The sequence below is a fragment of the Halichoerus grypus genome, chromosome 6, assembly GCF_964656455.1.
Source record: "Halichoerus grypus chromosome 6, mHalGry1.hap1.1, whole genome shotgun sequence".
NCBI lineage: Eukaryota > Metazoa > Chordata > Mammalia > Carnivora > Phocidae > Halichoerus > Halichoerus grypus.
In genome coordinates, this window is record NC_135717.1 from 90752979 (window position 1) to 90825067 (window position 72089).

Genomic DNA, 72089 nt, shown 5'->3' on the forward strand with positions numbered 1-72089 from the left:
TGTATCTCCCTACTCCCTGCCCCTCCACCCCTGCCTTCATTTATATCCTGAAGTCTGAATTCCTAGTACTTAAGCATGTGACCTTATTTGGAAATAGGGTTGTTGCAGATGTAATTAATTAAATTGAGATGAGATCATACTGGAGTAGGATGGGCCCCTAATCTAATACGACTGGAGTCCTTATAAAAGAGGGAAAACTGGGAACAGATGCACATCCAGGTTAATCACTGTGTGAAGATGAAGACAAAGATTGGGGTGATGCCTCTATTAGCCAAGGAATTCCAAAGATGGACAGCAAACCACTAAAAACAACGGGCGGGAGAGGCATAACACATATTCTTCCTCATAGTTCTGAGAAGGAACCAACCCTGCCAACACCTTGATTTTGGACTTCAAGCTTCTAGAGCTATGAGACAGTAAGTTTCTGTTGTTTAGCTGCAGAGTAGATTAGAAAAAAAAAATTAGAGAAAGGAGATAGATTAGGAAAATTTCCTAAGTAGGCTTCTAGGCATGTAGAGTTTTAATATTTTAGGAAAACCTATAGGGGACTGACATGTTTTAGTACAAACAGTTCTGATCAAAAGAGGCCATAGGAGGCTTCTCATGGTTTTTGTGGTAGACCCAGGTTATGCATCAGCCCAGGTCCACCTAGGTCCATCTGTCCTCAAACCCAGCTTCTACTATTTGCCTCTGTCCCTGGCCTGAGCAGCCCCAGCAATGTCACTAAGCAGGCTCGTGAGCCTCTGTGACAGCTACAATCAATCATTTCATCTCCTAACACCACCAATTGACTCAGCCTCCTCTGGAGCAAGGTCAGCCCCTGGCACAACCTTCGTAGCTGCATGACACACAAATCTCTTTTAAAGCTGTCTGTGGCTTTAACAGTGTGTTTTAACTTGGTATGGAGGTACCTAAGCCTATCATGGTCTTTTAGCAGAGGATGTAAATACAAGGTGGATTAGTTGTGCTATACTGTGACTTTCATCCAGCATTGTCCTTGATACTCCAGTACTTCTCTAATGGGCCTATAAATAGAGTGACCATGGTGGCAGCAATGGAGTCTTAAGATGAGTTCAACAACAGGGTCTTCCACTTACTAAGGCAATCTAGCAACCAACACTGCGGAATGTACAATTCGGCAGCAGCTATGACTGGCACCCCTTGTAAACCACCATGTTTTGGGGGCCAGCCACATGATCACAGGTCAATTACATTGAATGCCTTCCATCTTGGAGAAGACAGTAACTCATCCTTACCAGAACTGATAATAGATTGAAGCATATGAATTTGTCAATATATGACCATTTTTGTGTGACATAAATGACAGTTTTATGTGGTTCAACAAAATGCATTATTCTGGATGTGGCTGTGGCAGACAGAATGATGCTCCTCCCTCCCCAAACACGTCTATGTCCTAATTCCTGAAACCTATGAGTATGTTAGCTTACATGGTAAATGGGAATTAGAGTTGCAGATGGAATTAAAATTTCTCATTAGCTGACCTTAAGATAGAGAGATTATCCTGGATTTTCTAGATGAGCCCAATGTTAACTGGGTCCTTAGATGTGGAAAGGAGAACCAGAAAGATGGCAATGTGAGAAGGACTCAGCTCAACATTGATGGCTTGGAAAATAGAAGAAGGGGACCATGAGCCAAGGGTTGTGGGCAGCCTCTAGAAAGTGGAAAAGGCAAGGAAACAGATTCCTCCCTAAAGCCTCCAGAAAGGAATGCACCTTGCCAACACCTTGATCTTAGACCAGTGAAATCCATGTTGGACTTCTGATCTTCAAAACTGTAAGATAGTAATTTGTGTTGTAGATCACTAAATGTGGTGATTCATTATAGCTGCAATAGGAAACTAAAATAGTGGGATTATTTTTCTTCCCCGCAGTACCCATACCAGCATTACGTTCCAGTCCTTTACCAAAAGGCTTATCCATTGACACAATATCCCACACCATATTGCCTTGGGCTAAGAGATCTATTTTTTTTTTTTTTTGTAAGGGAGGTAAAATATTTGGCTCACTCCCCAGGTATTCATGTGTGTTCCTCATAATTTATGAGTAGGAAACTTGATAAAATACGGAATAGCCTGTTGAAGGCTTATTTAGGACAATAGCTTAGGGGCAATTTTTGAGGGGGAAGGCCAGTATATTTGTTATACCTGCAACAAGTAGGTGGAGCCATGTCCCTGATAGCAAAAATATTTAGGATGAAGAATGAAAGGATAGGAATAGGATTTGTTTATTTTTATGACACTTTCATTCTCCCACTTACCTCTTATCCTAGAAAATTTAGGTTCTGTGAGGTTAGAACTGAAAGCTATAAATACTGCTTGGCCCCTATGTGGTTTCTGTGCAGTAGACCATGTCAAAAAAAGAATTACTCTATAGGCCGGGGTGATTGACCCTAACTACTCTTAAGATCCAGAGCTTCTACTACACATGAGAGCAGGAAGGAACATATGTAGAACTGAGGGGATTTATTGAGCCTTTTCTTGGTGCTTGTGTGTCCTACAATTGTGAACGGGCAATTGTAGCAATCACAACCTGACAAAGATAAGGAAATTAGAGCTCAGACCCTTCTAGAAGGAAGGTCACCCACTCAGTAAGAAATACAGACCAGCTCAAGTTCTGGTCAAGGATGAAAAAAATTGAAATGGATAGGAGAAGAGAGATATGATACATGTCAGTATGGCTATAGGATCAGCCAAAGCAGCTGGGAATGTAGCTTGGGTTGTTAACCTCTTCCAGTTGTTTTAGGAGATGGCAACTGGCACAATCTTGGATGACTGGATGTCCCCTCTGGGGGGAGAAGTGAGGGCACCTTGTTTACATATAAGATCATATATTATTAGAGGGTGAAAGCAGAACTGAGCTGCACTGAATGAGCTTTCTCAGACTCAGTCAGTTGTGTCCCCACATCAGCTTGCCTCATCACCCCAACCTCAGGGAGTTGCCTTACTTTCTGTCCAGGTGGGTCCAAGCAACAGCTCACACCATACCCTGCTGCAGTCTTAGTCACCTTATTTCCTAATACCACCAATTGCTTACAACTTCTCCAGGAGATGAGGGCTGAGCTTCTACACAAATGTCATGCCACCCATTGCGATGGGGGGAGCCACAGCAGCTGTAGTGTTAGGTCCTACTGAGTGGATACCTAGAGGCTCCAACTTCTCCAGTGGCTGTCCTGAGGGATCCAGTAACCAAGATGGAAGTATGGGAAAGTTAAAGTCCAAGAGATGGACTTTGGCCAGTGAGAGATGGAAGATTATCTGCTCGCCTTTCCTTCCTTTCCCATAGATCTTTCCTAGCAATGCTTTCATACTGCCTCGTGGAACTGAAAAATTCCCTGGATTTCTTTGAGAAGCTGCGCCAGTTCCATAACAGATCATCTTGTATTTGCTTTTCTTTTTTTCTTGGCCTCCTCTTCTTGCTCCTTATCCTTCCCCTCAATAAAATGTTTGCATTTATGCTCTGCCTTAAACTCTGATTTTTAGAAAACCTGGGCTAAGATATTGCACTTGAGACATGTTGAAGACTTGGACTACATGAGTCACAATGCAGATGGCAAAGAAGGGTAGATGCATGAGATAATTAGGGAGATTAAATTCTTGCATTTGCTATTGCATTGGATTGGACTTGGAGAGCTGAGTGAAGGTAAGGGAGGCGATCATGAAAACTCTGAAGTTTATATCAGTGGCAATGACTGTAATGATGCATTAACTGAGGTTTCAAATATTAGACGTTTGGAGAGAAGGTAATGAGCAGAATTTTGAATTCATTCTGCTTGATATAGCTGTGGGACAGCCAAGTGTTGAAGTCTAGGAGGAAGTTGGAAATGTGTTCTTGGAGCTAAGGCAGTGGCTTTGGTAAATGAAAGGTTGAGGTCAGCTCACTACAGTGTAAATTTTTTATACACATAGATTTTTTACGGCCACATTTCTGGCAGACACGTCGGTGTGTTTCAGCAGTGAATATAACACCTTTTGGAAAATAAATCATCCAACAGCATTTATTTGAATGTCCCATGCCCTAAAACATTTTAACACTCCTGTCATTTATTTCTTCCAAATCATCTATCATTTATCCTTTCCTGGCTAAGACCACATTTATCCACAGGGCTGGCTATGATGCGCTATCAGAGGACCCAGTAAGGCTGCCCTGTCTCAGGAAACATCTCTCCACTGCCTTGCTCAAGCTTGATATTCACAATTAGTGATTTTACTATTGAAATGAAAGATGTAATTCATCAAAACTCTGTAGGTCATTAGTGGGTTTGGAGAGACTGAGAGTAATAGATTCTTCCTGAGGGAAGATTTTTATTGTAAAGAGAGGTATGTGTGTGTGTATGTGTGTTTGGGGGGGGAGAAAAGAGGGTGGGGAAAGAAAGAGAGAGAGAGGAATATCATGAATGGTGTAAAATAGTGGTTCTATTTAGTGCTTCTATTTAATGGTTAAGACCTCCGGCTGCCTGGGTTCAGTTCTAGCTGTGTTGCCCCTGGTTCCATCACATTGGAAAAGTTGTTTTCCTGAGATTCAGTCTTGCTGCATCTATAAAATTAAGCATAATCACAGTAAATGCCTGTAGGGCTTCTGTGTGAATTAAATGAGAAAACAGATGAAAAGCACTTAGTGTATAGTAAGCTCTTAATAATTATTAATAATATTTTTGAAGTATGGATTGTGAAGCCAAGGACAAACATTACCTACTTTTTAATACTGTCTGGAAAAGGCCTTTTTGATCATGTATCATCACTTGTTAGTGGATTTAAATTTGGGACCCAATTTTTTCTCTTAATCCATTTACTGTATAATTTAAATAAATAAATTGATTCCAAGCACCCCTTACTCCCACCCCAGTCAAAGTCTCATCCACCTGCCTCGCTTCTTGGTTCGCTGAGAAAGCAGCTTCTCTTGTCGTGTTCACCCATCTACTTGGAAGTTGTACTGTCTGCTTTACCTACAAAATACATCTTAAAATTTTCACCTCTCATCATCTACACAGCCTTGACAATGGCAGTGACCTCCTGATGGACTCTGATTTTCATTTTTTGCCCCTACCATCTGTTCTCCTCTCAATACAGAGACCATATTGAGAATATGGTTTTGATTAGATCAAAATCCAAGTTCCTACACATGGCCTCTAAGCCCTTCCATTATAGATTCCTGCCACATCTCCCACCACATAATGCATCACAAACGTGTGTTCACAAGCAATATCCCTCCTCTGATAGCTACCACAACATCTTCTTCATTTTCTTCATAGCTCTTGTGCCACATCTTTTTGTAATTATCTTGTTTATTATTTAATTTGTATAAATCTCTCTCTTCTTTAAGGGCTTCATGGGGCTAGATGCTTTATTCCTATCTTGTTTATCTTTGAATCTCTAATGTTAAAAGAGTCTGGCATAGAGAAGTTACACAACAAAGATCTGTTTCATAAATGGATGAATGAGTGAATGGACACAGGACAAATATTGCCCATCCGCGTCTCTATGACTAACAACATCGGAAAATGAAGTGAAAAAGAAGACCACCCACATGATAATAAATACAAAGTGTCTCTGTGCCTGTAGGTAGTTGAAAAGAAGTAGAAGTGAAGGTTTTAACAGCTGAGAAAGCAGAGCATAAGACTAGTGAATACATTGTTTTTGTTTGTTTACCAGGGATTATTCCAAGAAATTTAATCATATTAACTCAGCTGTCACTAGAACCTCCCAGAGTAGAAGCTGTTATTAACATCCTTACTTTATAGATGAGGAACAGTCACAAAGGAGTTGAGTAAGTTGATGCTCAAGATCACACAGTTAGCAAGTGTCAGGACAGGCTGTGAATCTAAGCAGTCGTTGTTCCAGAGCCCGTGCACATGCGCACCCTACTGTCGGACAGTCGGAAGTAGTCTAACAGGCTCATCAGTGTGACACTGACGTGATATGAAGAAAACAAGGACCATATCTCATAAATGTTTATGTACACACCAGCACTTAATCCATTGCCTTACCTGTGATCATTGTGTATCAAACTGAATCAGATATTGAAGTCCCTGAGAATGTCATCAGGGCAGGTGAGGCAAGAAAGGCCCTAAGCTAGACCTTAAAAAATCAACAGATTAGTTGGGAAAATGTTCTAGAGGTTGGAAAAAAAAAAAGATGATTAAATAAAAATGGGGAGCATTGTGATAATAAATACAAATAATAGAATTTTTATGGAATCCAGAAAAAAAAAAGTAGGGTGAGAATAAATGTGTTTCCAGGGAAAGAATGACATTCAAAAGAAAGAGGGTAACTTTACTAGAGAACACAAATATGTGATTAAATTGGCAAACATAACCGTTCAGTGGAGAGGAATGACTCACTAGGCTGCATAGTTCGATGAAAATATCATCTCTTGAGGCCATGTGATTTTCATTTCTCTGATTCCGTATTTACCAAGTAAACTTTGAATTTAAATTCAGTTTCTCAATGTCTCCTAGCATGGATAAGAAACATAAAAACCGAAAACACAAACAACCTGTCTGCTTTAAAGCAAAAATTTTCCTGGGAAATTATTAGACTTTCTCTGGATTATCAATTCAAGCCATGCTGCTTGAGCCCTTTGGAAGGAACTCTTCCAGCTGTGATTGTGGTGTGAAGATGATTGGAACGTCCTCCCTGCTCTTGGCTTACCTATGAGGTTGTGAGTGTGCTTGCTTTTGGTGTAAATGTGGGCCTCATTGTCACCTGGGGGAGGTGACCACTAAAATCCTCGATCTGTAGCAGTGGAGGGTCAAATACTGGATCCACACGGCTTTGTAGTCATGTATCTCCACCTTAAATGCCCATTGTTCTGAAAGGAAGGAACTTCCCTTTCAGACAATTGGCTCCTTTGGCCACCTCCGACCTTGATCCTCCTTTTCTCTCCTGTGAACTAGTACTGATCTGGTGAACCAGCAGTGGACATTTCCCCAACTGAAGACTAAGCTGATGCCTGACCTTCCATGAGAGCGACATCCTGTAATATGGGTGTTCTGATCTCCTTTTTGGTTGTGGCCTTGAGAAAACTTAAGAGATAAACATTGTGTGATCTTGGCAATAACTTGGAAGATTTTTATTATTTATTTGCATCAAAAGGCCACAGAAGAATAAAGCATTTAAGCCTGTTTTAAGAGCACTCATTTTCAATAAAGAATTATGTAGCATGATCTCTCTCTCTTTCTCTTTTTATTCCCTCCCTCCCCCCGCCCCCACACGCTTCCTCCCAGCATATCATTACATAACCACACTTCCCACGTGGGGTGAGGACTGGAGAGGGGAGCATGGAGATAACATTACCTTGAAAGACTTAAATAAACTTGTTTACCACTGTGACCTTCACCCTTTGTCCTAGTTCCCAGCTCCTAACATCTTATGACTTGTAGCATCACCCCATAAGCTTTGGTTGTGGGTCCCTCCCAGAGCTAATGTTAATAAGCGGACATAAAAATACTCACAGTTACATAGATCTTTTTTTAATAAATTTTTTATTCTGAACTAATTATAAACATACAGAGAAGTTGCAAAATTAGTACACAGTTCCCATATACCCCTCCACCCAGCCTCCTCTCATGTTAAGAGTTTACATTTTAAATTTTATTTTTTTATTTATCAGAGAGATAGAGAGAGAGAGCACAAGCAGGGGTGGTGGCAGGCAGAGGGAGAAGCAGGCTCCCCGCTGAGCAAGGAGCCCACTGTAGGACTCAATCCCAGGACCCTGGGATCATGACCTGAGCCAAAGGCAGACACTTAACTGACTGAGCCACCCAGGTGTCCCTGTTCAGAGCTTACATAACCACAGTAACAATGATCAAAATGATGCAATTTACATTGGTACAAGACTTTTTACCAAACTAAAAACCTTATCCTAATTTCTTTTTTTTCATCAATCTTATATAATACACAGTGCTCCTTACATCACGTGCTCTCCTTAACACAATTACATAGATCTTAAATATGAACACATTCTAAGACAAAGGGAGTGGAGTTTACCCCAGGATGGGTGTTTAAGAGCTAGGATCTACAGGCCGGGTGGCTAGAACACTGCTTTACACTCTTGCATCTATGACCTTCACCCCCATGCCTACCTGTCAAGGCCTCACCTCCTCCTCCTCCGGCCTTGACTGAAATCATCGAGCTACATATGAGGCTTTTTTCCTTCCCACCCCTTTTCTCCTCTCTTCTATTACTTTTTCATAGTTAATGTCTATGTGGAACTAACTTACTGCACTGTTTTTCAATTCGTACTCCCCAAAGTCTCCTCTGGAGTCATAAAACCATGAATAAGAGGAATTAGCAAACAGAAAGCCTATGATTTTAGAGTATCTGGGGTAAATGGGAATATAATTAGGCTGGTGCTGGTTTACAATTAGGAGAGGGATTATATCTGCCTTTACTCACTATCTCTGAAGGTAACCTGGAGAAATATGACTAATTTGGGGAAGAATTATCACGTTCGCCCATAGCTCTAGGTCAGGCTCTCTCTCCCTGAGCTGTGGTAAACCTACAGGCCCCTTCTTACAGAGAAAGCACCAGCTAGCACCCCTGCTGCTTTATAAATGCTCTCTCCAACCTGAAGGGTTTGTGCTCACAGCACAGTGCCATTTTCATTTAGAAATGGGCTTCCAATTGTGTTGACACACCTCATTAGCTAAGCCCTACCTCTTAAGTCAGGGACTTTTGTACAGTTGTTAAGTACGGGAGGAAGAAAAAAATAACAAGGAAAGGGAGAAAAGCATCATTCTTCACCTAAATAAATAAGGGAGGACAATGTTCTTTATTCCAAGTCCCTTGCAACATGTAATTCTAAACTTTATTATTGTTGTTGCTATTGTTTTCCTCTATTTCACCTTTCTTCCTTCCCCCCCCGCCCCCCGGGGCAGGAAGTCACATTAGCTGTGGATGAGGAGGGTGAGGTTAGATCTGGGTTGTGCTTTTGAGAATTATAGAGAGATGGCTCAATATTGCTTTTCTCTCCATGGCATCCACCGCTGTGCATTCCCTTCATTGTCAGGTGTGCCATTTGGAAGTACTCAGTAGAATTTATTTAAATGTTTTATTTTATCAGCCTCTGCTGAGGGCATATTTGGCACTTTATTTTACTTATTGGTTTATTCGATGAGTTGTTTCTCAGTTGTCTAAGGGAATATGTGTCCTGGTAACTACAGCAGGTGTTTAAACGTTTGGCAGGGCTTGTCACTTGGAAGAGAACCAACCCAGCTCGGGCCACATCCTGGGGTAGTAAATTTCGGCTCCACTATAGGTTTCTCTTGTTCGTCGATGATTTACATGTCAGGAAGAGCATCTAGGAGGTTCTATTGAGTTAGATGACTCTGCCGTCCTCAGAAATATTTAATGAACCAATTCTCATGGTAAGACCAGGCTAGAGACAATTGCTCATTCCTTTTGCTCTTTTTCTTCCTGTTTCTTTCTAGGTGCTTTCTTGAGAAAGAGAATTGCATCATAAACCTGCGGTGTGTAATTAATATGTGATACTTGCCTTTTTCTGGACACTTTTGTGTATTTGATGATTAGCTTTTGCTAACAGCAGAAAGAGGAGGGAGAATGTCAAGTGAGAGAAGCTACTGCAAAGGTTTTATGTAACAAACCATATCATCAAACATTACCAGAAAAAACACAGCTGCAGAATGGTGGCAACATGCAGGGCAGAAAAGCACCAATGGCCACCAGAGATAACAACATACATTTAATTTCCTTGAAGTTCTTTATTTACAGGTTATGGTTCTGCAAAGCATATTCTGGAACTCTCTTTGGGTAAATTGATAGTTTTTAGAGCCAGAACATTCTTCTTAGTAAACTCAGTGGCCCTCTTCCCAGGTTTCATGGAATTATTTTTGTTTTAGCTCTCATTTTATGTCCTTTTCATTTGACCTATTTTTAAGCTGTAATCTTGCTTCATTCTAATTATTGGCTGTCTTGAATGATTTTTGCAGAGATGTCAAAGGATGATTCTAGTTTTGAAATGCACCACTCCACCTAAAACAATCAGCAAGTAGCCCACTGCCTGAAACATGTATCCTATTCTATTCAAAAACATTTCCTACAGTTTGGGAACTGTGTTAAAGTCTTTACTCACTCATTTAAGACATGGAGATACCACAATCATTCTAGTCAGTCTCAAATTATGCTCTGGAAAAATTGCCCTAGTGTTCCCAAAGCTTGAATAACCGTAATAATCAACTTCTTGAAAATACAGATTCTTGCCTGGAATTAGACTGGTTTGGACCAGAATGTCCAGGGTGTATGGAGTTGAACCAGACCAAAGAAGGTCAGAACCAAGAGTCCAGAGACATACCAAAGCTTCTAGAACACAATGGTAACCAGATGATTGGTCTAGACTCGGGAAGACGAGAATGTGAATATGAAAAGAGAATTTAAAATTGGGAGATGATGCCAAGGAGAAAAAATAGCTGGCATATGAAGCAAGATGAGACGGAATCCCATGTGTCTCCCTAAGCAGAGACAGAGTAGGTAGTTACTACGGGGCCTGTCTCTATAGAGACATCTGGCAGAGATCCAAAGAAACAGCTCTTCAGACATTCAGTAGTAGATGTCAAGAGCCTCCATGCAGGGATGGGGCACAAACTAGGTGTAAGACCAGGTGATAAATATAGCTCAGGGACAGGAACCCAGCTCAACAGAAACTTGGTTGCACTCATCACAGTTGACATTGTGAAAGCAAACAACCTGATTTAACATGGCGATAAAACATCTCAAATATGAGCCCTTAAATTCCTTCTGCCTAAGGCCTGGGCTGGTTGTATTGTATGGGGTAAGTCTCAGCCCATAGGTGAGGACTGAGTGTACATTTTCCCAAGCGATACTCTGCTCCACAGGGCGAGAGCCAAGCACATCACTGCAAACTCCAGGGAGGTATGGGGAAAGAGTGGGTGAGAGACTGGGGCCATGATTTGCAGAAAGGCAGCCTTGGGAAACAGGAGAAGTCAGCAAGCATGGAAACTGTCCTTTGGTGACACATCAGTCTTTTTTCTTCCTACCCTCACCAGCTCTCTGTGCCTCTCACCCATTTTTCTTTCATCTGTTGACATATGCTCCCCAAATAATGTACTTGTGTGGAAGCATATCTTCATTGCCCTGGGGAAGTATTATATACATTTATTAAGTGGGAACAGAGCTATATGTAATAAGCCCCGCCTTTTTAATGGAAAACATGACTTTTAAGGTAGAGACAGTAGTGAAGCCTGCAACCCCATCACTGAATTACTGTCGGAAGGAAGAATCCAGCCTCTGGCACCTCCGCGGGGCTGGGAGAACCGCTGGAGCCAAAACTGAGAAAACTTCATGTTTTGTAACCCACAGCAGTATTGATTATTCTCTGCTGCCTTCTGTGGGAACCAGAAATAATTGCAGCAAGAAGGCTGGCCAGGGGCATGTGGAAAAAGAGGTTTCCAAGTAGTTGAAGAAGCACCAGGGAAGGGAGTAGCTATCGACTGGGACCTCCAGGTCCCAGGCTGCCTATTGCAACCTGCCTTTTCCTCCATTTACCTTTGGCCAGTGTTGATGTGAAGTAATCGGGAACGTTTCTACATTCCGTTATCAAGCAAACTCCAAAGGGAAGTCTTCCCAGACCACCTCCTGGTTGCTCTCATTTCTAAATTTTTAGCTGGTGACTAGAGTTACTACGAGGTGGGGACCTGGTACCCAACGACTTAAATAATGCATATTTATTTATATCTTTGAATAAGTTTTTTTTTTTTTTTTTTTTTTAAGGCACTTACTGTTCTAAGAACTGTCACAGTGAAGCTGAAGGGGGTGAGTTTGGGCTGGAAAGACAGTTTCTGTTTCGTGAGTTTAAATTAAATCCTTGGCATTATAAAACATTACAGATACATTACCATTGTCGATTGTGTACCGTTCGTGTGTTTTTGCTATTGCATTATTCAGAATTAAGTTAAAAATTCTTTTTATTGTGTCTTAATGTTTCTAGGATGTGGACAGATCAATATTTCTAGCCTGTGCACACACTCTACCTAAGGGCTGTGAGTCATATTTGCTTTGAAAGAAATAGCACTTAAGGACTGTCAGTCAAGTCAGTTGTAAGAAACATAGAACTCTTTAAGAATTACTCTGCCTCCTCCTCATATCTAAATATAGCTAACCAGTTGCAGTGCCTAAGAAAGATAGCTAAGCTGTATTTAAAAACGGGTGCAATTGCAATTAATCAATGCAAATAAATAATGCAAGGTCTTTTTACCTATATGTATCAAATATAGAATCTTTATTAAATTAACATTTATGTAACAGTATGAGCAAGGCATATTTGTAAGGAAGTGACCCAGTTTACTAAAGTCATTTGTATGTCAATATTATAGTATTTTGTTTTAATAGGTCCCTATGCCCTGGCTGGGAAAACACTGGGCAGTGTGTTCACACACTGGGCTGGGAATGCTAGTCTCCTTTTGGCCACTGCTTAACTGCATGACTTTTAAAAAATTACTGCCTTCATTTCTTCCTTCCCAAGGTCTGAATCTCCTTTCAGACTACAGGTTGAGGACAACTATTGAGAACTGACTGTATATTTTCAGATTTACTTGCTTGTCCCTATGAGAAGTTGGCATTAATATCGTACAGCTTGATAGAGAAGAAATCCTCTTTTAGCACTAAAACTGGCTTGCCTAATTCAGATCAGCTTACTGTTCCTGAGAGTAAATAAAAGCAAAATTGTCCCTTTGGTAGCTAAGAGACAAATAACGTAACAACTATTTATCCAGTGACTACTTACCTTAGGCCCCTCACTATGTTACTTGTGTGTATATTTAATCTTCTCCCTGAGTGAGCTGCCATTTACCTACCACATAATCTATATTTGCAAAGTGACATTTGGATTCTTTTGGCATATTACTGCCACGGGTGCCAATAAAGGAACCATACTGTGCCCTAATATCCCTGATTATATTTGTATCAGGGTCTGTAGAGGTTGTATCAGCAGACGGAACAATGGACTGTACCATTAAATTAGCACAATTTTGCAGCATTGCCTGGCAGACTCTCACACTTAATCCAAGAGGTTATTCAACCCTATCCAATATGATTACTCTATAAATATTTGCCCAAGCTCAGCACCAGCCGTTATATCACTAATCACACGCAGGTTTGTTATAGCGAAGACCCCCAGCGTCAGCAATTTGAAAAACAAAGCTAATTAGTTTTGATTTAGGGATGGGAAGACTTACTAAGTTGAAAGTGAAGAGTTCGCATAGGATAGCGGCTATTTAGAACACATATGAAGGTGAAAGATTTACTTTTGTTTGCATAGGATTTTGAGAAGGAATGGAAAGACTGTTAGGCTAAGGATATGGCCATATGCGACAAGACCCAGTGATGATGGCAGTGAGGGTGGGGCAAGAGAACAATCACCTTAAAAATGCTACTGCAAGTAAATACCCATTAAATAAATAGTGTACTTTCTATGCAACCAGGTTTAGACAAGTCCCTGGCTTCCCCTTCCAAACAGATCACTGATCCTAAACCCCTCCAATAGGAGAATTCTGGTACTAACAACAGTGTTGACCCATAAGGTTTGATTTGTGGGGAAGGTAGCAAAGGAAGACTTTACCCCTATATCCCTCAGCTACCAGTCTCTTATGGTACTGAGGTTATTATTATTATTATTATTATAGTGTTTGCATCCTTTAAAAAATATTTTGAATTGCAAAAATTTTCCTTAGTAACGTATATCTTTATTAGCATCAAATAACACAGTATTACTTATTCCAGTTTCTGGAAAGGCACTATCAGTCAATGGAAAGACCTCTATCCTGAGACATGAAACGAAGAGAACTAACATTAATTGAGCCCTTACATTGGGTCAACCACTGTGCTACCCTCTTTAATACACTTTCATTTCATTCAATACTCAGAACAATTTTATTTGGCAGGGCCCATAATATCCCCTTTAAGGATGAGGACACTGAGACTCTATGGGTTTAAATGACTTAGCTATGGTCGTTTCACACTGTCTCCCATTGAAAACCAGATTCTTCTACTCACAGTTGAGATCTTGGGTAAATTGTTTCTCTCTTTGGGGTCACTTGCCTCCTCTGTGGAGTAAGAGGAGCAAGTGAGATCACTGGTCTTTCAGCTTTTTTGATTAAACTACTCTATCAGTAAAAAAAAAAAAAGAGCATTTACCCTCTAGCTTATATGTATTATAAGATATATATATATGCACACACAAATATATGCTATTAAGAACCCATTCGCTAAATAACAAGCTCATTTTTTTTCTTAAATTTTACATTTAAAATACATAAAATATAAATCCTAACATATTTCTTCCTCAACTGAATGAATCAAAACTCCTGTGCACCCTACTTTGGAAACTACTGGACTAGATGATCTCCACATGTTCTGAAAATCTACGCTTCTAGGTTGTCTGTTCAGTTTTGCAAATTACAGAAAGAACGCGTTGATAAAAATCTTACTGCCATAGGTTAATTACAACAGAGGAGCCAGGAAGAACTGGAAAAACTAGGTCAGGAAAGTTCAGTTGCAAGCAGTGAATGATGTAATGTGGAGAAACTAGGAACTCAATAAATAGGGAACGAGTAAGGATCAAAGGAGGTTACGATTAATAAAAATAGTCATAATAGTGATAGCATAGTAATAGCAATAGCATCCTTTCTATGTTCTAGGTGCTGTTTAATAATTTTGCGTGTGTTTATTTATTTATTTAATCATCACATTCCTATGAAGTAGGAATGAACTATTATTATATCTGAATGAGAAGTAGAGGAGAAAATATGGAACAGAGAGGTCATGTAACTTATCAAAGGTCATATATCTAATAAATGGCTGAACTGAAATTCAAACCTAGTCACTTGGTCTAAAGAATGAGCTACAAAAAGAAGCAGAGAGGACAAAAGATCGTAAAAAAATTGTTAAGCCTAAGTGGATATTTGTTCATTGTCTTGTTAGAAGCCAAGACTCCCTACATCCTTCCTAAAACCATTCCTCATTTCCCAGTCAACATTTGGATGAGGTTCTCTGTCATCCCCAATTCTGGAGGCAGACCCACACAGCGGTTGTATTAGTTCTCCAGGGTTCTCCAGAGAAACAGAACTAGTAGGATAGATGGATAGATAGATAGATAAATAGAATAAAAGATAAGTAGATTTATTATAAAGAATTGGCTTGTGTGAGGATGGAGGCTGGGAAGTCAAAATCTTCAGTGTGGGCTGGCAGCTTGGAGACTAAGCAGAGCCAATGGTGCAGATGAAGACCACGTGCAATCTGCTGGAGGATTCCTTCTTGCTCTCAGAGGCTGGACTTTTTGTTCTTTTCAGGTCACCAACTGATTCGATGAGGCCCACCCACATTATGTAGGACAGTCTTCTTATTCAAGGTTCACAAATTTAAATATTAATCTCATCCAAAAACACCTTCCACGTTGACACATTAAAATTCACCACCAAGGCAGTGTTAAGTTATCCAGTGTATTTTATCTACCTCATTTCAGAGATGGATGTGTGGCCCAATTAACACCAATTAGGGTCAGGAAAGCTTACCTCTATGACTTCATACATTTCTGGAGACAGGACTACCTTGCAAACATGAGGGGAGAAGTTGCCTAGAATGCAGCCAACACCAAGCAAGCAAAGCTGAGTAATGGGGAGACTCCAAATTCATTCCATAAAACTTGATCTAAGCCCTTAAAGAAACTAGATGTACCTGTGGACAAACCAATTATGTGAGTTAATAAATCCCTTTTAATTGAATTTGCTTTGGGTATTCTGATACTTGGAACATAAAAAATTCTAACAAATGTATAGAGAGAACTAGGCAGGAGAGGAGCCCAAACTTCTTGAAATCAACCTCGGGTCATAGGCAGCTACCACGTTGTTTCATAAGAGGACAGCTGACTATTAGATCTGGAATAGCATCACAGACATTTTCATATATTTCTAGGTGCAGAGAAAAGCCTGGATGACCCTTACTGCCAGATAACTCTTGCCTACTTCAGGGTTTCACCTAAGTCTCACTTAATGACTAATAAATAAAGAGAAGGATGTGATCACCCATGAATGAGATCAAAGGCAGAAATATGGAAGGATGTGTGACTAAAATTATCCTAATATACTCTATAAAATAATTCATCTTAAACTCTAGCGAAAAATAATCTTGCAAGAATCACCTCTACAAATACTTTACCTTTTTTTTAAAATCCAGGTCAATCTCTGTGTATTTCTTTAAATTTTTTTTCTATTTTTATTGAGAAATAATTGACATACATCACTACATAAGATTAAAGTATACCGCATGATGGTTTGATTTACATATATTGGGAAATAATTATCACGATAGGTTCGGACAACACCCATCTTCTCATTATAGATACAACAAAAAGAAAAAGAAAGGGAAAAGAATTTTCTCCTCATGACAAGAACTCATAGGATTTATACTCTTAACTTCTCTGCATATCATACAGCGGTGTTAGCCAGTCATCATGCTGTACACTACATCCCTAGTACTTATCTATCTTTTGACCCTTTTCCTCCAATTTCCCTTCCTTCCACCCTCTGTCTCTGGTAGCCACAAGTCTGATCTATTTTTCTATCGGTTTGGTTTTTGTTTGTTTGTTTGTTTTTAGATTTCACATATAAGTGAGATCATACAGTGTTTGTTTCGAGTGAGTGTTTGCATTTCCTTTGGATGTATTTCCAGAAGTGGAATTGCTGGATCATAGGTAGTTTTATTTTTATTTTTTTGAGGATCCTCCATCCTGTTTTCCATAGTGGCTACACCAATTTGCATTCTCACAAACAGTGCGCAAGGGTTCCCTTTGCTCCGTATCCATACCAGCATTTGTTATCTCTTGTCTTTGTGAAGATGGCCATTCTAACAGGCATGAGATGATATCTCATTTGTATTTCCCTGATGACAAGTGATGTTGAGTATCTTTTCAAGTACCTGCCGACCTTTCATATATCTTCTTTGGAGAAATGCCTATTCAGATCCTTTGCCCATTTTTAAATTGGGTTATCTATTATTATTTTTGTTATTGAGTCATATGAGTTGTTTATATATTTTTTTCTTTAATCTCTTATCAGATACATATTTTGCAAATATTTTTTTCCCATTCTGTATGTTGTCTTTTCACTTTGTTTATGGTTTCTTTTGCTGTGCAAAGCTTTTTAGTTTGATGTAATCCCACTTATTTATTTTTTATTCTGTTACTTACGCTTTCAGTGTCATATCCAAAAAATCATTACCAGGACCCATGGTGAGGAGTTTATTACCATGTTTTCTCTTAGCAGTTTCATGGTTTCAGATCTTGCATTAAGTCTTTAATACATTCTGAGTTAATTTTTGTGAGTAGTGTAAGATATAGGTCCAGTTTCATTTTTGGACATGTGGATATCCAAATATCCCAACATCATATATTTAAAAGACTATCTATTCTCCATGGAGTATTCTTGGCTTCCTTATCAAATACTAGCTGACCAGATATGCTTAGGTTTATTTCTAGGCTCTTGGTTCTATTTCATTTGTCTATTTGTTCCTTTGCCAGTACCACACTGTTTTGATGACTGTAGCTTTACAGTATAGCTTGAATCAGAAAGTGTGAAGCCTCCTGCTTTGTTCTTCTTTCTCAGGATTACTCCTGGAGTCTTTTGTGGTTCCATATAAATTTTAGGAGTGTTTTTCTCTACTTCTGTAAAAAATGCTATTGGAATCTTGATAGGGATTGCATTGAATCTATAGATGTCTTTTGGTAGTATTCACATTTTAACAATATTAATTTTTCCAATCCATGAACCTAGGGTACTTTTTCATTTATTTGTATCTTCTTCAATTACTTTCATCAATGTCTTATAGTTTTCAGCACAGAGTTTTTTTCACCTTCTAAGTTAAATTTATTCCTAAGTATTTTATTCTTTTTGATGTTATTATAGATAGTATTGATTTTTCTTCTCAGAAAATTTGTTGTTAGTGTAGAGAAATACTACTGATTTTTATATGCTAAGATGTTAATTTTGTATACTGAAACTTTATTGAATTCATTATTTAGATCTAACAGTTTTTTGGTTGAGTCTTTAGGATTTTCTCTTATATAAAATCATGTGATCAGCAAATAGAAACAATTTTACTTCTTTTCCAATTCTGCTAACTTTTGTTTCTTTTTCTTGCCTGACTGCTTTAGGATTTCTGGTACAATGTTGAGTAAGAGTGGTGTGACATCTTCTTGTTTTTCCTGATCTTAGAGAAAAGCTCAGTCATTTGTTGTCTTATACCATTACTTTGTAGACTTGGGTGCATGAAAGAAAAATAGAAAGATGTATATCACTTCAATAATTTTTAGAAGACCAAGACAGAATGTACTCTGGGATTTTCCCTATGGATTGGGCAAGAAAGAGAAAGCAGAATAGTGGAAAAATCTAAATGTGTTGCTCAGCTTGGAGGTGGTAAGTTTAGAGATAGGCACATGGAAGCTGGAGTGCTTTCAACTTCAAAGTCAGGCCAAATATGGAATAGACAGAAAAGATGTACCTTCAGGTTCAAACAAATCTTCACTGTCTGTCAAAAGAAGAGCAGTGTAGCAATGAACATCTGGTCAGATAACAGGCCAGGTACTAAAGACAAGTCTTGGGAAATCAGAAAATAACCATTGTAACCATTGAGTAACAGACATTTTTGGCAGGAAGCCTTCTCTAAGGTCTGGAATGAAAGCAAGACTCTAGACATTGAAGACTAGCAAAGGGTAAGGACTCAAGAATTCAAATGAGATGTATGTCACAATCCAGAATTGAATCAGAGAAATGTCACACTCTAAAATAATTGCAATCAGGAATTAGGACAGTATGACATAACAGCAAGAACCTTAGACTTAGAAAATGTAGGTTCTAGTTACCAACTGATTTATCTTGACAGATATTATAACCGCTCTGTGCCTCAGTTTACTCTCTGGTAAAGTAAGAGGATTGGACAAGATGAACCCCAATATTCCATGAGAGTGATTTAGGGATTTCCTAACCAAGGAAATACACATTTGTCCTAATCACTAGAGATTTAGGACCATCTGAGAAACCTGTACCTTGGTGTAAATTATTTTAAATTTTAAGGTTCTGGGTAAGATTTCATTTAAAAACAGAATTATACTTAAAAAAAAGTTTGAAAACCTCTTGAACTGATGCTACTAGAGTTTGTTTCATTATATGAACATGAGAACCAAAATCATTTCTCCTTCCTGCAAATAATCCTAGATGATAAGTGTTTTGTATTTTATTGATATCATTTGAGAGTATTTTGTGAAAAAAAAAGCCTAATGTACCTTTGGCAAGGAAAGTAATCAAATATTTGAATTTCTGATCAAATATATTTATTATTGTATTTTACATTAAAAATAATACATATTATGGCAGACAGTTTTCAAAAGTAGAGATAAGTAAAAGGAAGAAAATAGAAATCATACAGATGCCTTTAGGCCAGAAAAAACAATTACCACCATTTTGTTAATTTCCTTCTAGTCCCTGTGTGTGTGTGTATGTGTGTGCGCACACACACATTGTTTCTCAATGTGGGGGCCCTATATTTATATACTGCATATTTAAAGGTGGGTTAAAATAGACTAGTGGGAGTGTTAAAATATTACGAAAGTAATCAAATTATAAGATAATGTAAACATACCATAAAGGAGGTGAATATAATCTCCTACAAAATTCAGTAGAGAAGGAAATCACTTTTAATTTGGTAAAAGCCTCAGAATTATGGAAAATAGAAGCTAGGTTAGACTATATAAATTTTAGATAAACTGAGGTGAAAAGAAGATATTGTCAGATAAGACAACAGAGGAGAAGTACAGCAATGGAAACAGGTGGAACGTGTGTCAATTAACCAACCCCAGAGTAAGCAATACATATAGACTCTCTCCCTAGTCTTCTGCTTTCTCTGCCTGTCCTGGAATTCCACATACAGTTAAGATATCAATAATTTGTATACTGGCCCCATAAGCTCTTAAAATATTTTGGCATTCTTAAGCCATTGCTGACATTGATTCTGAAGGATGGAGGCTTCACAGTGTTGACAGAAAGTCTCCTGTCATTGTCGATGTAGAGCAATCTATTTTCAGATCTCATGGGAAGCAGGAAGCAACTCTCTTTATCATAATAGGGGGTTTAAACCCCATCCCTATCTTTTTTATCCTCTGTAAGTGAGAGCTGAGATGGTCACTGATCTTACAAAGAGATGGCAGACATGGAGAGCATCATTGTCTGTAGCCCATCAGTGCTTAAAGATCATATTGGAAAGTAAAACCTTTCCATAGAGATCATTTCTGCACTATGAGCAGGTGCCCAAGTAAAGACTGAGACTTCACAGTAAAGTTTCTTTTTTTTTTTTTTAAGATTTTATTTATTTATTTGACAGAGAGACAGCGAGGGTAGGAACACAAGCAAGGGGAGTGGGAGAGGGAGAGAGAGAAGCAGGCTTCCCGCTGAGCGGGGAGCCTGATGCGGGGCTCGATCCCAGGACCCTGGGACCATGACCCAAACTGAAGGCAGATGCTTAACCGACTGAGCCACCCAGGTGCCCCTTCACAGTAAAGTTTCTAAAGCATGATGCAGCATAGGTTTTGCTGGACAAAACTAGAGTAGAATGTGCAGGAGAAAAAATTATTCTGGATCAACTTATTGCCAGTTATTGAGTTATTGAATCCAATTATTGCCGTTTTCTTCCCCAGAAGGAACTGGAACTGTGGTCAGAGCCTGCTGTATGTTCATTGTATGTTAGTGGTTTAACCAAAACATGGCTGTGCTCAAGGGGCCTCTACATTCTCAATCTGTTTGTTGGAGTCCAGCTCAATACCTCTCAGGAGTTCCAGAAAGAAAATCAACTCCCTAGGACTTTTAGAGAGAGTGGAATACTTTCCTGAAGAGTGTATGGGAAAAGAAAGAGGAGGAAGGTTGCATTACATACTGTGTCTGAAATCCTGATGAAAATCCTTATGAGCCACATCTGTTCTTACTCTGAAATTCCTCTTCTTCACCAGCCATCTTGTCTCTTTCTCAACCCTTTGTCCTAGGGCTCCTGCTGACCTATTGGCTCTGGTTTGTAAAGTTTCTGCTCTAGTAACCCTCTCCACTTTTTATCTCTCTTCTATCTTATATAGACTTACTTAAATTCTCTTTATTTAGTTGCCAACTACATTTGAGGGTGTCAAGAAATTGTAAACTAAAAATTTTGCCTAATATAAATTTCATAATTTTACATATGTATACTAAATTTGTTGTTTATTTTCTTTTTTTTTAAAGATCTTATTTATTTATGTGAGAGAGAGAGAGCACAAACGGGAGAGTGGTAGAGAGAGAGATGGAGAAGCAGGCTCCCTGCTGAGCAGGGAGCCCGATGCAGGACTTGATCCCAGGACTCCGGGATCATGACCTGAGCCGAGGGCAGATGCTTAACCAACTGAGCCACCCAGGCACCCCTATTGTTTATTTTCAAAATGTCTGCTTAACAACTTCCAACAAATCCTTTATACTCTTTTCAAAGAGAGAAGTTTAAGTTCTGCATAAGTACTCCATTGGATACTGTAAATGGCTGGGTGCAGGTCCAACTTATGTCAGTATTACAACAAGATTCACCCCAGAAGTTGACCAAATGAGGTAAGAAGACCCAGTCCACCTCCTAACATTTTACTTTTACTGTCATATAATGCATACTGCAGATGGGATTGGAAAGGTAGACCAGTTGAGATCATTGTTTCTTGAATCCTATCTTGAATTTCTAGTAGAGGAGTGGCTTATCAGAGTTGTGCTCCAGAAAGTCCAGACATGCAGAGCTGGATAGGATATACTGGTGCGGAGAGAGGCTAAAATTGGAGAATCCCCTTAAACAATTGTAGTAACTTCTCTGTGGTCACTTGAAAGGTACCCTCTGGAGGGAACCTGAGATCATTTTCCAAGTTCTACTACAGCTTGGGGGAAGTATTTCCTTCATTCTGGACAATTTGTTATTTCTCATTTGGTTTTCCACCTAGAAAGGGACTACTTTGTAAAGTAAATCTGAGTAGTCTGACCTATAGAAAGGCAGAACTTTCTCTTCTTACTTAATAAATAAAAATTCTGATTTATAAAGCAGCAATAATAAATCTATCAGTATGAATTGATTTTGAAGAGCCTGAACACTGGCCTGGGTCAATAAAAAGGAAGTATTTAAAGATAGTGGCATCTAAGATGCATCTTTGTCATGCTTCCCATCCTTCCCTTATTTTTCATGGTCATAGGACATTTCAAGGTCATTTAATCTCTGTTCTTAAGTTTTTAAATCTATGCAAAGAAGGTAATGCCTGTCCTAAAGTGTTGCTTTGAGAATCAAACTATCAGTGGAAGATAAGACCCTTGGAAAAAAGGGGTTGTAAAAATGTAAAGAGTAAAAGGGCAACTTTTAAACAGAAATTGTTTGGCCTGTGTTCCTGATGGGCCGTGCCTGGCTGTGCTGAAAGGGTAAAATACATTTAATTTATAGAAAATGTATGTCCCCGTCTATTAATGTTTTCTGTGACTTGCTCCATTCCTGGGCTTTTTAAAACGTGAAGAAACATTTGTATTAGATTTACATTATTTTTAGGATAAAAATTTTAGTTGGTACAAATTGGTTAACCCCATAAAAATTTTCTGGAATGGTTGGAAAGATGTCCAACCATGATGAGCCAAATCAGATGTTCTCAGTGTGGGGTAAGCTGCTTAACCGACTATATATGGTTTTTCTTAGCATTTAATAATCTCCATGCCTGAGCCTCCCCTTTCCAGATCTTATGCCATACCTCAGCCTTGCTTAAAAATTTGTATTGTTGGGATGCCTGGGTGGCTCAGTCAGTTAAGCGTCTGCCTTCGGCTCAGGTCATGATCCCAGGGTCCTGGGATTGAGCCCCGCATCAGGCTCCTTGCTCCGTGGGGAGCCTGCTTCTCCCTCTGCCTGCCGCTTCCCCTGCTTGTGCTCTCTCTTGCTCTCTCTCTGACAAATAAATAAATAAAATCTTAAAAAAAAAATTTGTATTGTTGCTATCACTGATATATCTGTTCTAGAAAGAAGCAGGCTTTCATTTCCAGGACTGTCAAATCAGGAGCTTTCACAAGAACACAAAGATTCACTCTATTATTGCACATCATAGAACTCAAGCCTGTAGCTTGAAAATAGAAGTCTTTGGTGGAGGCATTTGCTTGTTTGACAGTTCTGTTCTAAATTTTGAAACTACTGGTGCTGGAAAGTGCCTGTCTGACAATGGTGTACCAGAGCTTAGTCATGCAAAATAATTATTGTTCACGGTTCCTTAGCTGAAATCAATAGCTCTGTGCAAAACACAACATAATGCAGAGATCTAAAGTTACTAAATCAAAACTGAGAAAAAGAAGAATTTTAAACAGGTTTGGCAGAAAAAAAGTGGGTTCCACAAGATTTGCCAAGTGATTTCTCTCAGCACATGGAAGGCTCTCATATACCTAAAAGAGGCTCCATTATAGAAGTGATGGTAACTTTTATTAGTACATTCTGGTAATTGTTGTCAGTAAGCTTATGTGATGTGAAAGAAGCAAAAGCAATTATGGGGATATTAGCAAGTGGTGCATAGTGCTTATTTTCTAAACTTGAAATAATATTTTCAGGTTTGCTTCAGTGAATTCAGTGTTTTAAAGCCTCCAATATATCATCTACACTGAAGGGATTGATTGAATGAACCTAAATTATATAACTCAATTGGAGTGTCAGGATGCTTTCCCTGGGCCTATAGTAGGGTCCATGAGTGATTGTAGTGGTATCTGCTGGAAAAGTTAACATTAATCCAGAAATGGAGAATTATGTCTCCATGTTGCCTGAGACATTTGCCAGAGAATCTTGGCAAGATTAGGTGTTGCTCTTTGACTGCTTCAGTGAAAGGGATGATGTCCTTCTTAACACTTGGCAGACAATTGTACTTAAGAATATCCCTCTTCTGGGAAAAGCAAATAATATCTACTGTTTCAGTGGAAGAGGGAGAAACAGAAATAAACGAGGATTTCAGTCTTCTCTGAAATATATTTACATTTTCCTTCAGTACTTTCCAACCCAATATTAAGATGGAATTGATAGAGGTGAACATGGACATTCTAGGCTTAGCTCATTACCACCTTCCATAGACTTCATACAACTTTAAAAAATTCATTTGTTACTGAGGTACAATTTGTATGTAGTAAAGTACACAGATTTTAAGTGTACAGTTCAGTGAATTTTGATAAATGTGTACCCCTATGTAACTGATATCCTGAACATTTCTATCACTCCAGAAAATTTTCTTATGCTCCTTTTCAGCCAACTGGCACCCCATCCCACCACAAACAACCACTTTTCTCATTTCTGTGATCACAGATTAGTTTTACTTGTCTTTGAACTTCATGTAAATGTTTCTTTTACTTGACATAGTATCGAAATTCAGCCATGTTACTACGTGTCAGTACTTTCTTACTATTTTTTGAGACCTAGTTAGTATTTCTATATGAATGTTACCACAATTTGTTTTCTCTTCTTCTGCTGATGGACATTTAGGTTTTCCCAGGTTTTGGCAATTATAAATGAAGCTGCAAAAAAATTCTTAAACAATTCTCTTTGTATCTATATCTCCTCATTTCTTCTACCTCAGGGTAGAAGTGTTGGGTGATAGCCTAGATCTATGTTTCCCTTTATAGGAAACTACAAGCCAGTTTTTCTAGTGTGGGTGTTCCATTTCATACTCTCACAGTCAATGTATAAAAATCCCATTTGCTTCACACCCTCATCAATATTTGATTTTGTCTGTTTTTTTTTTTTTAATTCTTGCCATTCTGATGTTTGGGAAGAAGTATCTCATTGTGGTTTTGATTTGCATATCTCTGAATACTAATGACATTGAGCACTTTTATATCTGCTTCTTAGATAGTTACATAACTTCTTTTGTAAAGTATCTATTCAAATCTTTTGCATATTTTTTCTATTTTTAATTGTATATTTTTGTCTATTAATTATTGTTATAGGTATTCTTTGTATATTTTGCATACAAGTTCTTTGTCAGATAAATGTATTGAGAATATTTTCTTTTAATCTGTGCTTGCCTATTCATTTTCCTAATTATATATTTTTTTAAAATTTTATTTTATTATGTTATGTTAGTCACCATACAGTACATCATTAGTTTTTGATGTAGTGTTCCATGATTCATTGTTTGCGTATAACACCCAGTGCTCCATGCAATATGTGCCCTCCTTAATACCCATCACCAGGCTAACCCATTCCCCCCCACCCAGAACCCTCAGTTTGTTTCTCAGAGTCCATAGTCTCTCATGGTTAGTCTCCCCCTCTGATTCCCCCCCTTCATTTTTCCCTTCCTACTATCTTCTTTTTTTTTTTAACATATAAAGTATAATTTGTTTCAGAGGTACAGTTCTGTGATTCATCAGTCTTACACAATTCACAGTGCTCACCATAGCACATACCCTCCGCAATGTCCATCACCCAGCCACCCCATCCCTCCCACCCCCCACCACTCCAGCAACCCTCAGTTTGTTTCCTGAGATTAAGAATTCCTCATATCAGGGGGCAGAGGGATGGGTTAGCCTGCTGATGGGTATTAAAGAGGGCACATATTGAATGGAGCACTGGGTGTTATATGCAAACAATGAATCATGGAACACTACATCAAAAACTAATGATATAATGTATGGTGACTAACGTAACATAATAAAATAAAATAAAATAAAATAATTCCTCATATCAGTGAGATCATATGATACCTGTCTTTCTCTGATTGACTTATTTCGCTTACCGTAATACCCTCTAGTTCCATCTATGTCATTGCAAATGGCAAGATTTCAGTCTTTTTGATGGCTGCATAATATTCCATTGTATCCTAATGATATTTTTTGACTAGAAGATTTCAGTTTTGATGAAGTCCACTTTATGAATATTTTTTATCTCTTATAGATAATGCTTTTTCTGCCTTGTCTAAGACATCTTTGCCTACCCCTAGGGTATTTTCCTGTTTTTTTCCAGAAGCTTTAGTGTTAGTCTTTAGGTCTATGATCCATGCTGGATTGATTATTATGTATGGTGTGAACTAGAGTTGAAGTACATTTTTTTTTCCATATGGCTATCCAGTTGTTCCAACTCCATTTGTGGAAAACTTTCTTTTATCCATTGAATTGCTTTGGCACCTTGTTGGGAATCAATTGACCAATTAAGTGTGATTATATTTCTGGACTCTATTCTGTTCTTTTGATCTACCTGTCTATCCTATAGCTTTGCCATATTCTTTTGACTAGTTTCATGAGTTTTATTATTTTTTAGTCCTGTTCCTCTCATTGTGGCTACTTTTACCTCCTGTAGGTATTAGGCTCAGAGCTTATTTTCAAAGTTGGTAAAGCTTCCAAATTGCTCTGGATCTCAGAGTGCATATATGTAAAATAGGAAAAATAAGAACTCTGTTATAGGATTGTTGGGAGAGATAAACAATCTAGTATCCTTTTAAAAAGCATATTATATATTTTTTAAAGGTTTTATTTATTTATCTGAGAGAGAGATTGAGCCACCCAGGTGCCCTAAAAAACATATTATAATTCTAAAATAAAATTTGTATGCTCAGGGGCACCTGGGTGGCTCAATCGGTTAGGCATCTGCCTTCGGCTTAGGTCATGATCCCAGGGTCCTGGGATCGAGTCCCGCATCAGGATTCTGCTCAATGGAGAGTCTGCTTCTCCCTGTCCCACTACCCCAGCTGGTGCTCTCTCTCTCTCTCTCAAATAAATAAATAAAACCTTTAAAAAAATTTGTATGCTTAGAATGTTGCTTATTTTCACTTTTTGGTTCCCTTAATCTTAAAAGTTCTCATGCATGTTTACACAAATCTTCATGAAGGATATGCACTCTTAGTTTCAGGTTACAGGGGCACTTTTTCTGTGGATTTAGAAAAAAACAAAGATCTAAGATAATTACAAGAAATGATGGGCACCTGATCCCCTCCCACTTATAGTAAGCCTTGTCTTGTGGTAATGACAATCCTTTCTGATATTTCTCCTTTGTGGGTTTTCTAAAAGGCAAGAATTGCTAGGCTGTAAATGCTTTATTCTTCTAGACCTTTCTGATCTGATCCCCCTTTTCTTTGTTATGGCAGCTACTCTGCTGAATGACCTTTGCTCTCCCACCCCAAATCATTGACCTTTTAAACTGTTTTAATATTTACTAGGGAATTACTTGTCCTAAAGCTTGAGTTGAATTTTCCTGAAAGATTTTATTATAGACTTAAAATGATGGTGAGGAGAAGGGTTCAAAGTCTGAACCCTTTCCTTTACCTGAAATAAAACAAGCTGGATAAAAACTCTTTCTGTCTGTACTCATCTAAGAGCTTATAACAAAGATGAATAGAAAGTGTAAATTCTTTACTGTCCTAGTTCCTACCCCAACTATCATTCTCATTTCTCAATTGAAATATTTTCTTCCTCAAGTTTGGTGGCCTTTGTACTTTTTTGGCCTTTGTGTTTACTAGATTATAAACGCCTTGAGCAAAATTATCTGATGTTATTTATCTTAGTTTCAGATTTTAACATCAAGCCAAATGCCTTGTATTCACTTCATAAATGTCTTTTGAATTAAATTTATTACTGTTAAGTGCTGATGTTGGACTAAAGCTAGTGTCATACATATAACAGACAGGCAATAATTGCTCATGGTTTATTGATAGCAGGAACTCAAGATTTATTCATTGATTAGTTAAGTTTGAATACATCTTATAATTAGAGCATCAGATGAGTCAGGTCCTCCCTTCTTTTCAAAAACATGTTAGAACTGCTCAACTGGAATTCTGTAGATCATTATTTAATAATAGCTCTTTGTACCTTTTTCTGTAATGTTATGGTTTGGGCTGTATCACCTCATAATAAATTAAGAGTACTAAACTCCTGTGGTGAGAATTCAGAACAGGCTCATCTCAAAGTCTGTCCTATTCCGGTTAGTGTTAAGGCCAGGTTCCAGAGTACTTTACTGAGATAAGTAAATAAACACAATTTTCAAAAGATATCGACCTGAAAATGAAGCACTACTATCTTCTGATGCTAGATTTCCCAGTACTCTACTGATAGGCTTATATAGAAATTGTTCTCAGGTTTGTGATTAATTTCTGCTTCCTAGAGCAAACTGGTAAGTCTTACTTCCTTTTTTGGTAGAATACGGACTTGTCTATCGAATCTTAGCTAGCTAGTCCTGAGGGCACCCCTTAAAACCTGAAGGAGATAAAATTAGGACAAAAAAGAAAAAAAAGAAAGAAAAAAAGGAAGGATACTACACACCAGGTGGTAAATGTGAGAAGTAGTACCAAGAGAGAAATAACATAGATTGAAAACATAAATCCTTAAATAGTTTTAGATAAAACCATGGAAGCTAGATCCATAAATATTTTTGTGGGGACTAGGAAGCTTAGAAATATCCCTAATCTAGATATTGATGTTAGAATAACCATACTTTCCTAAAACACTCCCCTGAATGTCCCTGCAAAAACCATACTGAGCTGATCCTGTAATGAATTGATTCAATATAATCCCCTCCATTTCCATTTTGGATCCTGAACATGAGGGGACAGAGTGAGGAAGCAAGCTGCTTGGGATTACAGGTTTGGAAGATTATAGGTGATCTTTACTGAACATTACATTGTGTCCGAGCCAGGTTTTGCCAGCCACGGATGCAGGGAAAGTGAAGTTCAATGGAAGGTAATTTTATGAATGATTTCTCATCATTTTCCCCCCTAGAGATTTAAATCTTCTATAAAGCTTCTAAAGCTTTCAAAATTCAACATTAAAACCTTTAAAAATTTTGTTTCCAGCTAAATAAAAGTTAACCACTTTTTCCTTGCTTTCCCACTCCCGTGCTTGCAAAGTCCAAGGACACAAAGGTCTGATACTAACTGCCAACATCTCCTCCCCACTGAATAGGGGAACCGGAAAGAAAGGCTTCCACCAGGCGCCGCAGGGGGTCAAAGAAGGAAACGGGTGGGCAGTGATTACTCTTGCACAAAAAAGTCAGGCCAGGGGCGCCTTGGTGGCTCAGTCGTTAAACATCTGCCTTCCGCTCAGGTCATGATCCCAGAGTCTTGGGATCGAGCCCCGCACCGGGCTCCCCGCTCCGCGGGAAGCCTGCTTCTCCCTCCCCCACTCCCCCTGCTTGTGTTCCTGCTCTGGCTGTGTCTCTCTCTGTCAAATAAATAAATAAAATCTGTAAAAAAAAAAAAAAAAGAAAAAGAAAAAGAAGTCAGGCCATTTAGGGGAGGTGCTTGGCGAGGCTGGGAGTCAGGCTTGAAGCGCCGGAGAGCGGATTAACTGGAAATTGGCCAGAGTGGGCGCGGTGCCCTGCGTCCCTCTCCCCGAGCGGTAAAAGCGGTAAAAGTCACCGCAGTGCCCGCGCGAGCCACCAGCTGGGACAGCTTCGCCGCCGCTGCACTCCTACTCGGACTCACCGTACGTGCCCGGGAAGGGACGCGCAAGGAAAGGGTGCGCGGTGGGCGGGAAGGAGCGAAGTGGGTGGAGCGGGTGGGCTTGAAAAGTCTTTGCCCTCCTGAAACTTCTTTGCTCTCTGTAGCTGCTAAGCTCTGGCTTTTCGATCCGTCGCCTCTGAAACGGAGTTGAGTTCCTGTACCCTGGTAGGTAAGTTTTCCCCGTGGTCAAACTCCAGGAAAGAAACTTAAGAGAATAAGTTCTTTTATGTTTACGTAGTGAGTTACTCACTTTTTATTCTCAAGCCACGCGAGCGTCCACTTTGAATGGGCCCCCTGGAACTCTGGGGTCCCAGAGACGTTAAATCACAACCTGTCAGTGGCGGAGTCGCATTCACCCTGACCCTAGTCTAGCTCCAGAGTCTCTGTGTGCTCTACGCTCTTTGTGCAAATTGTATAATATATGAAGTCGCTATAGATTAGGCAACTTCTGTTCAACCGAAGGGTGTGGAATCCTGCAGCGGCCCTGGGCAAATTGGCCTTTGCACCTACTGAAGTACAGGAAGGATTTGCTCCTCGTGGTTCACTTTGCTAGGCAAGAGGAACATTGGCAAGTTTAATGATAATAATATAACGACAATAACAAAGTGCAGGAGGACATAGATTAAACTTTGTGATATTATAGCCAGCCCCCCAGTCTGGAGGAGGAAGCCATGGGAAACTCTTATTTGGAAGGTGAGGCCTCGGATGTTACTGTTATGGCGGCCCCGGGGCAGTGGAGAGAAGGTGCATGCAAATCTCCCATCTCCTTGCTTTCTTCGAAATAGTCCCAAGGCCTCTTAGTATTCTGGGCACCTTTTTGTTTTCTCCTTTGCCCTCTGTCTGCTTTCTCTCCAAGAGAATGCCAAGTGGCTTATAATCAAGCATTGTTATAGGGGCACATGGAAAATTCCCCAGATCCTCCAGCTTACAGCCTTTCCACCGTTTGCCGTTTAAGACTAGAGTTCTTCAGGGCCTTAGCTTGTGGTGAATGCCAAACTACAGACCCTTTTTGCATCCCCACGGGGGCTTACCATACTGGGAGTTAAGATAGTAATAGGGTTTGCTGTCCTTTGCTGTTCCCCAAATAAGAGGACTATGTAGAACTTTAGTCATTTTTTTAAATGGCAAATCAGTCCCAATTTGAATATTGCTCTTGGTGGCAGAAAAGTACAATTTTTTCTAAGGGTTTGTTTTAGAGTGGAGTTTATCAGTGAGGCTGGGAAAGGAGATCAGCAGAGGCCCCTGAGAACAGCCTTACCTCACATTCTCCCAGAGCCCCCAGCATTTTCTCCCCAGCACCCAGGCCCTGAAGCATAGGAGGCCAAGATAATTGAATTATCTTTTTTTTTTTTTTAATCTTGTGGTAGTATTACATTTGTTTTAGAAGGTATGAAATTGAAGAGTCATGGCTCGAGGTTGTGTGACCAGATTTTTTGTGTGTTTCACAATATTGATGTTGCAAGGCCACCATAAATAAGAAGAGAACTTTGCCCTTTTTGGCCCAGAGCCTGTAAAGAGAAGAGGAATATTCCATGGTTGAGAGATAAAGACTCAACTGTAATAGATACAATAGGGGTAGGTGCTGTATTTGGATGAGGAGGGCAAGATAGGAATATGAGATTGGACAGAAAAAGGCCCCCAGAAACCAGAGTGGTCTAGAATTCTTAGCCTTGATGGTGGATAGCCCATGAGCTAAACACTTGAGAAAACTAGGTTCCAGTCTTGGCCCCTCCACTGTGAATTTGGGTCACATTACTCACTCCACCTCTTCAGACTTCAGCTTCCTTACATGTTATTATTAGTTTTTTTTAAAGATTTTATTTATTTATTTATTCATTTGAGAGAGCGAGAATGAGAGAGAGAGAGAGAGAGCACATGAGAGAGGGGAGGGTCAGAGGGAGAAGCAGACTCCCTGCTGAGCAGGGAGCCCGATGCGGGACTCGATTCCAGGACTCCAGGATCATGACCTGAGCCGAAGGCAGTCGCTTAACCAACTGAGCCACCCAGGCGCCCCAGCTTCCTTACATGTTAAAGGCAGAGAAAAATATTGCTTGCTCTGACTACCTTAGAATTTTCTAGATCAAGTGAGATAATGGGTAAGCTTTTTGAAAACCCTCAAATGATCTCCTCAGTGCCTAGAACAGTGCCAAAGTAGGAACTTATTTATCAAATACTTATATAATATTGACCAGTTCCCAGTGCTTTTCTAATGTCTTTAGACTTTGCTCATTTGATACTCACAAGAATCTTGTGAGATAGGAAGTATTATTAACCTCATTATACAGGTAAGGTAAGTAGGTCCCAGAGAAGTTAAACCACAACCAGTAAGTGGCAGAGCCAAATTTACCCAGACTCTAGTCTAGCTCCAGAGTCTCTGTGTGCTTCGCACTTTGCTCTTTGCCCCTTCAGAGGCATCACCTCCACCTTAGGGGACTGAGCCCAGCTCTCTGGTGAAAAAGATGGGGGTATTCTCTGCTGTGCCAACCAGTGATGGACAATGAAGGGAATGATACCCTGGACAAATGTAATTCATCATTGTAACATTTTATTCTCTCTAATTCATAACCAAGTTTCATGTTTTGTCTTTTCTTAGATTATTCATACCTCGTTCCTAGAATACTCAAAACACTTAACAATTTACACTCTTAATTATTAACACTACTACACTGCTCTCCTCCCTCCTGGCGACCTCCCCTAGTAAAAAGTGTTCAGTAATTTTGTGGGTTTTTTTTTTTTTCTTAAAGATTTCATCTACTTATTTGAGAGAGAGTAGGAGAGCACGAGTGAAGGGAAGGGGCAGAAGGAGAGGGAGAAGCGGGGCTCTGTCCCAGGACCCCGAGATCATGACCTGAGCCGAAGGCAGATGCTTATTAACCAACTGAGCCACGCAGGCGCCCCATTAATTTTGTATTGACTGCAGTGCCCAGCCGTGATGTAGGCTCAAGGCAATGTCCTGACGAATCAGCTTTGAAAAAAAGTCTAGGCCAGCACCATCTTATTCCATGCTGTAAATCACTTCTGTTTCTTTCTTTTTTTTTTTTAATTAACATATAATGTATTATTTGTTTCAGGAGTACAGGTCTGTGATTCATCAGTCTTACACAATACACAGCGCTCACCAGAGCACATCCCTCCCCAAATCACTTCTGTTTCTCAATGCCTTACCTTCTCCTCACCTGGCCCTCCGGTATGCTGGGAGTGGAAGATATTGGTCTCTGAGAAATGGTTCATGGACCTTTAGGATGTGAAGTCAGAGGCTCAGCATTGGCCCATCTCCCCAAACCACAGACTCCAGGAGTTAAGCTACATTCTTGGTGTTGGAAAAACTCTTGCTGTGAGGTACGCTTTCAATGTGTTATTCACATTGAAAGAAAAAAACCTCACATTGCCCTTTTCCTCCAACTGCTGATATCTTTGTGTTCTTTTCCCACCAGCAGCTCTGGAAGGCTTCCACTTTTTCTCTACTTTTTCAAGACCAGTTTTTAACCAAAAGGAAACCATTCTCTGGACTTATATTCCATTGCTAAATACATTTCATTCTATCCATTCTGTAGTGACCTACAGAAACTGTTTAGTTGTAAAATTATTGTTAAATAACAACAGTTCCGACTTGATAAACTTTTCTTAATTTTTTTAAATTAACATTCCTGCTGTGTTTCTTCAGATCTCTGTCCAGAGGCATAGGACTTAAGGATCCCTTATTAAGCTAATTACTTTACATGAGCTTTGAAGGATAGCGCAGTTTATTCCTGACTTCCTCCCCACCCCCGCCCCCGCTACCAGAACAAGAGCAGATACATTAAATGGTACTAAAAGTATTACCTTGCACTGAGAGCTTATATCACATTCTGTGCTTTCAAGACTGCTGACTTGTGGAGGTGGATTAATGTATCATATGCATTTGGTTTTGTTTTTTACACTGAAACATACAGTTTCTGTTTGCTTAAATCTGAAGTACATATTCAGCCTACCTTTCAAAATAGGAGTTACTGGGATGCCTGGGTGGCTCAGTCGGTTAAGCGTCTGCCTTCCGCTCACGTCATGATCCTGAGCTCCCGGGATCGAGTCCCACGTCGGGATCCCTGCTCGGTGGGGAGTCTGCTTCTCCCTTGGCTCCTCCCCCTGCTCGTGCTCTCTCTCTCTCTCAAATAAATAAATAAAATCTTTGACAAAAATAGGAGTTACTTCGGAAGTTTTGGTTTCTTCATCTGAAAAATGGGAGTAATAGTACCTACCCTGTAGCATCACTGGGAGAGGAAACAAGATGACAGATGTGAGGTGCCCCAGCCACAGGCAGGCATTCAGTCAGTGTTAGTTGAATCAGCATTAAGCACTTTACAGTCTCTTGAAGGAGACAGTGCAGTGTAGTTAGTGTAAAGATACGAAGTCAGAGACGTGGGTTTGTGTCCTAGCTTGGCTGCTTAACATCTCTGATTCACACTTTCTTCATCTGTAAAATGCATATAGTTATGAGGACTATACTAGAATAGTTACAAAGATTATGTAACACACAAAAAGTATAGGGCATAGTTGGACATTATAAAATTAAGCATATATGTATATGTGTGTTGTTTATATCACATTCACAGCAATACGTAGACAGCTATATGACCAGTCACAGAGTAGAGACGAGATATAGATTTATAGGTTATTGGTAGATGGATAAAATGATCAGAGTTTGATCGATGTCAGTCTGATAAGGTTGCATACAGGGGTTGAGTTTCAAAGGCAGGAATGGACATTTTGTCCAAGAAACCGAACTCCATGCTAAGCAGGTTAAATAGTGTTGAAGCTTGGGTGTGAGAAAAGATGTGTGTTTATGTGGAAAAGAGAGAAGAAACAGACAGCAGAGCTGATAACAGAACAAGAGGATGTTAAAAAGAATGGCTACCAGGTAAGGTAGGGAATTTAAATTTTAAGCTTTACCTGAAATTCCTACCCACTTTGACTTGAGTATCACCAGTATAGCTTAGCTTCCCTTCTGGGTACATTCCCAATTATATTTCCAACTCCAGACAGACAGACACATTCAGTGGAAGGTGAAGTAATGTGAAGAGTTACATAAAGCTACCTTCCTTCCCTTATTCCCTCTATGAGAGTCCCATAAATGCCACTTCCTTCTTTTGCATTTGCCCGGCATTTTGTTTCCATTATCCTGCTTCTCCTTGTTCACTTGTGCTGGTATGAATGATGACTATAATCATGGTGATAATGATGATCATAAGGATATAATAAACTTTATCGAGGGTTCTTCACGGGCCAGGTGCTGTGCTAAGTATAAGTATATTCCACATGGTATCTCAATTAAATCCTGACAACAAACCGCTAGGTTAGGAACTATTACTATTCCCATCTTAGAAATGAAGAAATTTAGTTTCAGAGAGGCCAAATCTCTCAACCAAAGTTAATAACCAAAAGGTGGGACTGGAATTCAGATCTTGTAACCCGGGATCTTAAATACTATTGAAATGACAAAAAGCTGTAAGGTGGGTTTCTAAAGCAGGACATATATTAGAGCTTAGGTGTTTCTTATTTTATTTTATTTTTTAAGACTTTATGTATTTGAGAGAGAGAGAGAGAGAGAGAGTGCAAGCAGGGGGGAGGGACAGAAGAAGAGGGAGAGAGAGAATCTCAAGCAGACTTCACACTGAACGCAGAGTTCAACTCGAGGCTCGATGTCAGGACCCCGAGAACATGACCTGAGCCGAAATCAAGAGTCAGATGCTTAACTGACTGAGCCCCCCAGGTGCCCCAGAACTTAGGCATTTCTTTCTTTCTTTTTTTTTTTTTTAAGATTTTATTTATTTATTTGACAGAGAGAGACACAGCGAGAGGGGGAACACAAGCAGGGGGAGTGGGAGAGGGAGAAGCAGACTCCCCGCCGAGCAGAGAGCCCAATGCAGGGCTGCATCCCAGGACCCTGAGATCATGACCTGAGCCGAAGGCAGACGCTTAATGACTGAGCCACCCAGGCACCCCAAACTTAGGCATTTCTAATCAAACATTAATGGTGCCACTATGTACATAATTTAATGTTTCTAAAGAGATCAATCCATAAACTCTGGTCTTTTGTGTCCAACTTGTGGTTCATCTTGATGCAAAAATAGGATTTTAGTTTATCTTTACAGCATTTTGCCCATTTACTTTTGCTTCTCATACCCTTACATTTTCATTTTCACTCCATGCTTGTTTGATATCTTCAAGCTTAATGTTATAGAACAGAAAAAACCCACAATATATTGTTTATTTTGAAATTTTAGAAAAGATTATTTCTCCTGCAATAACCCAAGATATTTTTGAGAACAATATGGTTAATGCTGCAATATAAGTACACCAAGTGACTGTCAGGTTATTTGAAGTATTTATGTCTGCCTTTTCTCTCTTGTCTAAACTCTTTTTAAGATTCCAGACCAAAATTGAAAAAATGGTTGACCTCACTGCGCTAATGGAAAATGAAGTATTCATGGCCTATGCTTCCTATACAACAATTATTCTTTCAAAAATGATGTTTATGAGTACTGCAACTGCATTCTATAGATTGACAAGAAAGGTAAGACATTTGGAGGCAATAATTTCCTTTAAGGGTTGGCATTTTGAAAAACAATTTTCTTAATTTACTTTTTAAAAAACTTTTTTGGTAAAGCCCAATGGCACCTTGTTTAATGTTGCAAATGAATTATGCCATCATTTGGTATAGCTGCATCTGATGTATTTATGGAACAGGTACTTTCTCCCGGAAGCTAGTAAGTGGTTTTTTTCCTTGTGGCTTTTACCTTTTGTCATGCTACTTAGTACATGAGATTCTTGGAGTGTTAAAGTTTTCAAGAAAACTCTGTGATTTTGAAGTTAATTTTGCCAACTAGAGTTTAGAAAATAGTCATTTTCCAGACAGTTAGCTGGTGTTTTTAGTTCTATTACAGGTCAAGGGTACACCTTTGGGAATAGAATTAAGTTCTTATTATCAGTAGAGCCTTTTATGACTGGGGCAAGGCATTTGAATTTTGTGTAGTTCTGACTTCTTAAGTGGATGCTATTTCTGCCCAGCATCATAAGAATGATTTTTTCTTAAACTGAGCCTTGGGAAACGTAGTAGAAATATTTTGGAAACTATATCCTATACTCAAGCAGGGTTTATAACACAGTAAGTGGGGGTAGAACAAAGCTACCTTGACAAAGTTAAAACTATTTTCATTGGTGTGGTCCTTGTCCCTAGTCAGCAATTTCTTCCTGGAAACCACCTATTTCTCTCTGTCTTTTTTATTTATTTGTTTATTTATTTATTTAGAGAGCGGAAGAGGAAGGGAAGAGAGAGAATCTTAAGCGGGCTTCACGCCCAGCGCAGAGCCCAACATGGGGCTCAATCTCACTACCCCAAGATCAAGACCTGAGCCGAAATCAAAAGTCGGATGCTTAACTGACTGAACCACCCCCAGGCGTGCCCCCCCACACCTATTTCTCTCTGAGTGCCTATCCCGAGTTTTTATCCTTCAGAGACTTGCTTTTATCTAGAGGTTATAGTCATCCTTAAGGTATTTCCCTGTTACTGTCTTGAGGTATAATTCCTTCCCAAGGATATTTGCATTTTAATGGGGGGGCACCTACAGACATATTTAAGTCTCGTAAATATAAGAGGTCCAGGTGTCAAAGCAGCAGGCTGTAAAGTGGCTTCCTGCCACTGGGTCCACAGTGTCCTCTAGAAACGGGGTAGTACTAAGCATAGCAGAAATGTACCCCATCTTACAAGAAAAGGAGAAAACTCAAATTCATGGAGTGCCAGTGATAGTGCCAGGAGCCATGTGATAGTCTTTGTATGTACAAAATCATGGAATTGTTAGTATTATCATGTGAAGTGAGAATTAGTCCCCCCATTTTATAGATGAGGACCTGAATGAAAGTCAGACAGGTTAAGTAGCGTACCCAAGGTTATACACCAATAAAGAGTGAAGCTGAGATTCTAATTCGGATTGCTTTAAACTCAAATCCCATGCACACTTTCCACTGTAATACATTTATTTACTTATTTGAAACATATTTATTGAACATCTAGCATGTGCCAAGCATTTATTTAGAAACAAGACAGACAGAGCTGATCTCAAGAGCTGATACTGTATCATGTCCCTTCCCATCAGTTCCCTCAACATCTTTATCTGAAATAAATGCTTATGTCATATTTAGAAAAAAAAATGTAATATTTATAGCTTTCTAAGCTTAAATTAGGCTAATTTTGTAGTTCATGTTTTTCTTTATTATAAATTATTAAACAGTGGAACATACTTAAATATTTTTTAAATGCCTTTTTCAAGTTTCAAGGGATGGGGAGATCATATCAAACAGCATAATAATTTGCAGGAAGGAATAAATGAACATATGCCCTAGAACACGTACTTGGTATTTTTAGGAATGCCGTTCAACTTCTTATGTTTCACTATATTATTCAACCCAAAGTGTTTGTTAATTCAGCCAAAGAAAAGAGATACACATATCCTAATAAAGAACAAAATATACTTCCTGCCCTTCATTCTTATACTTCTTGCCTGGTCTCTAACATCCATGGTTAGTAAATTAAAGACTTTCATATGAGCCAACCAGTTGGGAATGTTAATACTCTTGAGGGAAGTTTCATCAACATCACTATAAAAAGATGCCAGTTCACCATAATAATAGTCAATGATGGCTTGGAATTAGGCTCTCTTTTCCATTTTTGCTTCCTTTTCACTATTTTTATACATTAGTTTTTATTTAAGTTCTTATTTATGCTTTTCTTTAAAAAATGCTTTTCACTGTCAGGAAAAGCTTAAAGTCTAGATCCCTCCCCGTGTTTGAACTCCAGATTTTCTTTTCATAAGGGCCAACCTGGATGCCTGTGTTTCTTCCGTTAAAATGCAAGTAACTTATCAGGTAGAATACTCCCATGTTATTTGGCATTTGAAATACATTTTTTTTTTCTTGGAATTTGGAATAGGTTTTTGCCAACCCAGAAGACTGTGCTGGCTTTGGCAAGGGAGAAAATGCCAAGAAGTATCTTCGGACAGATGACAGAGTGGAACGTGTACGGAGGTAAACCCACTGTCTCCTGAAATTATTTACTTGATCAAAGAATTTTGGTCAAGGAGTTCAGTGAGGATGTTGGGGATCATAAGGGAGAAAAGTCAGTGATCTTAACTAGTCCATATAATAATTATAGAAAATTAGGGATCTAGAAGTCTCCAACTCTCACTGCAATTGCACATGCCAATTTCCTACTTCCTGGGGGTTAATGACTTTGTTCTCTGTAGGGATTTTTCAAAAAGGCTTACAGGTAGAAGGTAAAATGAGGATGGTGGATTTTTGCAGTTTTGTCATCTTTCTCCAGAGCTGAGAGTGTCAGCTTGTGTGAAACATTGAAGATACTTTTGCATAAGACTCAAAATATGAACGTGGGAAATCTTGCCTTCCTTTTTCTCTCTCCTTTATAGGTATTATGTTTAATGTACTGAGAATTCAATGAACAATGAAAAGCAATAAGCCAAGATACCATCCACACAGCTTCCTAATAATATAATTAATACTCTGCTTTAAAAAAGCAAATTGAATTCTAGTTCTGAAGGTATACTTCTTAATCCTTGCCATAAAGTCATGTAAATTGCAAACTTTCTTTTTCACCTTTACTGAACTGTAGTCAACAAATAAAATTGTAAGACATATAAAGTACATAGCATCATGAGTTGATACACATATATGTTGTGAAATGTTTATCCCCGTCGAGTTCATTAACACATCCATGACCTCCAGATTTACCACCCCCTTTGTTTTTTTATGTGAACATTTAAGTTCTAATCTGTTAGCAGATTTCAATTATAGAGTACAGTGTTATTAACTATAGTCACCATGTTACACTTTAGATCTTCAGACCCTCTTCATCTTATAACTGAAATTTTGTACCCTTTTACCGGCCTCTCCTTATTTCCCCCCGCAGCCCCTGGCAACCACCTTTCTACTGTTTCTGAGTTTGACTTTTTTTTTTTTCCCCTGTCTTTTAGATTCCACATATAAGTGATACCATACAACATTTGTCTTTCTCCGTCTGCTTTATTTTACCTAGCATAGTGCCCTTCAGGTTCATCCATGTTGTTGTGCATAACTTTTTTAAGGGTGAATAATGTTCTGTTGCACATACATACCACATTTTCTTTATCCATTCATCTGCTGATGGACACTGAAGTTGTTTCTAGATCTTGGCTATTGTGAATAAAGCTGCAGTGAACATGGGAGTGCAGATACCTCTTTGGAATAATGGTTTCTTTTTCTTTTTCTTTTCTTTTCTTTTTTTTTTTTTGGATATATACCCAGAAGTGGAATTGCTGGATCCTCTGGTAGTTCTATTTTTAATTTTTTGTGGACCCTCCAAACTGTTTTCCATAGTGGCTATACGAGTTTACATTCCTACCAACAGGGTTCCCTTTTTTCCACATCTTTGCCAGCTAGCATTTATTATCTCTTGTCCTTTTGACAATAACCATCCTGAGAGAGGGGAGGCTAATCAAAACCATTGATTTTTGGATGATTTTGAATAAAAATCAATGGTTTTGGATGTCTTCTTTGGACAAAAGTGACTACTCACGTCCTTGCTTATTTATTAATTGGGTTATTATTATTACTATTATTATTATTGTTATGGAGCTATATAAGTTCCTTGTATATTTTGGATATTAACCGCCTATCAGGTATGTGGCTTGTGAATACTTCCTCTGTAGATTGTTTTTCCATTTTAGTGATGGTTTCCTTTGCTGAGCAGAGGCTTTTTGGTTTGATATAGACCCATGTGTTTATTTTTGCTTTTGTCGTCTTTGATTTTGGTGTCAAATCCAAAAAAATCATTGCCAAAGCCAATGTCAGGGAGCTTACCTTCTATGTTTTCTTCCAGGAATCTTATGGTTTCAGATCTTATGTTCAAGTCTTTAATTTATTTTGAGTTAATTTTTGTGTATAGTATAAAATAGGGGTCAGGTTTCATTCTTTTGCATGTGGAAATCCAGTTTTCCCAACACAGTTTATTGAAGAGACTAGCCTTTTCTATTGCATATTATTGGTTCTTTTGTAAAAAATTAATTGACTATAAGTGCATGGGTTTATTTCTGGGTTTTCTATTCTGTTTCATTGATCTGTGTGTCTGCTTTTATGCCAATACCATACTGCCTTGATTACTGTAGCTTTGTAATACAGTTAGAAATCAGGAAGTGTGATACCTCCAGCCCTTATTCTTCTTTCTCAGAATTGCTTTGGATTATTCCGGGTCTTTTGTGGTTTCATACAAACTTTAAGGTTGTTTTTTCTATTTCTCTAAAAAAAATACCATTGGGATTTTGAGAGGGGGTGCATTGAATCTGTAGTTCACTTTGGATAGTATGGACATTTTAACAATATTAATTCTTCCAATCTGTGAACACAGAGTATCTTTCCATTTATTTGTGTCTTCAATTTTTTTTGTCAGTGTCTTGTAGTTTTCAGTCATAGATCTTCCACCTCCTTGGTGAAATTTACTCTTCAGTATTTTATTCTTTTTGATGCTATTGTAAATTGAATTCTTAATTTCTCTTTCTGATAGTTCATTGTTAGTGTAAAAAATGCAACTGATTTTTGTGTACTGATTTCATATCCTACAACTTCTCTGAGTTCATTTATTAGTTCTAACAGTTGTTTAGTGGAATTAGGGTTTCCAATATAATATGTCATCTGCAAATAGAGATAATTTTACTTCTTTCTTTACAATTGGATGACTTTTATTTCTTGCTCTCGATTTAATTGTTCTGGCTAGGACTTCCAAACTATGCTGAACAAAAGTGGTGAGAGTGGGCATCCTTATGTTATTCCTGATCTTAAAGGAAACATTTTCAGCTTTTCATGATGTATGATGTATGTTGTTAGCTGTGGGATTGTCCTGTATGGCCTTCACTGTGTTGAAGTACATTCCCTCTATATCCAATTCATTGAGAGTTTTTGTCATGAAGGAATTATGAATTTTGTCAAATGCTTTTTCGGTATCTATTGAGATGATTATACTATTTTTGTCCTTCTTTTTGTTAATGTGGTATTGATTTACAGATGTTGAACCATCCTTACATCTCATTTGATAACAGTGTATGATTCTTTAAGGCCTTTTAATTAAACTGTTGAATTTGGTTTGCTAATATTTTGTTGAGGATTTTCATATCTGTGTTCATCAGGATATTGACCTGTGATTTTCTTTTCTTGTAGTGTCCTTATCTAGCTTTAGTATCAGAGTAGTGCTGGCCTGGTAAAATAAGTTTAGAAGTGTTCCATTCTCTTCTACTTTTTTGGAAGAGTTTGAGAAGAATTGGTATTAATTCTTCTTTAAATGATTGGTAGAATTCACCAGTGAAGCTATATGGTCCTGGATTTCTTCACTGGGAGGTTTTTGATTACTGATTCAATCTCATTACTAGTAATTGGTCTGCTCAGATTTTCTATTTCTTCATGATTCAGTCTTGGTAGGTTGTATGTTTCTAGGAATTTGTCCATTTCTTCCAGGTTGTCCACTTTGTTGGTAATTGTTCATACTAGTCTCCTTCATATTTCTGTGGTATCAGTTGGAATGTCTCAACTTTCAATTCTAATTATTTTATTTATTTGAATCCTTCCTTTTTTTCTTCTTGGTAAGTCTAAGGATTTATCTTATTTTATCTTTTCAAAAATACAGTTCTTCATTTCTTTGGCCTCTTCTATTTCTCTTTAGGCTATATTTCATTTATTTGCTCTATAATCTTTGTTATTTCCCTCATTTTTCTAACTCTGGTTTTAATTTGTTTTCCTTTTTCTCGTTTCTTGAGGGTTAAAGTTAGGTTGTTTATATGATATCTTTCTTTTTCTTAATGTAGGTATCTATCACTATAAACTTCCCTCTTAGAACTGCTTTTGCTTTATCCCATAAGTTTTGGTATTTTCTGTTTCTATCTTCATTTGTCTCAAGATACTTTTTTTAATTTCTCTTGATTTCTTCTTTAACCCATTTGTTGTTTAGTAGCATGTCGTTTAATCTTCACATATTTGTGAATTTTTCAGTTTTCTTCTTGTAATTGATTTCTAGTTTCATACTGTTATGGTTGAAATAGATGCTTGATACAACTTCAAACTTCTTAAATTTATTAAGGCTTGTTTTTGGCCTAACATATGATCTGTCCTGGAGAATATTCCATGTGTATTTGAGAAGAATGTGTATTGTTGCTGTTGGATGGTGTGTTTTTTAAATGTCTTTTGGGTTCATCTAAGCTAATGTATAGTTTAAGTCCAATGTTTTCTTATTGATTTTTTGTCTGGATGATCTATCTGTTATTGAAAGTAGGGTATTAAAGTCCCTTACTATTATTATTGTATTGTTACTTCTCCCTTTAGATCTGTTAATATTTGCTTTATATATTTAGGTGCTCCTGTATTAGGTGCATAAGTATTTACTAATGTTATATCATCTGATGAATTGACCTCCTTCACCATTATATAATGGCTTTCTTTGTCTTTTGTTACAGTCTTTCGCTTGAAGTCTGTTTTGTCTCATGTAAGTATGGCTTCCTGCTTTCTTTTCTGTTCCATTTCCATGGAATATCTTTTTCCATCCCTTCACTTTCAGTACCTATATCCTTAAAGCTGAAGTGAGTCTTTTATAGGCAGAAATAGTTGGGTCTTGTTTTTTAATCCATTCCATCATTCTGTGTCTTTTGTTACAGTTATTTTTGCTACTTTTGTCTTCTAGTCTTTATACTAGAGTTATGCGATGTACCCACCATCATTACATTAGTGTATTTTGAATTTAATTATACTTGCTTTTACTGGTGAGTTTAATACTTTCATGTGTTTTCTTCTTACTAATTAGTGTCCTTCTGTTTCAGCTTAAAGAACATTCTTGAACATTTCTAGCTGCTGTAGTGGTTATGAACACTTTCAGCTTTTGTTTGGAGAATTCTTTCTCTCTCCTTCAATTCTGAAGGACAACTTTGTCAGGTGGAGGAGGATTCCTGCTGGCAGTTTTAATTTTTTATTATTTATTTATTTTGAGACCTTAGAATATATCATCCCACTCTCTTCTGCCTTGTAGTTTCTGGTAAAAAATATGCTGATAGTCGTATGGGGGTTCCCTTGTATGAAACAAGCTACTTTTCTCTTGCTGCTTTTAAGATTCTCTCCTGTCTTTAACTTTTGGTAATTTAGTTATAATGGGTTTCAGTGTGGGTCTCTGTGGATTCATTTTTTGTTACTTCTGAAGTTCCTACATCTGGATGTCTGTTTCTTTCTCTGGGTTAGGAAAGTTTTTAGCCATTATTTTTTTGATTAAGCTTTCTGCCCTCTTTTCACTCTCGTCTACTTCTGGGACCTGCCTAATATGTACTTTCATCTTTTTGATGGTATTCCATAAGTTCCATAAACTATATTTACTCTTTTTCTTTTTTCTTTTTTTCTTTTTGTGCCTCCAGTTAGATGAATTCCATCGCCCTGTTTTCAAGTTCGCTGATCCTTTCTTTTGCTTGATCTGGCCTGTGTTGAACCCCTCTATTGGATTTTTAAATTCATTTATATTCTTCTGCTCTGTGATTTCTTTTTGATATTTTTTAATATTTTCTTTTGCTATTGAAATTCTGACTTTGTTCATGCATTTCTCTCCTGACCTTGGTGAGCATCTTTTGACTATTATTTTGAACTCTCTATTAGGTTACTTATTTCTATTTCATTAAGATCTGTTTCTGTAAATTTATCTTGTTCTTCGGTTTGAAACATATCCCCCTATTTTTACATTTTCCTTGGCTCTGCATTGGTTTCTCTGCATTAGATAAAACAACCACTTCTCCAGGTTTTGACAGAGTGGTCTCATGTAGGAGATGAAACTTGTCAGTCATCCTGGCCTGAGCCTCTGGTTGTCTCTCAGACCTTTGTGATTATCCAAGCTGCCTTCTTTGTTTTTACTGGCTCCCAATTGTTCTGGGTGTGCCAAGACTTGTCACATGTTCCAAAGGGAGGAACACAGTCAAGATCTAGATATAGGCTGATTGGAAGCTGGATGCTCAGGTAGCAGCGGGAAAAGTATGTAGTTAAGCCCCTTCTGGGGAGATCCTGGATTTGGGCATTTTTGTCTACTCCCTCTGTGCTGGACCTAGATATAGCCATGGGGAGGGATAGCTGCAGTGACTGCTTGGGCTTGTTGAGAATGATTCTTTGTTTGCTGTATTTTTATGGGACTCATGAGTGGTAGTGCTATTAGCTATCAGGGCCTGGTGATCCGGAGACCGAGCCGTAGGGCTGCAGCCATAAAAACTGGAGTGCATACAGGTATATGAGCTCCTTCCAGAGAGATTCTGGTGACTGGGATCAAGCTAGAGGGAGAAGGTGGGGGAGATGTCTGCTGGCTTCCCTGGTTTCTAGGAAGGATCAAAGCCCAACCCTAGATGCATGCATGCTGACACTTAGGCAGTAGATTTCAAAGTATGCAGTTGGATCCCTTTCAAGAAAAGACTGGGAGATGGACAATTTTGCCTGCTCCCTCCGTGCTGACACAGCAAGTCTTGTGCTTCCCTTAACAACTTCTCTTCTGTTTGCCGTAAGTCTTACGGGTCTTGGGAATGCAATCCTCATTGATTTTCAGAGCTAGATATTTTGGGGTCCCATCCTTTGGTGAGAGTCCTAAATGTTTGGGCACTAAATGTGGGGTCCAAACCGATTGCTCCTCAGAAAGAAGCTTGGAGTTGGGAGTTCCCTTTCAACTGTATGGCACTCTGCTGGGGGCGGGGTTTATGGCAAGACTGTGTCTCAGCCTTTCCTACCCATTTCAATGTGGGTGTTTGCTCAATGTGTAGCAGTCACTTAGCTGGCTTCTGGATTTCTTTCAGAGACAATTACTTTGTGTGTAGCTGTACATTTGATGTGGCTGTGGGAGGAAGGGAGTTCAGGAGCCTCCTACGTCACCATCTTGGATAACCCGCTTCCCCCACAGAATTTTTTATAGTGGGATTCTATTACCAATCTATTAGTTACCTTTTTCTAACATCTGAAACATCAAAGTTATATACCGTCTTCTCACTTAGTATTTTCTAACGCTCATCCAAACGTGGTTCAATTTAGGCACATTTCAAGGAATAAGTAAAATTATATAAAATTAAAGAAACAGTGAAGTGTTTTCATAGCCATACTTAAACATACAGATATTTCGTTTTGTGGTGAATAGTTAAGATAGGAAACATCATGAGTATATTTGATGCACTGTTTCAATTTGGTGAGTATGAATAGGTGAACTGGATACTGAAATAAAAGAATTTTATTTCTGTAATTCAGGAACCAGCTGGAGTTTCTAAACCCTCTAGGACCTAGATCATATTTGCATTATCACTTTTCTTGATTCCCTGTGAAAGTCTGAAGCCCCTCCCAAGATTTCTGCAGATTCCCTCTGGTATATGATCTCAAGATTCACTCTCAGTCTGGGTTTCTACACGTGTGCATGTTTCCATAGTCTACATTTTGTTAGGCTGATGTAAACTTGGCTCTTTCCTCAACTCTCAACAAACCAACTTAAAAAATGTGGATAAAAGAGACTTGATGAAATTGAGGTGCAGAGTTTACATTATGGCAACACAAACATTTCAAGTTGTATGTTAGACAGCTTTGACAGTGTCCTTCAGCATCCTGTCCCTGGGGAAGTTGCACTGTACCTTCTTCCCCTCAAATAATGCCCACCATCACACCATTTTGCAGGTTCTTCTTTGGCTCCATATACTCTTCTGCTCTTCTAGTACCAAAATTATGCAAAAAATTTAACCCCAAGTTATTTATTAAACAAGAATGTTTTTCTCCTAAGAGGAAGTCTGTGCTAGGTAGTTTGAATAAAATGTTAACTTCTGCTTCACTTAGTTATGTGTTTGTTAAATTAACGGTCCTACCGAGTAAATCAGCCAGTCTTAAAAATGGACGATTCCAAGAATGTGGATCTAAAATGGTTTCAGGACAAAGAATGTGAAAATTTCAAACAGTATCAGAAAATTGTAAGTGTTATGATGAAAACGAATAAACAGTAGAAAAGGTGAGTACAGCTTTGTGGCGTTGCCAAAACCACCAAAGAGACATTAAGCAGTTTAAAACTTTTGTCTTTACCTTTTTGTACATCCCTTCTAGAGCAGATAATCACATACATGATGCTGATCATGACCCTATACTCATAACATTGCCCAGGACTTGAAAGTGATAACAGTTAGATGCTCAATAGCATTAGTAAGTTTGAAGGGAACATCCAAGTGTCATGTGTGAAAGCTTAACAAAAGATATTTTAATTTTGAGATTTTAGATTTTTCCCCATTCTCCCCTCCCACCCCAACCCCCCCCCCCCTCCCATGCCAATAAGACTGACTGTACTTCTAGAGGAGAAAGCCCTTATTGAAGCTAGTCAGGTTGTGAACAATTTACCTTAGTTCTTTCTGAAAGGAATCCGTGTCCTCGAAGAGGTGCAGCGACTGTGTGCACAGCGCCCCCTGGTGATCAGACACTGCCTTTTCAGTGTGGCAACAGAAGAGTCTCCAAGAAAGACAAGGTGTCCAGTTGCCAGTTGTATTTTTTGAGACCTTATCGACACCATCAAAAAGTTTCTAGTAACAGTTCGCTTTTGGAGATACTTTTCAGATAACGAGTTTCCATAATCTCCTCATTTGATTTTTAACCTGGATTTTTTTTTTCCATTACTTCCACATATAAAGCTATTTCTATCAGTATATCCCAATGGCAGGGACTGAATGGGGCTACAAATGAAGTGACAGGTATGCTTTCAGGTATGCAATATTGAGAAAATTAATACATACACATATGGGGCAAATAAGTAAAAACATAAAGTAATATATGTGGAAATATCAAGATAAGTGGCTTAAAGTAAGTGACTTGCATTCTGGACAGACAAAAATCAGAGATGATTAGAAAACATTTTACGTATGTATTTATTTAATCCCATCTCGCCGTGTTCTAGAAAGAATATGAGACCATATACCCATTCAGTACAACAAGATGAAAAGAAAGTTGCAAAGTAATCAGGGCAGCTGGAGAAATAAAGAGAACCATTCAAAAGGAAAAGAAGGCAGGCTTGGGTTTGGTATATAAGGGAAGGGAGAGACGTTTAGAACATACTACCTTCAAAGGCAAATAATACCCTTTCACTGAGTGTTTAATGGAATATAGGTGACACTCACTGGGGATTCTGTCAAGGGACTGAGCCTTGGGCTGGGAGTTGAACTAGATGGCTTCCCTTCTGGCCCCAGTGCCTGAATAAAGCATTCACTGAGAGATCATTGTGTGGACATTACTGTCATTTCTTGTATTAGGGTACTGTAAAAGAACTTCCTTGCCCTTGAGGGGTTTATAACTTTTCCCTTGAAAATAAGACCAACACACATGTAGTAATTAGAGAATGATATAAGGCAGCCTCTTATTAGATGTTAAGTTGTGGGGGACAAGGTGTAAGTTCTTAAAATATTTAGGAATATTGCATGAAGGAAGAGCTTGAAGGATATTAGGATTTGAGAAGAGGAAGAGGAGAGAGATCATGGCAATTTGGAATAATTTCTTTGTGGGAATTTGGGCACACTGCTCTATGTTGAGCGTGAAGAGCTTTGGCTGAGATAAGGGAGTCTGGAAGAGTCTGGTATGAGGCTCCTTTTGTACTTGGCCACCCCCAGACAATTCTCAAAGATGTGTAGTAACATTGGTCCAGGTCAGGTGGATGACGCTGAAATCCAGGTGGTTCTGATCTGAGGCAGGGAGGTGTGACTGGAGCATCATGAGCACAGAGAAGGGTTGGTGGGAAGGTCAGCCACAGAACAAGCCTATACCAAGGGGCGTCTGTCTAAAAGAGAAAGGAAAATGGGAGCAGGAATCATCACGGGGGGAAGGGGATAGACCCAGATAGAAAGTGGTTGTGAAAACTGAAATTAGCACCTGCTAATAGATTTTGAAAGCAGTCTAGAAAGGACTCAAAGATGAAAGAAGCTGCGCCATCATAAGATGAACTCTGTCGTTTGAGCAGAGAAAGGGTTCCAGTGGACAGGTGATACTGAACTACGGCAGGTGCTCACTGGGAGAGCTGGGAAACCGAATGCCCTGGCCAGGGTCTAAAAAGATGGCGTGAATTAGCATTGAGTATGTCATGAATTAGCATTGAAGATGAGGGTCTGTTGAAAACAGGCCTTCCTAGGACGAGGAGCAGTGTTATCTGTAAGATCATTTGGAGGACTGAGGACAGGGAAAGAGAGTTGAAGAGGAGAAATAAGATAGAGGGAAGCCAGAAAAAAATGAGGGGCTAGTAAGGTCGAAAGAAGCCCTCCTCCGACCTTCCTTCCCTCAACCCCCAGTGAACCACATTACTTCTTACTGTCTTTGACTTTCTTCTCTGTTTTAAAACTGCATTCTATTTACCAATTGCTTAAGTAGGCTTAGAAGTAGACATTGTTTTCCATGGGGTCTCCCTTTTAAAACTTCTTCCCCAACTTTAAAATGTCTGTCCTTTTAGAAAGTTGTGAGGGAGAAAACTAACATGGCCAAGATTGGAAGTGATGTTGTATCTGTAGTGCGGCAGGAGAATTCAAAGGACCAAAACAAATAGCCTTGGTGTAATTGGTGAACTGGACCCTTCCTTAGTAGGAAATAGTATTCCTGTCCCTTCTTGCCCACCTTGCTCTCAGTAGCCTGTTCCATGATGGAGTGGGGATGGGAACACTCATATCTTTCTGTCTTTTGCTTTTACTTAGAAACAGGTCATTCTTTATATAAATCTTTCAAAACCATTACTTATCTAGGTGACTGTCACCTTCTCCAAACCTTTATGTTGTCACCATCTTTGTCAGGAACCTATGGAAACCAGGAGAAAGGAAAGGAGGGGGAGACAATGGTGATTATTGAGCAGGCAATATGTAATCATTTTTTGGTAGAAGAAAGGAAAGTGACATAAAACTAATTTTTTTTTTTGTTTTAAAATACCTATCAATAGCTGATAAGCTCTCTCAAAAATCTTAACTTCTAGTCTAGATTCTAAAGCAGTTTTAAATCTGGCTACTTAAACAGGGACATTAGATTTTAAAATTAAGCACTTCAAAAAAAATCAAGTCAATAATAAATGAGCCTTCTGTTCACAACCCTAGCCAGAGAAACCCAAGGTGCCATGAACTGGAGGAAATCATCTAGCTATGGTATAAAGATAAAATTTAGGAAACATATCTTTCTATGGTCTATAATTTTTGTGTATTCTTTGTACTTTGCTCCCTCGGTTAGCTAATTCTTTTTGTAATTTGAGGATAGATTGGCTAAAATTTTACCCATATTTGAAAGGCTACTTATGTATTCTGTTATTTGAAGTTGAGAGCGTAAGATTCTTGGTATTGAATTGGTAAATTAATTGTTGGCAACCTAGTAGTTGGGGTGAATGGGCAAGGATTGTCTGAGTAACCATTCTGTAGACTGGCAGAAGTGAGGGAGTAGTCTTATGAAAGATTATAACCAAAAGTTCTTTCTTTTGGAAAGAAGAGTTTTAAGAAGACTCTTGAATTGCTATTGTATGAACCTCAGAAGAAAAAATATTTCATATCTACAAAACTGAAATGAGTTTTATGACACAGATGCAATTTTGATGTTCTTGAAAGTGAAAAGTGTCTTCTCTGTTATATGTTGAGATACGCTAAAGATAGAACCGAAAATAATAAGACATTTTAAATAAAAGCCAAATGGTTAAAGAAACAAGGCAATTTGAAAAAGAAAATAAATCTGCATTTTTAAGATCCACTAACATTATATTTAGTTTTAGAAGAAAGGGAAAAATGAATGGATTTCTATGGATTTTGAAATCAGTGTTTTCCTAATCATCTTTTCCTACAGAGCTCACCTGAATGACCTTGAAAATATTGTGCCATTTCTTGGTATTGGCCTTCTGTATTCCTTGAGTGCTCCAGATCTCTCTACGGCCCTCCTGCACTTCAGACTCTTTGTTGGAGCGCGGATCTACCACACGATCGCGTATTTGACACCCCTTCCCCAGCCAAATCGGGCGTTGGCTTTCTTTGTTGGATATGGAGTTACTTTTTCAATGGCTTACAGGTTGCTGAAAAGCCAATTGTACTTGTAAAGAGAATCATACAACTCATCCAATTATTTTCTAAGAATTCTGTACCTCCAATTTATAATGAATGCTTTTTTAGATTCTAAGTGGGAGGAGAGCAGAGAAATTAAGATGGGGCAAACAGTCTGAATGTTAACATCACCAATATCATTTATTCTTGTTCTATATTTGTACTCAAAATTTCACATAATTCTTAAATCTTTTGACTTCTTCTTTAAGTGCCTTGTTGTAAATTCTGATTATAATTTGTAACATTCATTCAACATTTAATATTTGAAATCTACAAAAAGGGTGAATGCATGTGTGATAAACCTATATTGCAATATTGCTGAATCGGACACATGAAATAAAGAATTTAAAGAATAGTTTTATTTGGTTCAATTTTTCCCAACTTATATTTTCAAAAGTTTTAAACCTACAAAAAAGTGGAAAGGTAATACAATGAACCTTTATATATCTTTCATCTAGATTTACCAATTGTTGACATTTTTGCATATTTGCTTTTGCTCTATCACTCAATGTTTTTTCAGATTAATTTGAAAGTAAGTTGCAGATATCATGATATTTCACTTCTGAATACTTCAACATGTATCTCCTGTGAATAAGACAATCTTCAAATAACATTATCACACACAAGAAATTTAACAATATAATAATATTATATATATATAATTCATACTTAAATTTCCCCAATTTTCCTAATAATGTCCTTTATAACTGCTATATTTTTTTAAAAGATTCATTTATTTATTCAGAGCGAGAGAGAGAGAGAGAGAGAACATGAGTGGGCGGGGCAGAGGGAAAGAGAATCTCAAGCAGACTCTGCCCTGAGCATGGAGCTCGACATGGGGCTCGATCCCTCAACCCTGAGATCAGGACCTGAGCCAAAACCAAGAGTCGGTCGCCCAGTCGACTTCACCACACAGGTGCCCCTATAACTGCTATACTTTTGATCCAGGAATCAAACGAGGACCACACAAGCGTTTTGTTATCATTTCTATTTAGTTTTCAATAAAATGGAAGAGTTCTTTCATTTTCTTTCTTTCTTTTTTTTTTTCTGTCTTTAATAGCATCAACATTTTTTGAGGAGTATATGCTGATTGTTTTACAGAATGAACCTTAATCTGGCTTTATTTTGTCTATTATTTTCTTGTTCTTAGATTCAGATTAAACATTTTGGGTGTTGTTGTGTCTTTCACATGACAACATATCAATAAGCATATGATATCAGTTTGCCCCCTTATCGGTGATATTAAATTTGATCAACTTAATAAGGCAGTATCAACCAGACTTGTCCATTGTAAAGACATCTTTATTTTTGTAATCATATGTGGGGACAAATTGACACTGCAAATTCTGTTTTCCTATAAAATTTCACCCAATGGGTTTGGAATCTAATGATACTCAGTTTGGTTTCTACATTAAAATATGAATATATAAATATAAAAATTGATAGAATATATAAGTATACAAACCTATAAACACATATAAATCCACACAGATTGAGATCTTTCTGTCTTAAATGGAATTATATGTGTTTAAATTCTCATAATGAAGGATGAACTTTTAAAATATCAATATTTTTCTTGTACTTGCTATTAAATTTATATTAATTATTTATTTGGCTATCTCTTGATTAGTCTTAATTTTAAATACATATTTCTTAAAAAATGCCTTTAGTGGCTCATAATTGTTCATTTAGATTTACCACACAAGAGAAAATCATTGTGTAATATTTTAAGTCTCATAATTTGAGCAACTCTGAAGTCCACAAACAGTACCTATTGGACTACAGAGAATTCTTACAAGTTTCTCTCTTTTATTATTTTATTTATTTTATTTTATTTTATTTTTTCTAACATTAAAAGCAGCTTTGCCTATCATGGGTCTTGGCTTCAGAAAAGCTTGTGGTGTAAGTAATGGAAAAGACCATGAGCTTAGGAGTGAAAAGCCCAAAATTCAAGGATTGGATTTACCTGCATAAACACACACACACACACTGCTCTTTGGATTTGAACAATCTATTTACCTTGTCTGAGCTATAGTTTCCTCAAACTTTTTGTTAGATTTTTTTGAAGGTCCAATGATCTATGTGTGTGAAGCATATAAAAAAAGTACTTTCTAAACAATAAAGTGTCCTCCATGTGTAAAATTATTTGAGTAATCTATCAGTCATAAAGATTCAGTTACTTGAGTTTTTCCTAGCTTCGTGTGAGATCTCTTTAACCATGGTCATTTTTCTCACTGTTTTCTTAAAATTTCTACTTCCCTGGTAATGCTTCTCAGAGTAGAAGCAGAGTGGACTGTGGCTGCTATCCTAATGGTTAGGATAGGTCAGCTACTAATATTTGATACCCATTACTAGACAATTATCAGGATAAAAAAGGACATTTACGTTTTATATTCTCAGAGGCATAAGAACTATGTGTTATGTGCAGAACACACTTAAGAAAAACTGAAAACACCCAGAGATAACCTACTTCAATTCTCAAGTTTGAATAATAGTTGTAAAGATAATTTTAAATGGTTTCTAACTGTATTTTCCCTCACAAGAGAAGCTGTAGATGTTGGGGGATTTATTAATGGAATTGTTTTAATGGCAACAGGTGGATGAAGGGGTAGACTATTCACTGGTCTAGTCTCTCCTGCAACAAGTCTCACCTGATCACATGATAGCCTGGTCTTTAGAGTGAAGTCTGCAGTGAGCAACTTTAACCTGTGATCGGACAGACACAGGAAAGAGAGTGCTCAGTTTACCTAAACACTGTTACCTGTGAGGGGTATGATGGATATTTTCATGTTTCTGCCACTTAATTAGAATTCTGAAAGTGAGGATTATGTTTTATTTATTTTTGTACATGTGTTCTCATTCACGCACACAGACGTGCGTGTAAACATTCACACCCACGCACCTTGTACTCACAAACACCCCACTCACACACACCCACGTAAGTACCAGCACTGTCACCAGTACTAACCATTATGGGTACTTAGTGATTAGGTAACATGTTATTGCTTCATGCTTTGCCATCTCCCTTCGCTCATGCCTTGCTCTCTCCTCACTTACCCTAAACCAACTCTATCATAAGTAAGTTGAGATCCTTCTGCAGAAATCAGAAGATATTTATCTGTAATTCTTATCAACACTATAGGGCAGTAAAGGGAGTTTTGTTGGGGAGGGTGCAGGGACTCTCAGATGGGGCTGGAGGGTAGGGCAGGCTTTATGGAAATCTCTACGGCTAGTATCTGTACACACAAGTGTATATAGGTATCGAATCTATATTATTAGGACACAAGCCCTATTGCTTTATCATATTACATAGAGTCTTCTTAGCAGGTGGGGACATCTATTTATAAGATGTACTTATTTGGCTTGGGTATGTTGAAAGGTGGTGGGACATAAGAGATTCATGTATATCAAAGGCCTTGGTGCTTTAAAAAAGGTTAAGAAGGGGCGCCTGGGTGGCTCAGTCGTTAAGCGTCTGCCTTCGGCTCAGGTCATGGTCCCAGGGTCCTGGGATCGAGCCCCGCGTCGGGCTCCCTGCTCAGCGGGAAGCCTGCTTCTCCCTCTCCCACTCCCCCTGCTTGTGTTCCCTCTCTCGCTGTGTCTCTCTCTGTCAGATAAATAAATAAAATCTTAAAAAAAAAAAAAAAAAGGTTAAGGAAACCTTATCTAATCAATGCCAAATGAATGAGTCCCTCTATTTTGAAGGCTCGGAGATTTATTATTTCGGGTATAGGGGGCATTAGGTCCTGAGAGGTAGACTCATAAGAACCAAAATATAAATGAGACTGCAGTTGAATTAGAATGGTAGGGAATTCATCGAAACTCAGGCTTGTCACCGTCCCATGGTCTGGTGGTCTGAATCCCACAGGTCAGTCCATTCGGCCTCCATGGTCAAGGTGACTTGGAAGCTGAAATCATGATCAGAAAGCCTCTGTTGATTTTCTCTGAGGCAGCACTGCCAGAGGTTCTAAAGTTACTCCGGAGCCCAGGGGTCTCCATATGTCAGGTAGGCTTGTGTGGCCAAAAAGCATACTTGGTGAGCACGGGTTAGACCAAAGAGGGTTCAATGAATCAGACATTCAGTGGCATAAGACTAAAATAATCTGATATCTCCATTTCAAAATAGAGGAGATCTCATGAATGGGATTAAAAATACTCATAGTCCATTGGCTACAGGATCCCAAATTCATCTCCACACTTGGAACAGCCTGGGAGGTGGATCTAGGAAGACCAAGTCTGATCTGATGCAAGTCCCTCATCAGTGTGGGTGCTTAGACAGACACAGTCAACACGTATCTTCGTGTCCTTCTTTTTCCCTGTTTCCTTAGCTATCTGATCTCTCCTCTGACTGAGAGTCCACCTCTTGTGTCTTCATGTTCCAGAAGCTAATGACTTATACCTGTGCTAGGTTCAGCTAGGAGATTAATTATCAAAAAGGAATGGTACAACCTTTGGCTCCTCGTAATTAGGGGAACCTCCAGAAACACCCAAGCATTGCTAACACCTACCTCCTGCTCTCACATTCAATGATTCTACAACGAGACATTTCCCCGGGCAGTGTGGAGAAGGGCAGGGAGTTTCTGGTGCCTCAACTTTAAGGTGGAGAGACTCAAGCCTTGGGATTCCTGCATGGGTTGTATAAGCCATTCACCTGAAGGTTTTACTTTATAAATACCAAAAAAAAAAAAATTTTTTTTTTGAGTTGCATAGTTGCATCACACTGACTCTTCTTGGAGGCAGATAGTGAGACGTGAGGCAATTTGCCTTGGGAGTCTCTCCAATCCAATTCGAGACAGCAGCACAAAAATCCCATGATCATCTCCTCCCTGCCAGCCTGAAATGTCAGCCCTGTGGGAAGCTGATAGGTGTTCCTGCTATCCGCGGAAACAGCACCTCTGCATTCGTATCTTCCAGAGTATTTTATTCACTATATATCCTATGTAAACTGTTGGATATGACAAGGAGGAGTTGTCAAAGGCAGACTTCTGGGAAGGGGCTATGTTGGGTTGAATTTGGCACCAATCTCTCACACTTGACAGCTCAAGTACAAGATTGCAGATGAGCTATAGAACCTAGGAGCCCCCTCAGTCAGGATGCACAGGCCCTAAGTCACATTTAATTCAGAAAGGTCTGACAGCCCTGCATAAAATGGGAGCAATAAAATGGAGAAATAGGAACTGTGTGCAAGACTAGGCCATTTAAGTTATTTCCTTTTACTGGAGTTTTAGAAAATATGAACCAGGACAATATAGACTATGATACACCATGAGGAGGAGATGCGCATTAGCAATCGAAGGAAAATAATCCAAACTTTAAGCCAGAGTGACATGATTTTTAATAGCTCAAAGCTAAAAGGGGAAGCAGAGAAGAGTTAGAAGAAGCTGCCTGAAGTTCTTATTTTTTAGCTTAAATTGTACATATCTATATCTTTATCTCCATGTAAACAAACAAAAGAAGAAAAGCAAAGGATTGAAGCAGTTTTGTGTAGTGAATAGAACACTGGATTTGAAAACACCTATATCTGAGTCTTGGCTCTGACACTTTCTGGATGCCTCAGATAATGACCATGGTATTTAACCTCCTTAAGCTCCATCTTTAATTCTAAAATGGCAAAATTAATACTTTACCTACTGTATGAGTAATCTTCTGCCTATAATTCTGTGTAACAAATCACCCATGACTCAGTGGCTTTGCAAATGATTCCGCAGGGTTGAGCTGATGTTGGCCGGGTTTGCTCATGTGTCTGCTCTAAGCTACACATTGGCCAGGCAGTGCTGCTGGACGTGAGTCTGGTTGTCTTATGGAGCTGGGAATTGGCTGGAGCTTGGCTAATTCCAAATGATCTCAACTAGGATTACTGGGGCAACTCATCTTTATTCCATGTGGCTGATCCTCTGATACAGGGGTCAGCAAACTATGGCTCTTCAGCCAAATCTAGCCCATGGGCTGGTTTTGCAAACATTTTATCGGGACACAGTTGTGCTCATTGATTTTCCTATTTTCTCTGGCGACTTTCATGTCGCATTGCAGCGCTGAGTAGTTGAAGACTTGCAATAGAGACCCCCTGACCCACAAAAGCAAAAAAAATTGCGATCTGATCTTTTACAGAAAAAATTTGCTGACTCTTCCTCCAGTAGGCTAGCCTGGTGTGTTCATCATGGCCACGGCAAAGAGCCATGGAAGAAATGAAACGCGTAAGCACCTTTTCAAGGTTCTGCATTCATCCCGTCAGATAACATGCTATTGGCCCCCCAAAAGAGGTCATATGAATTACAGTGAGAATTGCAGAGAATTACAGTGCTAGGAAACAGACTCAACCTCATTAGTGAGAACTGCAAAGTCACATGGCGAAGGGGCATGGATGCATGGAGAGAGAAAGAATTTAGGCTATTTATGCAATCAATCTACCACATCTGCCCACTTTATGATGTTGTTATGAGGTTCAGTTGGAACACATGTAAAGCATCTTGTAAACTCTACAACATTAAAACAGCATTCATTCTACTGTGTCATAATTTTACCAGATTAGTGGTAATCTGTTATATACTCAGTATGATAGCAATAGTTATAACTAAATAAAAAAATGTGATACTGGGTATGTGAACTTGGCCTTCTCCCTCTCATTTGCAATGAGCTGCTTAGGAGACAGATGGGACAAGGAACAAATATTTGGATAGCCTTATTGCTTCCATAATCAAGTTGGTTCCCAAACTGTGCCCAGTCTGTTCTCTTGAATTATCATCTGCACCCTGTTCCCAACCAAGTGTTTCATCAAAATTAATCAACTGACTATTGGTGCATTGATTATAAAACAGACGATATTATTGGCCCAAATGTAAACTGTTTGTTTTAGTATTTGCTGGAATGATTGTATATTATCTTTCTATGCATTGTATTCATCATGAAAACAAGAGCTGTGCTAACTTCTTGTCTGAGCTACTAAATCTATAAACTTGATAACTACCAGGATGTAATTTACTTTTTCTTTATAACTCATATTTCATGGCAATATAATTAGATTTGAGAACCAAGGATTGGTTCCAACAACAGTTTTGCCACTAACTTGCATGAGACACACTTGCACATCACCTACTCTTGCTCTCTTCATTTTTTCACATTTAAAAGAAAGAGATTGAATTAGAAAAACATTTGAAATATTCTCTGACTCTAGAAGTTCTGTTTGTTCTGGAAGCAGGTGTTGGACTCCTCTTTTTTTCCAGTAATAAAATATGAATAGCAAGATGTGGGAATAATTAGAGTAGAAAACTTGTAGCATCTATTAATGAGGTCAAAGGTAAGTTTGTGAGTTAAACAGCATTTTGTGGCTCAGTGTCTCAGAAAAATTAATCTTTAAATTAATTTTCTCTGAATAACCAATGTGATGTCACCCAAACCAAATGATCATTTTTTAATTTTCAGAAAAAAGAGTGCATCATGACCCCCCCCCCAGCGCCTTTAAGGTTTCCTTCTATTAAATTTCTTCAGACATGAAACATGCTATCATTTCAGTAGACCATTCACTAGAAGCAGTGAGTATTTGTGGGACAAACAAATAGAATGCCCAGAAGTAAGTGAAATGGGATGCCTTGGTCTTTTTAATTCTTGGCTCCCAGAATGCTGACTCTTAAGAGTTAGTGAGGTGCCTCTAGTCCAAATATCTATATGTCAAATAGCAGAAAACATTTTATTCATTGCTTCATGAAAGAAATATTCACTGAGGGCTTCCTATGTGCCAGGCACTGTTCTAGGTGCTTGGTATACATCAATGATAGAAAGATGAAGATCTTTGCCCTGCAGAGTCTGCATTCTAGTGGGGATCCTTTAATTTAGGGCTTGTAAAGAAGGCAAAAGGAAAGCAAAAGGATTTGTTGAACTTACTGAACCTATGCCAAAATGCGAATTATCTATGCCAGAGTTCAGTCCCCTACAGCCTGTGGGCCACATCTGACCTGTTACTTGATACTGTTTGGGCCATAAACTAAACTTTTTTTAAAACTAATGAACATTTGCACTAAATTTGATGATTGGGCAGACTAACCTTGAACCCCAATTAAGCAAAATGGGAGTCTTTGAATAAAATTCCATCCTTCTCCCTAGTAGATCTGAATTACAAAAACAAAATTGTGCTCCATTATTATTGTTGTCTTTTGAATTTCATCAATAAAAAAATGTGGACATTTGTTTTCCCTCTTGTTATAAAAGTACCTACATAGCATAGTCGCATTTGCCTTTTAGTTCACAAAGTCTAAATATTTTTACAGAAAAACTATATTAGTCCCTGATCTATACAACTGAATCAAAAAGATAGAAATGGAGACAGAAGTTTCTCTAGTTCTTTTTCACTAAATAACAGGTGCCAGAATTTAATCAAAGTGACTGAGAAAACTTTATTTCAACATTGGTCCTCTTGTACTTGAACCAAGTTATCTATTTTTGTTCCAAATTCTTATGTCCTACATGGTATGGAGTATGCTGGGATATTTGGTAACTTTTTAAACATTTGCTGAATTGATAAAGGATTGAGATACTGTTAATTGGCTTGTGTGAAAATACAGCTTCTTACCAGCATATTCTGCACCTGGATGTGTGCTCCCTGGTGGTTGAATTTTCTCCCTGAGATGGGTACTCTTGATGTTACCATGAAGGATATTGAAGTTTTAAAGGCTTTTTGGCTAGAAAAGCTTTGTTTTGCTTGGATTCCATATGCAGAAATCACGACACTTCCAGTGTAACACTATTAAATCACTCATTTGTCAGGAACAGTGGTTAAAACCATTAATGTGTAATCACTTCAAGTAGTTTACACCAACATAGAGCAGAATAAGCTGTGGCCAAATGAAAGCAAATGGAAGACTCAGAAACAGTTGATGAGATCTAATTTAACATCTTTGTTTTCTCCTGGGACATTTATGCTCATGGTGGTGATTTTATATTGCATACATATAATATAGTCATGGCTATTGCTTTTAAAATAGCCCCTAGTTTCTTTGATGGTTTTAAATTTATTACTATTTTATAGAGAAATAGTATGTCGTTCCACTGGAAAAATCACGACTTCTCATTGCTCTGCCACGCAAACGAATTTTAAATTCACGAATTCAAAAATCGCCCCAAACCCTTTACTAAAATGACAACAGTAACCATTGTATGTAGAATTCTAAGTTAGAGTTTTAAAATATATTTCAAAATATGAACTAGGAGAGTTACATAGATACCTATTTTTAGGAATTCATCCCAAAGATACACTGAGCAAAAATATGAAAGTACTTGTAACCAAGGTCATACACGGAAGCACCATTTGCAATGGCAAAATACTGCAAATAATCCAAATATTAGCCAACAGGGAAGAGCTGAATAATCTATGATACACATGGATTATTATGCAACTATAAAAAAGAATGAGAAAAGTTCGGTGTCAACTATACAATAATCTCCAGGATGTAAGAATGTGTGTGTGTGTGTGTGCATGCACTCACATGCACATGCATGCCTGTGTGCTTATATTTTAAAAATTAATAAAAAGACAAACCATAAGGTTCAAAAAAACAGTTGACGGTAGGGGAAGAAGGCAGAGTGGAAGGGAGAAGAATAGAAACTATTCTCTTTTTTTCTTTAAAAACCTTGTTTTGAAGATGTGACTTTGGAAATGCAAATATTTTACATAATAATAAAATAAAAGTAATCACAAAGAGCAATTCCTAACCACTGAAAGCCAAAGGAAAAAGAAACCTCAAAGTATCTCCTGTTGAGGCACAGAGGAACTATCTCAAGTGACTTTGAAGCATCATAGATTGACCCGTACATCCTTGGTGGGACCAAAGAATGTAAAAAACAAACGACAAATCTTCTTTTCCATAATGGTATAATTGGTGGTAGTGTTAATATTATTCTGAGAATTTTGTGTATGACACCTAGTGTGAAATAAAGCCAATGAATAATTACATCAGCGTCGTTGAAAATCAGGATTTGGGGGCATGGCAGAAAGGGGATACAGATATGAAATCAGTTAGTAAAAACCCCATACTCTTGATTTTGAGTTGGAAGTATTAGTATGAACTTAGGATGTGTTTCATCTAGAACAAAACAAAGATAACCTTATTTTCTATCTATGTTCACTGTAAAGAACTAACAGCCAGCTGCAGGAAATGTAAGATGAACCTGGTATGTATAACTTGTCACATCAGAAAATAAGGATGCTATTCAAGACTACTGATGTCATCTCAGAAGGACTCAGGAGCCTAAGTGAATAGACTCCCGCGTCAAAGACAGGATGACGTGAGTTTCAGTAAGAACAATAATTGCAGTAAATTGTAAGACATTCAAGGTGTTTAATTCCATGAGTTGATAAAATACAAATACATACACATAAATATATGTACATACATACCTATTATATATATAATATACATAGAAGGTCATATATATTATCTTCTTTGAAGGATGTTATGGGTCTTATTCTTTGTGAAAACTTAAAAAATAAACATTTATCTTGCCTCTTTCACAAACTGTACCTCAGCCTAACCAGTTGCTGTTGAGAGGGAAATGTCTCTTCGTAGAAGCATACTAGCTAATAATTGAAGAAATATCTTTTCATTACCTTACGAATTAATAGATCTAAACAATGATTATTAATGGCTACTAATATCACAAAAAGAAGACAACCAGGGATAAGCTAACCCTGAGGGTAGTGTACAATACCACCTATGAAGCTGGACCAAAAAAGCCAGCATGAGTCTCCACAGTATCTAATTTTGAATACAAATTTATAGGAAATACAAAAGACAAAAGTCACCATGAGGATAAAATTAAAAAATCAGACTGAGGAAAACTTTAGAGGATAAGCAACTCATTTTTCCAACAAAAACTTAAAGAAAGACAGTAAAAGAAAAAGAGAGAGAGACAGAGAACCTATAGATAAAAGGAATTTGAGAGATTTATCATCTCTCCATATATGGATGTCATTTGAATTCTAATTCAAAAAATAAGGTAAAAACAAAGTGAAAACCAGTAAGTAATTGGGGAAATGTGAACATGAATGTATATTTGATATCGAGGAATACTTTTTTTAAATTTTATTTTATTATGTTATGTTAGTCACCATACAATACATCATTAGTTTTTGATGTAGTGTTCCATGATTCATTGTTTGCGTATGACACCCAGTGCTCCATTCAATACGTGCCCTCTTTAATACGCATCACCAGGCTAACCCATCCCCCCACTCCCCTCCCATCTAAAACCCTCAGTTTGTTTCTCAGAGTCCATAGTCTCTTGAGGAATATTTTTTGAAAAGGAATTCCTTTAACATTTTCAGGTGTGCTAATTGTATTGAATATGCAAAAAAAAAGTCTCCATCTTTTAGAAACATCTCTGAAATATTTGCAGATGATCTGATGTCTGAGACAGTTTCAAGCTGCAAGGATGGGATAGAGAAGGACCAAAAGGGGTCAGTGTAAAGAAAGTGACACTGGTCTTGAGTTTTGGGGTTTCTTTTTAAAGATTTTATTTATTTATTTTTCAGAGAAAGAGAAAGCACAAGCAAGGGGAGCGGCAGGCAGAGGGAGAAGCAGGCTCCCCGCTGAGCAGAGAGTCCAATGTGGGACTAGATCCCAGGACCCTGGGATCAATGACCTGAGCCGAAGACAGATGCTTAACCGACAAAGCCACCCAGGCATCCTGGTCTTGAGGTTTGAACTGTTGAAGCTGAGTGATAGGTTCATGGAGCATTACTATACTGTTCTCTCTACTTGATTTTTGTTTGAAATGTTTTAGAATAAAACATTAAAACATAGAGGGTAGAGGTGAGCAAATTCTTCCAAGACCTAGAACTATAGCTTTATCAAAGCCTAAATAAATTAGATACAGTCTGTAATAAATGAATACTTTAGAAGTATTTAGTACTCTGATGAGCACTGAGTAATATATGGAATTGTTGAATCACTATATTGCACACCTGAAACTAATATAACACTGCATTTTAACTATCCTGGAATTAAAATTGCAAAAATAAACGAGCAACTGAAGGAAAAAATATTTTGTACTCTAAGGGGAAGATTATGTAGAAGCTGAGGTGTATTGGTGGGTGCTTATGATTAGCATTTTTATCCATAGTAAAATTTTATATTCTTTTTCACGACTGGATTTCTCCTTCAAAGTTTTTGTTAAGATGTTGCCCTGCAAGGACAAAACCTTAATATAAAAGACTCTGTGTGCATCTAAACATATATAATGGAGATAATATTTTTCAAATATGTTTACAAATAATTCAATCTCTCTTAAACCACACAGGTTTTTTCATTAGTGTATGTGCTGAGACCTTATCACCCCAGGAAAGAGGGGAGTAGGTACCTTCTAGAACTAAGAGGCCCAGAAGTAGGAAAGATGGAAGATATGACACAGGAGAATTCCTCATCGAAGAGGGATGGGAAGCAGAAATGCTTCTGGTATTAAAAAAAAAAAAAGAAAGGTGGTTCATGCAGAATGGGTCTAGGAATGGGATGCTACTGGCGTCCCCTGAGGAGACCTACACACTCTTGGCCTTTGTGAGAAGATATGGCCCAAGTCAGAACTATGGCCCATGTAATTGGTTTAATAGTGCCCCCCCCAAAAGATATGTACAAGTCCTAAGCCCTAGAACCCACAAATGTGATCTTACGTGGACCAAAGATCTTTGCAGATGTAATCAAATTAAAGATCTTGACTTGAGATTATTCTGAATTAGAATGGGCCCTAAATCCAATACCAAATCCTCATAAGGGAAGAGCAGGGGGAGAAGTAGAGACACAGAGAAGAAGGTAATGGGAAGAGAGAGGCAGACTGGAATTGTACAACTCCATGCCAAGGAATGCCAAGAGTGGCTGGTGGCTATCAGAAGTGAGGAGAGTCATAAAACAGATTCTCCCTCAGAGCCTCCAGAGAGAACCAACCCTGCCTACTACTTGATTTCAGACTTCTGGTCTCCAGAACCGGGAGAGAATAAACTTCTGTTGTTTCATTTTGTGATAATTTGCCACAGGAATCCTAAGAAACTAGTATGCCCTGCTTCTCTCTCTCTCTCTCTCTTTTTTTTTTTTTTAAGATTTTATTTTATTTATTTGACAGAGAGAGAGCACAAGTAGGCAGAGCGGCAGGCAGAGGGAGAGGGAGAAGCAGGCTTCCCGCCGAGCAGGGAGCCCGATGCGGGGCTCGATCCCAGGACCCTGGGATCATGACCTGAGCTGAAGGCAGACGCTTAACGACTGAGCCACCCAGGCGCCCCCTCTCTCTCTTTTTTTAAAAATATTTTATTTGTTTATTTCAGAGAGAGAGAGAGAGAGCACAAAAGTAGGGGGGGAAGGGCAGAGGGAGAGAGAAATCCCAAGCAGACTGTCTGCTGAGCTTGGAACATGAGACAGGGCTCCATCTCACAACCCTGAGATCATGACCTGAGCTGACATCAAGAGTTGGATGCTCAAATGACCGAGTCACCCAGGTACCCCATGCCTGCTTCTTATCATGAACTCTGGGAGGAGTGCATTGCACGGGGGCTCTCGGGCGATATGAGAATAGTTATGTCAGTGTCATGTGGTTTGGAAGGGAGAGGCCCAGAAATGAGACCCCAAAGTCTCTCCTGGTTCACCTTCATAGACTGTTTCTTGAGGATCTGACGTGTTCTGGGTGGGATATCTGAAAACGGGTAGTCCTATCACAGAGGTCCTACAATGAGGGTAGACTCTGGTGACGGTCACAGTAGAGGCTGCAAGGGCAGGTGGATAATAGATGTAGAGATTGGGAAAGGGCAGAAGCTGGGTGGGAATGGAGGATATTGCCAGACACTAAATATGCTGAGAACAGACAGGGGATTCCACCCATGTGGACCTGTCAGAGTGGGTTTAGACAGGACAGTCGGAGAGCAGAAGAAACCACTACAGCTCAGAGAAGCAGAAGCCAGGAGAGAAATACAACACAGGGACTGGAGACCACCTCCTGGGTATGAACTTCTTCCTGTGGCCAAATTTCACTTGGAGAAAGAGGAGAACCTTGGAAAGAGAAACTGCTCGAATAACTACTTGGAACTGCAATTAAGGGTTTGCCTGCAGAGCACCTGGGTGGTTCAGTCGTTAAGCGTCTGCCTTCCGCTCAGGTCATGATCCCAGGGTCCTGGAATAGAGCCCCGCATCAGGCTCCCTGCTCCGTGGGAAGCCTGCTTCTCCCTCTCCCACTCCCCCTGTTTGTGTTCCCTCTTTTGCTGTGTCTCTCTCTGTCAAATAAATAAATAAAATCTTAAAAAAAAAAAAAGAGTTTGCCTGCAATGGATGATTGTACTCAAGAGAAGGGTTGGTGAGCATGAATGGGCAAATTTAAGAGTTTTCTTGTCACTAGAGGTTGGGGGAAGGTGGGCCTAAGGGAAGACTTTGAGATTATGTCAATTAGATAACTTTCGTAAAAGTGGTACTAGGGCGTAGGAATTGTAGTACGGAAAATTTGACCTTGCTACACAGAGAAGAGGCAAAAAATCAATGGTTGCAGACTTTCAATATTTTTCTCGTAATAAAATACACTATGATTTTTATCAGCTAATTTAGACCTAATCTAATTTATTTGCAAATCTGTCTGCCTGTGAAAGTCAGTTTTTGACAATGAATTTCTGATGCAACCATCTCCATTTCTGCTTCCATCCTACCATCAAAGGCCAGGAGCAGCCTGACTCTTCTGAGGGCTTTGTTTTATCAGTGTGGGTGGCTGGCTTTGATTTGGCTTTGTCATCTTGCTGTGAAGCTCATGAGTAACCCTCATTAAGAGTTCTGCTGATGCTCATTTAGAGATCAGCAAGTTCAGAGGACTGTTTTTAATGTATTCACTTTATTTTGAAGCTTTGCATCTTTTCTACCTCTCGAGGGTCAGGTCTGTTTTACAGACAACTAGAAAGAGAGGATGGAAGGAATTGCTCACAAAAGGAGGGTCTCCCACCCATATACTCTCCTCAGCGCACTGTCTTCACTCTTTGCTTCATTTGGCTATGCTTGTTAGGTGTGGTCGAAGGAGTGGTGAAGGTTTCAGGGGCTCCATTTCAGGGGCTGCAAATCCTTCTGACCCCTGCTTGCCTTCAAATGCAGTGATTCATTTGCTAGGGTAAAGTTCAGTAAATGAACCTAAAGTGCCTAAGCAGCTCGTGGTTTGGAAATTCTTGGACTCCTCTGGAGCATTTCGGCGATTTCTCATTGCCACTAGATGTCCCTCTGTGGCTTTTCTTTTGGACATCAGTGCAGTCAGCAGGCAAGTTATTTCTGCTTGGCTGCATAGAAGGAGAGTGCTCTGAGGTCCCCAATGAGGCAGTTCACAGTGGACTCTTATCCAAGCTGGCCCCCCAACACACCTCACCCTAGGACCCTGATTTCAAGTATGAGGTGAAAAGTACTCTGAGGTTGTATAGCAATCAGGACTCTCTCCAGAGAGGTCCCTGGGGTCTCTCCAACTTGCATCCATTAAACTTCCCTGCCTCCCAGCCCACTCTCAGTAGCCTAAACCAAAACTTCTAAAAGTACCATGAAAAACCAGCTCTTAAAAATATGTTTTTGTCTTCTGATCTCTTGTAGACCAATACGTGGTCTCACAGTGCCTGACCAGCTTGCAGCTCACATCACATGCAACTCACCAGGCGAGTCGGGTAACATCCAAACTGGGTATTCCCCGCTTCAAAAAACAAGTTCACTGATTATGTGCTTGGATGCGACATTGGGCAACAATGTCAAGGGATTCTAAAAGGTTTTTAACGCAAACTCTCAATCTCTGTATTTCTGTTGTCACTGACCGGCAACCATTCGTAGAAAAGCACTGGTCTGAGGACCACACGTTGAGTGGCACTGGCCCAGGCATTACCATAAGGCTTAGTTCTCCATCCTTGAATGAAAACCGATGAGCCATGAGGAAGTGGGGTGCTCGAGGCAGCTTTGGAAAACTTGACTGGAGGCTCAAGCAATGTGCAGAGGGCTGTGGGCTCTGTCCTTTCAGGGTGCCTGCCCTAGGTCAGGTGTGGACCTTCCATTGACCTGCTGCACCGAATCTCAGATGAGGGCTGCTTTAAACAGACACAGCGGGTGATCCCGGGAAGTGATAGCAGTGGAGAAGGAATGAGAGTTCTTACAGCTTCTGAAACTTCCTGCAGAAATTAAGTGCGTCTCCTAAAGGTTCACTCTGCACTTTCGAGAAGAAATAAAGGTGGCATAGGGATAAATACCATGTACTTGGATTCATTTTAATAATTAGCCATAGTGACACCTAGGTGATAGATAGTGTGGTGGCTTCCTCCAGCAACCGGCTCCAATTACAGAAATAGCGGTAGAGAGTCTTAGCTTCACAAACTGGAAAGAAATAGTTTGTTTACTCAATGCACCAACAGTTTGTGTCCCAACAAGCATTTATTAAGCCCGTTATTTGTAATGCAAAAGCACAACCTGCCTTAAAAACAAAGTTGAGGATGGTGGTTAAGTTTCCTGTGGGTTCACAGAAAATCATTTAAGCCAGCAGTCATTGAATTAAAATAATAAAGCGATGTTTTTTTTTCTTCTTTATGATTGCAAGGTTAGGTCAAGTCCAGCTGCGGAGAACATGGATTTCTCTGTTACAAATTTTGATAGAAGGTTTCCCCTCTCTTTCTCAGGAGAGCCACTGGGGGGATGGGGTTTCTCGGAACTTCCTTGCTCTGGTGAGGACAGCAATATAACATGAGTCCCTCCGTGGCCAGCAGGGAGGCAGGATTCCAGACAAGGGGGAATGTGGAAGAAGGGTTTCATGAGCTATTTCTTTGAAGTTTGAAGTATAAAACCGTGTTGGATGAGCAGTGCTGGGGTCTTTGTGCTAAAATCTAGTGGTGACTGGCAATTAGGCATAGGCTGTCTCAGAGAAGAAGAAGGGTGGTGAGTGCCAGAAGCTTTGGATCAGGTGCTACCCAGGGGAAATGCTTATGAAGAGTAGGAAGAAGCTGCACAAGTGGAAAAGGAAGAGGCAAAAAATGCTCACAAGAGAAAAGAAGTTGAAAGGCAATGTACACAGCTCTCTCAATCAGAGACTGAAATTCTACAGGTTAAGGCTCAGTTTTACATGTTCACATTTATGTGGCAAGGGCTCCAAAGGAGGGACCTGAAATACGTCCTCCCAGAACGATGACTCTAGGGAGGGCTGACCTCTACAGCATCTCCCTGGGAAAAGATAGCACAGGCAGGGGCAGATCCAGGTGTTATGGAGCCTGAAGCTCAGGCAGTGTGTGGGTACCTCAGAAAAAAAGCAAAATTACAAATTTAAAATTAGGTATAAAAATAATATTTACTGAGGTGAGAAAATCAAAACGGAACAACATATCCATTTTAAAGCGCTAGTAAGTGCCACAAAATACAGAAAAGTAACAATATTTTTAATTGTCAGACATACTTGTATAATTTTTTTCCTACGTTTTTTTATGGTATCTTCTTTAAGTACCTTTCCAAATGACAATGATTGTATACTAGGATTTTCTATAGCCATAATAGAAGGATAATTTTTTCATGTAACTTCTAGCATATGATGAGGTTTAGGATCAGCTCCCCTCAAAATACGGACCTTGGCACATGGAGTATTTTAACGTGAAGGAATTTGAAAAAACAGGAATGTCACTCTGACCTTCCCAGCCCCTCTCTCCTGAAACAGCTCATAAAACCTTCATGAAAGACGTTCCCTCCCTTCATCGAGAGGAAAGAAGCCTCCTTATCTCTGAAGACAAAGGGATGCCGAGAAGAATCTAACAAACCACCTCGCTAAGTTTCACCAGTATACTACACTTACCCCATACTCCTTAACCTATCATATTTCTACACAGTTGCCCACTCTTCGTCAAACCTAGCATCAAAATATTCAGATCTGTCTCTTGAAGTTTTCATTTACTAACGAAGTTCCCTGGGTCAGGTAAAACTTACATTAAATACATTTGTGTGCTTTTCTCTTGTTAATCTCTGTCAGTTTAATTTTCAGACCCCGCCAGGGACCCCAAGAGGGTGGAAGAAAACTTTTTCCTCCCCTACACATGTTTAATCAAAAATTTAAAAAATGTATTGCTACTCTTAGAAAAAAATAAGTTTTGGGCGCCTGGGTGGCTCAGTTGGTTAAGCGACTGCCTTCGGCTCAGGTCATGATCCCGGAGTGCCGGGATCAAGTCCCACATCGGGCTCCCTGCTCGGTGGGGAGTCTGCTTCTCCCTCTAACCCTACCCCCTCTTGCGCTCTCTCTCTCACTCTCTCTCTCTCTCAAATAAATAAATAAAATCTTTAAAAAAAAAGAAAAAAAGAAGTTTTATAATACATTATCAGTAATATCATGCAAACTTCTAGGACTGTTGACAAATTTAGGAACATTTCTATCAAATTTCTTCATACATGAACTGTTTGAAAGATTTCTACAAACTAGCTTCTGGTTCCATGCATTTCAGCATGATTTCTCTCCCTGTATTTATGTAATTGGGGTGGTTAACACAATAATGTATGTTCAAATCATAATATAAACTCTAACTTTTCACCTTTGTTCTTACCAGCTTGAGTCAGCACAGTGGCCAATATGAATATTCCTGCAAGCCATTACTACAGATGGATACTTAGCAATAATTAACCGTGCCCAGAAATGACTACAAACAATATCTGTTTCTCTCTCCCCATCTCTACATCTATCTTTGTATAGCTGTACCTATTATATAATTATTTATATCTATTATGTAATTATATCTAGATGGATGGATGGATGGATGGATAAATAGAAATCGATATTGGTCCATATCCAACTAAAATCTTTTTAATGTATTCCCAGTTCAACTTCCCCTTAACCAAGTATCAAAAATGCTCTGAGCTTTTGTAATGTCGTTCAACATGAGTTGAAGTTTTCTGAAGGGTGTGTTTGAGGGGGGAGTAGACAGTGGCCTTAACTCATTCCTGTTTAAATACATTAGTTTTATGAATTTTATAAAGACCTATGGCCACGTGAACACATTGCTAGGGCTCTTTCCAGACCTTTGGAAGAAAACTGTGCAAATGAGGGGGTCTTGATGCTTAAGGTTCATTAGCTTCCCAGTAAGTCGGTAAAAGGAGATAGTAGCAGGAGAGTTTGTCCCCAGAAATGTGGGAAATAAGGAGAAACCTACCCTGTCATGTATGTGGGGAGGAAGCACTAGCTTCCTGCAGTTTCCTTCCTCAGCCCCCAAATGTGAACTATAGGAGGAGAGCATGGGAAGAGCAGCTGCTTTCTTTTCCTGGCAGGGTGAGGAAAACCCACAGTGAGAGGCTGTCCACACAAGAGCAGTGAGTCTGAGATGTTACCACAGCAGCAAAGGTGAAAACAACAGATTAGGAGCATAGTTTCATCAAACCTAATGCCTGGAGGAACAGCAAACAACAAGTTGTAATCAAAAAGTTTGTAAACCTTTGGCAACCACCTGGATTTGAGAGACATGGGTTTGAGGAAAGAAAGGAGGCTAATACTTCAGAGATTATGCTAACTGGGGCTCAGCCTGTTATATTTATGTTACCCACACCCTCAGGTTTCTCCATCCCTTGATCAGTAGCCCCAACATATCTGCTACACTTAAACATTGGTAATGCATTTAAGCCACTAGGGTATTGTATCAGTTAACACTCAACTCAAACCCAATCCAATCTAATGGTATAGTTCTTTTATTGTCAATTTTGTTTAGTAATCTACTATATTAATAGACCACACTTATCCAGTTTGTAAACATTCAGGTTGTTTCCTTTAAATAATGTGGCTGTGAACATCCATACATGTGTCCCTGTGCTAACAGACAAGATATTCTCTGGGAGATACACCTAGAAGACAAATAGTTGGACTATAGAATATATACATCTCTAATTTTACTTGGTAATTACAAACTGTTTTCCAAAGTGATGGCATTATGAAACACTTCCACCAATAGTATATGATAGACCTCCTTTTGCTCCACATCTTTATCAACACTTGGTACTGTTAGACTTTTTAATATTTCTCAAATTTGTGAATGGATAATGATATCTCATTGTGGTTTTAGTTTGCTTATTTGTCTATTGTAGCAAGCATCTTTTTTTTGTCTTTGTGGAAGTGTCCATTCAGATCTTTTGGCCATGTTTTCTATTGATTTATCCTTTTTTTCCTTATTGATTTATAGAGCTTCTTTATATTTTCTGAAAACTAGCCAATATCAGTTTTATGTACAGTAATATTTTCTCACAATCTCAATAAAAGCTGATTTTTTTTAATTCTCTTTGAGGTGTCTTTTGATAAACAAATTTTTTGGATTTTAATGTAATGGAATTTAAATATCTTTTCTTTTTTGGTTTTGGTGTTTTCTGAATAAAATTAATGATACTACCCTGAGTTTATAAAAATATTTCTCTGTATTTCTAAAATATTTATAGTTTTGTCTTTTTTATAGGCCATAATTCACTGAGGAAGTGACATTTGAAAATATAGTACAAGGCAATCTTGGAAAAGAAGAACAAAACTGGAGGTATCACAATTCCAGATATCAAGATATTCTACAAAGCTGTAGTAATCGAAACAGTATGGTACTGGCACAAATATAGATAAATAGATCAATGGAACAGAATAGGGAGTCCAGAAATAAACCCATGATTACATGGTCAATTAATCTTCAACAAAGGAGGCATATACAATGGGAAAAAGACAGTCTCTTTAGCAAAGGGTGTTGGGAAACTGGACAACTGTATGCAAAAAAATGAAAGTGGACCACTTTCTTACACCAAACAAAAATTAACTCAAAATGGATTAAAGACCAAATGTGAGACTTGAAACCATACAAATCCTAGAAGAGAGCACAGGCAGTAATTCCTCTGACATCAACCGTAGCAACATTTTTCTAGATGTGTCTCCTGAGGCAAAGGAAACAAAAGCAAGAACAAGCTATTGAGACTACATCAAAATTAACAAGCTTCTGCACAGCAAAGGAAATAATCAACAAAATTAAAAGACAACCTACGGAATGGGAGAAGATATTTGCAAATGACTTATCTGATAAAGGATTTGTATCCAAAATATGTAAAGAACTTATAAAATTCAACAACCAAAAAATGAATAGTCCAATTAAAAATGGGCAGAAGACATGTACAGACATTTCTCCAAAGAAGACATCCAGATGGCCAACAGACATATGAAAATATGCTCAACATCACTCATCATCAGGTAAATGCAAATTAAAACCACATTGAGGTATCACCTCACATCTGTCAGAATGGTTAAAATAAAAAATGTGAGGAACAACAGGTGTTGGCAAGGATGTGGAGAAAGGGGAAACCTCTTACACTGTTGGTGGGAATGCAAACTGGTGCAGCCATTGTGGAAAACAGTATGGACATTCCTCAAAAGGTTAAAAATTAGAACTACCCCATGATCCAGTAATCACACTACTGGGAATTTACCCACAAATACAAAAATGCAACAA

At 38.7% G+C, this 72089-nt stretch overlaps 1 protein-coding gene and 1 long non-coding RNA gene across 13 annotated transcripts; both read left to right on the plus strand.

Moving 5' to 3' along the window:
* The first annotated feature begins 11510 nt into the window (after nt 1-11510).
* On the plus strand, nt 11511-21634 carry LOC118528143 (uncharacterized). The gene is made up of 3 exons (XR_004913492.2): nt 11511-11680; nt 11765-11806; nt 21545-21634. It is a non-coding gene; the product is annotated as an uncharacterized LOC118528143 (long non-coding RNA).
* A 7715-nt stretch (nt 21635-29349) lies between these two features.
* On the plus strand, nt 29350-50999 carry MGST1 (microsomal glutathione S-transferase 1). 12 transcript variants are annotated; one of them, XM_078075670.1, is made up of 7 exons: nt 29350-29499; nt 29621-29685; nt 35919-36066; nt 38479-38573; nt 43037-43065; nt 47237-47308; nt 50394-50420. In XM_078075670.1, the coding sequence occupies exons 3-7, from the start codon at nt 35941-35943 to the stop codon at nt 50402-50404; spliced, it is 333 nt and encodes a 110-aa protein (XP_077931796.1). In that variant the 5' UTR covers nt 29350-29499; nt 29621-29685; nt 35919-35940; the 3' UTR covers nt 50405-50420. The 12 variants fall into 12 exon arrangements, with proteins under 12 accessions (XP_077931796.1, XP_077931798.1, XP_077931797.1 ...); XM_078075666.1 differs by lacking the exons at nt 43037-43065; nt 47237-47308 and adding exons at nt 31926-32040; nt 32588-32855 and having other exon boundaries at nt 29353-29499; nt 50394-50999; XM_078075668.1 differs by lacking the exons at nt 43037-43065; nt 47237-47308 and adding exons at nt 31926-32040; nt 32588-32855 and having other exon boundaries at nt 29353-29499; nt 29621-29681; nt 50394-50999.
* The last annotated feature ends 21090 nt before the right edge of the window (nt 51000-72089 follow it).

What these genes read in the sequence shown, in the direction of transcription:
- MGST1 (XM_078075666.1), top strand. Translation starts at nt 35,941, where the DNA reads ATGGTTGACCTCACTGCGCTAATGGAAAATGAAGTATTCATGGCCTAT. An exon ending in TCTATAGATTGACAAGAAAG is followed by an intron (nt 36,067 to 38,478) that starts GTAAGACATTTG and finishes AATTTGGAATAG; the next exon opens with GTTTTTGCCAACCCAGAAGA. An exon ending in AGAGTGGAACGTGTACGGAG is followed by an intron (nt 38,574 to 50,393) that starts GTAAACCCACTG and finishes CTTTTCCTACAG; the next exon opens with AGCTCACCTGAATGACCTTG.